General features: G+C 39.2%; 2 protein-coding genes and 1 long non-coding RNA gene across 3 annotated transcripts; 2 read left to right on the top strand and 1 right to left on the bottom strand.

Annotated features, from left to right (window-relative positions):
* Window positions 1-15318: 15318 nt before the first annotated feature.
* On the top strand, window positions 15319-24320 carry LOC131257823 (uncharacterized). Its single transcript, XR_009177654.1, has 2 exons — window positions 15319-15531; window positions 24110-24320. It is a non-coding gene; the product is annotated as an uncharacterized LOC131257823 (long non-coding RNA).
* On the top strand, window positions 18501-19269 carry LOC131257822 (SKP1-like protein 1A). The gene has a single exon (XM_058258731.1). It carries the CDS (start codon window positions 18519-18521, stop codon window positions 18987-18989), a length of 471 nt encoding a protein of 156 aa, XP_058114714.1. The 5' UTR covers window positions 18501-18518; the 3' UTR covers window positions 18990-19269.
* An 8573-nt stretch (window positions 24321-32893) lies between the features above and the next one.
* LOC131257327 (glucose-1-phosphate adenylyltransferase small subunit, chloroplastic/amyloplastic-like) lies at window positions 32894-49765 on the bottom strand. The gene is made up of 9 exons (XM_058258228.1): window positions 49496-49765; window positions 37485-37781; window positions 36117-36386; window positions 35800-35979; window positions 34560-34663; window positions 34354-34465; window positions 33850-33948; window positions 33591-33710; window positions 32894-33135 (listed from the first exon to the last, which is right to left on the bottom strand). The coding sequence occupies exons 1-9, from the start codon at window positions 49763-49765 to the stop codon at window positions 33019-33021; spliced, it is 1569 nt and encodes a 522-aa protein (XP_058114211.1). The 3' UTR covers window positions 32894-33018.
* Between the last annotated feature and the right edge of the window lie 22324 nt (window positions 49766-72089).

The raw sequence follows: 72089 nt of genomic DNA, 5'->3' as shown, positions 1-72089 counted from the left end.
GTTGCTCATGCGTAAATAGTTTTAAATTATTGGATGACTTTTTCTATCTAAAAGGAACATAAATAACCACCATAACCATAAGACAAAGAATCATGTCATTTCATGAAAGAATGTTGTTTGCTACGAATGAGTGTGGATGTTTTGAAAAGGCACACTAGTATCTCTTCAGGAAGAACTCCATGACCATTCAATTGCTGTAAATCCTTGATATTATAATCCAGAAAGATGATTACATTCTCTACATTTTCAGATAAACATCCATTGTGAAATACTCTCAAATCTAATTTATTATTGTATTTATTCAGAACTTTTTAAATGCATATCAGTGTCAAAAGTAGAGATCTCTTCAATACTTTAATGTGCAATTTTTTGTGTTGAAATTCGGATTGAGAGTTCATTGTATCCCAAAGACAATTTGCAGATTTCCTTTGTTTGCACTTGCTGGAACTACCAGAAAAGGGGTAGCAAATCTGTCTTGAGAAATTGACTACTCAAGTTGATCCTTGAACCCGATAGATCCGATTGTCTCATTATCTTTTTTCTCTATCTTCTTTGTGTTCTAGATTGTTATTTTTCCAACATTGCCAACCCGACACACGTGGATCATCCAATGTGTCACATAGTAACATCCTAGCACTTGGGACGAATATCCAATCTCGACCATCAAATGCTGGTTTAGTACATGTGGGCTCATTTGAATAGCAAACAGTCTGTCATCTCTCCTTCAGCGAAGTTTTCTTTTTTTCAGGAATTGCATTGCATGGACATTATTAAGGGGTGTGAACAGCTGGGTTAGGGCTGGGCCTAGTTTTGTTCAGGTTGGCCTGTATGGTTCAACTTAAGCTCAAATCCGGCTTGGACCGTTGAAAGCCTAAACTAGTCTAGCCAGAGTTTGGAAGTTTTCACAGAGCTCGAGCCCAACTCGAGCCTGGGCCCAAAACGGTGCCCAAAGAACTGGAAGAAAAAGGCTAAATATAAGATGGTAGCATCCATCAATCAGAATGTGATTGAAAAGATAAAAGGAACTCTTCGAAAGACGGCTATTATAGTTCAAATGTTTACCTTAAGACCCTTTCTGAGAAATTGAAAGAACGTCCTGCAAACAGTGAAGATGTAGTATTAACACAGTCTGCATCATGAAAGGCGTGTGAGCCTGTAGAAAATTAGTAAGGAACTAAAAGGAAGCACACACTTGTATTGCAATAGATTGAACAGGGCAAAGAGGCATGAGGATAGCTCGAGTTTCTATTGGAGAGAGAGAGAGAGAGAGAGAGAGAGAGAGAGAGAGAGAGAGAGAGAGAGAGAGAGAGAGAGGGGATTGGGTGGGAGGCGTGAGAGAGAGAGAGATGCAGACGGGGCAGGGTATTTTTATTATATAATAAATATTAGGAAATTACCCTTTTTTAAACCTAACAGGCCGGGCGGGCTGATGGACTTTTGGACATCTAGTCCAAGCCTGGCCTGATTTAAAAATGGGCTTGAATTTTAAACCTGAGCCTTGATATTCCAGCACATGGTGGGTCAAGCCCAAAAGCTCAACAGGTTAATCGGGGTCATTGACAGCCCTAATGGACTTGGAAGGGTCCCCCGAACCCAATTCTATCGATTAGGGGCATGAGTGGATATATAGGAATCCAAATCCTCATGGCCACTTTGCCAAAAAGTGGGACTCTAGATAGTTCGCATATTGTGCTACTCCATGGCTTGCAATAATACACAATATAACGAATAAATGCATAAAAACAAGGGCATTGCGAAGGTTATTAGTGGGTTTGGATCAGGCCAGATAAAATCATAATTTTGAACAGGCCCGGTTAAACCACCCAAAATCCTAGCAGAGCCAGTAACAAGCCTAGCCATCTTCTTTCTTTCTTTCTTTCTTTCTTTTTTTTTTTTTTTTTTTTTGGAACTTAGATGGTATATTCATGTGTGGAAGTACAAGTAATTCTAGTGGGCCTCACAAAAAAGGGCGAAGACCCCATCTATCCTATTGAAACTAATCCACAAATACTTACAAAGAAAGAAAGACCGAAGAACTACTAACCACCTCGTCTCAATCTAATGGCGCCAATTCCCACCCTATCTAGAAAATAAGAGCCCCGAGCAAGGGACAGGAGATCAGCAGAGGTTTGAAACTCTGTCCGACCTGGGACAGCACTTCCAAATGCTCATTTGCCATTACATAGCTGATACAATTAATGCTCCTAAAATGAAACAAAGAGTCGAAGTAAGAGGAAGGAGGTAAAGGACGACAAACTGTTCTCAACCAAAGAATATCTCCAATTGATTGGCTTAATTTATACAATTGATGTCCATTTGATTTTCATATTGGGAATTTAGGGTCCTCTAGACATGCAAAATCTTCCAAATTACAATTTTCTATAATTGAAAAATAACATCTCCTCAACTTTATCTTTCCAAAAAACAAAAAAAAAAATAAAATCTCGGTGTAACAAAATTTCAATCAAATTTCTTTTTTTTTCAATGATGGTTCGTCCATCCTAATTTAAGTCACAATTATGATAAAAAATTGTCATTGTGAATGTTTGAAATACTCAATTAAAAAAATATATATATAATTTATAAATATCTACAAGCAAACACAGTCAAACGTGGGGGATCATGATGGACAATCCAAATCAACGACTGGCATGTCTAAAAAAATTTGGAATCCCTATTTTTTGTTGAGTTTGATAGGATGATAAGAATAGCCCAACCAAATGAATTGATAATTGATTTGGTGAAAATCTTGGGCAACTATAAAGTACCTTGATTTTTTATTTAAAATGTTACAATTACATTATTTCACTAAAAATCCTTTGAGCTTATTTCTTTAAAAACGTAATCTTTTAAGATAATAACCATTGAATAACTTTACTAAATAGCACTATAAGCTTGTTTTTATCTATTTAAAAATATATTAGTATAACTTGGTGCCTTGAATAAGAATTACCATTAAATAATTAAGTGTGCCCAATTTATATGGTTATATAGAGGTATTTTTTTTTCTTGGAACCAGCTCTCAACTCTTTCAGAACTCATCCCATGTTATGTGTGCGCAAAACCTAAACCATTCACTGGATGAGTTACCCCGTGAAACTTCTACAGCCTAGTAGTCAGCATGATACAAATTTCAATTGAGCATGGCAAAGTGGGTGGGATGCCCATCCTTGATTTTCATCAACGCCCACCTGAGTTGGAAAACAAAGTGATTTTTTTCTTAACACTTCATCCAAGCAAGGTAAAGGGTCTTTGTGCCCATGATTGTATATACAGGACGTAAAATGAGATCTCAGAGAGTTCTCATGTTCCCAAGAGAAATTTTTGCTATTTATGTAGGGCTGTGTGGTTAGTTGGATTTTATAAGATCTATGGCCCACCCTCAATTGCCGCATAGCTAATGGGTGCCGCCTATAAATCTTAGAGATGGTAAAATCCTAAATATTAATCACCAACCCACGGAGGTAAAATATTCATATTTATGGGAAATATATGTTTTATCGTTGGAACATTTTGGTGTTGTGCTCAATGACATCAAAGTGCCATCAATAGGTTGTCGATGCCATCGAAGTGCCATCGAATTTGTCATCGAACATGCACTACTGTGTAATTGGGAATAAGGGGATATCTTATGGCTTTTTAATTCGTTCTCAAGGTTTCAAGGGCTTGAAAGGGAAATTCGATGCTCGTTCAAATAGGGTAATCTCTACCTCTTATAATTTTTTGCTTTCAAAGTACACATGTGTCACTTCGTGTCATTGTTATTCTTGTGAGGGTATCTCCATGTTAGATCTAGTTTTTTTTTTTTTCACCCCACAGTCAGTTCACACTTCACACTGTTAGCCACTCCCACTAGGAATCGATACCAAGACCTCAGTGTTGAAACGAGGTATCTTTCACTCAATCTACCACTTGAGCTATGGATCAGGGTATTAGATTTAGTTTATTTGTACGTGTTTAAACTTGGTTGTACAATTGGAATACTTTGTTTGATTCATCTATATACTTATGCAGTTCCTCAACATAAACATGGAACACATGTACATGATTTGAGCATTTTATACGTGCATAAAGCATTAGATCTTCAACCCTAAAAGTTAGGCCACTCCAAACCTTAGGTCAGCTACAACATAATACTAAAAAAACAGAAAATTATTTATTTCTACCGTCAGTTTGTGCTGTAAATTATGGCCCACCTGATGAGTGAAAGGCCCAACTTCTAGCCAGGAGACTTAAACATTGTACCACGTAATTATCGCAAGCCGCAATCTCATGCGCGTGCAATCTCACACGTGCTTCAATTGGCACATACACATGTGTGTGCATGGCTAGGCTTCCACACGTATGGTGTGTGTGTGTGTGTGTGTGTGTAAATAAAGAGAGGGGTCTCAAGTCCAACCAGTTAGACCACAATTTACAGTCCACCCACTGGATTACATCTGACATGTTACGTGCTTGTGATATCCAATCCTCCAAATAGGTTAGCCCCACCATGAGGATCACTTGATTCAAAAGCTAGCCCTATCCAATCATCAATTGAGCCACACCATAAAAAATAGCGTATATCCATTGATAAATGTGTGTGTGTGTGTGAGAGAGAGAGAGAGAGAGAGAGAGAGAGGAATGCTCACCTGTGCACCTTCCTATGTGAGCACCCATGTGCACCTTTGCATATGTCATGGGCTCTATATGGTTCACTTGATGCGTCACCTAGAGTTGGGCAGAATCCGAACCGATCCGAACCGAAGGCTAGGATTAAGTCGGATCGAGTAGGCCCACTCAGATCCGACCGTACATCGAGTCGAGTTTGGATCAATGGCCAATTCGGACCGATCCGATCTGATCCGTGCAATGTTCATTCAATATTGTTTCCTATAACGTTGTCCGCTTGAAATTGGGATATACCTCATTTTTGGTTTAATACTATAAAATGATCTAGAAAAATAGATGAACGACATGGATGAAATAAATACATCATGGTGGGGTCCACAGAGCACTGATTGGTGGCAAGGGAGTAGTCAATCCATCCTCTCAAGCTCACGCCTCACGGTGCATCAAGCACCGAGCTCCCTGACGTAAGAAAAGAGAGAAGATAAGGAAGCAGATTGGTAGGTGTACGGTATACTGCCGGTGTATTGACGTTAGCAAATTTTGTGGGTCCCATCATAAGGTATATATTATATCCAAACCGTCCATCCATTTGGCGGGCTCGTCTTAAGGCTTGAGCCGAAAAATAAGACAGATCTAAAGATCAAGTGGACCACATTGCAAAAATTTGTGGGGTTGAATGTCTACCATTGAAACTCTTTTAGGGGTCACGAAAGTTTCGGATCAATATGAAATTTGTTTTTCCCCATCATCCATGTAGTTGTGACCTTATTAACAAATTGGATGGAAAATAAATGTTATGGTGGGCCTTAAAAATTCGGTGAAAATCATATATATATATATATATAATTTTCAAAAAATAAAAATAAAATAGAAGCGATCCAATCCATACCCAACCCGATCCGACTCGGCTTCCTTGACCGAGTCGGACTCGGTTCGGGTCAGGCCTGGAGCACAACGGATCGGATCAAGTCAAAGGACCCAGACTCAGTCCCAGATCGGATCAAATTCGAATCTTAGTGAGTACTTGTGCACACCTTTGCACATGTGTCATGGTCACAGAATCTAAACGGTCCACACAATGCGTCACCCCTTGAAACACTGTGGGCCCAACTTTCAGCATGATCTAAAACTCTAGTGGGCTATACAAAAGAGAAATGCACATCAAGTGAGGAAATTGTTTCCTTTTGCCATGGCCAACCAAAAATTTGTGTCAAGCTTAAAGTAAGGCTAATGAGGTTTCAAGGGGTGCCACGTAACGTGGACTATTGAGATTCTGTGCCCATAACATCGTTTGCAAAAGTGCAAACAGTGCTCACGTAAGAGGGTGCGCGTGTGTATGTATATACGGGAAATGGTACTATGAGGTCGACCTCAGGGAAACTTCCCAGGCCCTACCGTGATGTATGTCGATCATCAACACCATGCATTTGATGGGTCCCCTTTAGTTTATGGGATACCCCAAAAATCAACCATTTGGAGAACTCAGGTGGGCCATGTCACCTAAAATCATGTGAAGACATGCCTAAAACATATAAAAGTATTTGGTGGGGCTCACCTGAGTTTTGGATGCGGCAGAAAGTTGGCCTGACTCCTCGTACAAGTGGGACACAAACATTGGATGGTCTGGATTTGTAAACCACATCTCAGTTGGCCCAATAAATGATTGCGAATGTTTTAATGGGAGGGTAACCCCTCACAACTGCTGTATGCGCTGTATCCCACCCAAGTCATAAATTGACTTGATTTTTAAGCTTGTGGCCATTATAGAACGGTGCATCTGACTGATGGGATAGACATTCGACACACGTCACGTTGGGGCCCACACAACTCGACACCATGGAAAGTTCCCATAAGGTCGACTTCATGTTACCATTTCCCTGATGTTGATAAAGCTGGAGGAAGTTTCCCATGGGCTCGTATCAGTCAAGACCATGGAAATTCGTGGGCACAGACTTTGACTGGGATTGTTGTGTCGGTTTAAAACAGGGGCCAGTCGTGAGTCACGGTTCCTCCAGAAGATATCTCGCCCCAAATCCAGCTCATCTACCCATCATGTGGGCCATGCGTGTTTGTTAGCCTTGGAAGCTGACTCATACATTTCTAACCGTCCGATTTTCTCTTTCGCATGTGTCCCATCCAATTAGTGCACCATCCTGATTTTTGGATCGTGGCATGTTCCCAAACGTTGACACGTGTTACGCAAAGATCATATTGGATCTTCCAATATGATCTCCCAATATCTCATGTGTTATAGTCGTATTGGATGGGAGTGGATTAGGTAGGTCGCGGGATTCCTGGGAATTCCCTGGAAGTGCCTGTGGTGGGATGCTAGGTGGGGTCCACTGTGATGTTTGGGAGTAATCCACCCCGTCCATCCATTTTTCGAGATAATTTTAAGAGACGATCCAAAAATGGGGTGGATAAAAAACTCGAGTGTGCCACACGATGAAGTAGTGGGGATTTAGCAACCACCGTTGAAACATTCGTGCGGCCACAAAAACTCTGTACCGGGATAAATTTTTTGTGATTTCACTTCATTTCAGTGGGATGGGATATAAATATCAAGGTGGATCGTATAAAGGTTTCAATTGTAGGAAACTACATCCTCAATTTTCTACCTGGCATGACACCGTAGAGTTTCACATCCACCTCATTTCTTGTCGCATGTTCTAAAATGATCCGTTAAAATGGGTGGACGTGATGAATTTCTCCCAAACATCACGGTGGCCTAGACGCAGATTGTGTCCTACCCCGGCTGGGACGATAATCCGTTCGGTCAGAGTTCTTTAAGGCCCAAAGTGATGTAAGTGTTAGGTCTACCACTCCAGTAGACTACACCAAAGGAAGCTGGAGTAGTGGTAATGACACCCACCATCGTGATGTTTTTTTAACAGTCCAACCTACTCATAAGGTCATGTAGACGTGGATGAAGTGAAAACACAAATATTAGCTTGATCCGCCACCTCCCAAGAAGTTTTCAACGGTGGAAGTTCAATCCCCATTTTGTGGTCCAGTTAAGCCCCATGCCTGCCTAATGTTTTGGCTCATACCTTAAAATAATCTGAGAAAAATGATGAACGGTGTGGATAAAACACTTACATCACGGTGGCCCTCACAGAGCCCTGCCCAGATTATCATCCGGGCAGGGGAAGGACGCAATCCGGGTCCCTTTTGTGGGCCCACCTAGCATACGAGCTAGTAGCTTCCTACGAAGACTTCTGCAGGAAAACGCGTCCGATTAGGTAAGACCCCAGACTCACCCTGCGGTCCTTACCGTGGGCCCACTTTGATATATGTAATCTGTATCCACGCCGTCCATCCATTTTTTTCTTATCATTTTAGCAAATTATCCCAAAAATGCAACGGATCCACTTATTAAGTGGACCATACCGTAGGAAACAATGGTGATTGACATTAAGGGGCCACAAAAGTTTTGCATTAAGCTGATATTTATTTAGCATCTTGTAACCTTATAAACCGATTCGATGGCAAATAAACACTACCGAAACATTAAGGTTAGCCCTAAGAAGTTTTTAATGGTAGGGCATTCAATCACAATTGTTTCCTATGGTATGTTACACCTGATAATTGAATCTGCTTCATTTTCTAGATAATGATTTCAAATAATCTGAAAAAACGGATGGACGGTGTGGATACATAATACATACATCAAAGTGTACCCCACAGTAAGGGCGGCACCATCTTGGGTGAGGCCAGGGTCTCACCTAATCTGCACCCACAGATGTGGTATGCGCCCTAATTGTGGACCGAGAAATTTACGACTGTGGACCCCACCTTTTATCCATTGGATAAGCAATGCAAACTTAACATACGCACTTAGACCTCCTCGTACGGACGACAAATTCCAGGACGAAAATACCCCTCCTTTTCACGGGCGGATTGGGTACTCCCCTGCCACCCGCCAATGGCGGATCTCCGGTGGTCTGTGGGCCCCACCATGATGTATGCTTTTCATCCATGCCGTCCATATATTTTTTTACGAATCATTTTATGTTATGAGACAAAAAATGAGGTATATCCAAATCTTAAGTGTACCATGTTACACGAAACAGTGTCTTATTTTACAGTGTGGTCCACTTGAAAGCTAGATTTGTCTTATTTTTCACCTCAAGCCTTAATACGAGTTCACCAAATAGATGGACGGTTTGGATATAACACATATCTCATAATGGGACCCACAAAAATCGATGGGAATTACAACAGAAAAAAAACAAAAAATAAAAAACAAAAACGAAGCCAGTGAGTTGGGGACGATCGGGTCAGAGAACAAAAATAAATAAAAATACGCAGCCAGCGAGTTGGGGTCGACCGGGCTAGGATTCGGTCGACCGGGTCAGAGCTTGGCCTATGGCTACGGATTATAACCGTAGCCATAACTGTAGTGCTATGCACTTTTTTCTCTTTTTTATTTTTATTTTTTTATTTTTATTTTTTACATGGAGAACATTTTCCCCCTTACATTTTTCTATAATACATAATTATGTAAATATGTATATATAAGTATATAAAAATATTTTTCTATCTTTTAATTCATTTCTTTGTCTATTTATTTAACAAGCATATCTCCTAAACTAGAATGATTTACTTAACTTACCACATATGATTTTGGGGTAGGAGAAGCTAATTTAGCCAACCAACCTAGTTATTTTCTAAGATTCCATTGGGTCGATGGTCGAAAATCTATTTCATTCATTTCGTAGTCAATTTCAATCACTTCACGGTTGGGTTGGATCGGGTTGAAAGTCGGGTGGGTTGGTTCGGGTTAGTGCTCAACCCTAACCCAACCCAAGGTTCCTATACCTAAACCTTGACCTAACCCAACCCAACCCAATCTTGGGTAGGAAATTCTCAACCCAAGCCCAACCCAAGAGGGCTTGACCGGTTGATTGAGTTGGTCGGGTGTATACGTGCTAATATTTTCGTTATTACATTAGTTTATTATATTTCAATATAGGACTTATTTTTTGTATCTATGATTTTATTAATTATATATATATACGTGATTATTCATCATAAAGAACTTCATTTTTTTCTTTTAAAAACTAAGCTAAAATATAGGACTACTTCTTTAAAAAGTCATGTAGCATAGCATGCAATCTATTTGGGAGAGAGAAATCCGGCATATATTGTTAGTGTGAGTCCTTGGAAATGACGTGGACAAATGAGACCCGACATCACTAGCGTACCTTCTACACAAACAATCCACACTCAATTATAATTTATAAGTAACTAATATATTGATCGGGTTCGGGTTGGGTCGGGCAGCTTGAGACCTCAACCCAAGCCCAACCTAAGTTTTATTGGGTTGGTGTTTGTATAGCCCTTCACATAGGTAGCCCTTCGCACATATAGGTAGCCCTTCACGTGTCATTAAGGGCCCTTTGTACTATGTAGAGCATTCGAATTGTGGGGCAAACTAGAAAAACAGCGGGGTAAACTGCATTATGAGCAGGGCAAACTAGAAAAATAGCAGGGCAAACTGAAATATGAGCAGGGCAAACTAGAAAAACAGCAGGGCAAACTGAAATATGAGTGGAGAAAACTAGAAAAATAGCGAGGTAAACTTAAGTATAAGCGGGGCAAACTAGAAAAACAGCGGGGCAAATTTAAATATGAGGGGGACAAACTAGAAAACAACGGAACAATCAATTATGAGCGGGGCAAACTAGAAAAATAGAGGCAAACTAGAGAAATAGTGGGGCAAACTAGAAAACAACGGGGCAAATTGAATTATCCTTGCATAAGTGATGACAATGGGCAAACTAGAGAAAGCTTCTTAGCAAACTGAATTATGAGTGGGGCAAACTAGAAAACAACGGTACAACTGAATTATGAGCTAGGCAAACTAGAAAAACAATTGGGGCAAACTAGAGAAACAATGGGGCACTGTATTATGAGCGGGCAAACTAGAAAAACAATGGGCAAACTAGAAAAACAATGGGGCAAATTGAATTATGAGCGGGTAAACTAGAAAAACAATGGGGCAAACTGCATTATGAGCGGGCAAACTAGAAAACAATGGGCAAACTAGAGAAACAAAGTGGGGAAAATCGAATTATGAGTGGGGCAAATCAATTATAAGCGAGCAAACCGAATTATGAGCGGTAAATCAATTATCACAAAACAACATTTTTTCAAGTAATATCTCAAAATACTGTAGAAAAACAAAAGCTCTAAACACTCACACATAGAATCTAACAAAATCGAATATCACAGATTAACATTAGGCATGTTTAGATACAAGGAATGAAATTCTCTTGCTTCCAACAACAAGCATGAATTCTCGAAAAAGAATCTTTTAAGTGTTCTAGATAGTTTATCTCATGTGCCTCCTCATGGATTGGTGATGGATCAAAAATCTCTCCCATAAAAGAATCCCAGCCATCCAACCATTAGACTTTTTTTCCAATAGAAAACAAAATCAACAATATTTAAGTAAAAAATGACCATCTTGACCCTTTCAGGTAATAGTTTCTGGCCCAAAACAAAAGACACCCCACACCCAACATAGGCGTCTTTATGCCAATGTTAGTGGTTTTGGAATTTTGAGTATTCATGATGTTGAGGTAACTCTTTAAGCAGATATAGATTAACTCATGATATGGCCTGTTCAACTGATATTTTTCCTGTTTTATAGTTGCTACACCAACAAGCTCGTAGCAATTCGATTAGTTAAGATAGAGAAAAGAATTAAAGTCACCCAACTTATACTTTTCAATATCTTTGGAAGTTTAAAAAAGAAAAAGAATAAAAAATCAGTAAAAAAAAACCATAGCCAAACATACATGCAATTGGAGATTTAAATGCGTTAGAGAGATCTAGAAATGTGTTGGATTGAACCAAAAGGACTTCATTAGGACACTTTGCGAAAATTGGTTCGATTTTATGCAATTGTTCACGAGTGACTGTAGGATAAAAAGTTGGATCGAGTGTCAACACTGCCTTGTCTAATTAGATCGAAGTGTTGAACATGAGGTCATTGACCAGTCCCGACAACAGCACATCTAGATCTTTGATGAATGACTCTAGATAGAAAGCTAGAGCAGATGAAGAAGAAGATGTGGCCATTGAGATAAGGAAATTGGAAAATTTTGATGCAAGAGAGAAGAAGCAAAGGTAAAAGAAGAGGCGCACAGACTTAGTCTTATTTATGTATCGGCGACAATACGTGTGCATTAATGAAAGGATGATCATGACTCCTCGTACGATACGATTTTATATGATGTGTCACATGTACAACTCAAAAGGATGAGGCAAAGGATATCTTTCGGTATAGTTTCAGTCAGGTAGAATGAATGGGCAGACAATATGTGGAACAACGATCGATTACATTTATTGTATCGGACAACGGAAAAACGTCGCTTTCACCTTTTTACCAAAGGCGAACTGACGTGGGGGAAATGATGTAGCTTATTTCTGGCCATTTTGGAAAAATCCAATAGGAGAGCAACATGTGGCATTGTATGAGAAATAAGATATGGATGAAAAGATCTTCAAGATATGTGAAGCGCTTTTTGTAGAATCATAGCTGGCGTAAGTTCAATTTTACACATTAGTAAATGGTCGACAAAGTGATATGGCTGAGTTATTCAAAAGTCTAATGAACAAACCACTGTAGTAATGAGAGAAGGATTTGGAAAGAACAAGCTACAAGAAAACTCTATAAATAGCAGAGGAATCCAACAGAGAAAAAAATGCAATATTCAAACACAATACAATAAAAAAAACAACCAATCTATCCATTTACTTTTATTCCAGCTTATCTTAGAAATAACAATAATCCAATAGCGATAATTCTTAGTTATAATATTTAGTTGTAATCCAAATATACACTCATACGTTGGATTTGATCTTTATCCAATATCACGTAGTCCTTTCAAGAGACACAATCTTGTAGTTGCTCCTACTGACTGATGGTGAGTTTTTCCTTTCGTTTGATTGCTGTTTTTCTAGTTTGCCCTCCCTCAATGTCTAGGTTTCCTCCCCACTGTTTTTCTAGTTTGTCCGCTCATATTCTATTGCCCCATTGTTTTTCTAATTTACCTCGCTCATAATGTAGTTTGCCCCCTGTTTTTCTAGTTTGCCCCATTATTTTTCTAGTTTGGCCCGCTCATATTTCATTACCTCATTGTTTTTCTAGTTTACCCCGCTCATACTTAAGTTTGCCTCGCTATTTTTCTAGTTTGCCCGCTCATATTTCGATTTGCCCTACTATTTTTCTAGTTTGCCTCGCTTATAATTCAATTTCTCATTGCTTTTCTAGTTTGCCCGCTCATATTTCAGTTTGCGTTGTTTTTCTAGTTTGCCGCTCATACTTAAGTTTGCCTCGCTATTTTTCTAGTTTATCTTGCTCATATTTCAGTTCCCCCACTGCTTTTTTAGTTTGCCCGCTCATAATTCAGTTGCCCCATTGTTTCTCTAGTTTGCCCGCTCATATTTCATCCGCCAGTTGTTTTTCTAGTTTACTCTACTCATAATGCAGTTTGCCCTGCTATTTTTCTAGTTTGCCTTGCTCATACTTCAGCTTGCACTGTTTTTCTAGTTTGCCTTGCTTATAATTCAGTTTGCCCAGCTGCTGTTTTTCTAGTTTGTCTCGCTCATATTTCGATTTGCCCCACTCATATTCTAGTTTGCCCCGTTCATACTTAAGTTTGCCCATTATTTTTCTAGTTTATCTTGCTCATATTTCAGTTTGTCCCGCTGATTTTTTAGTTTGCTCCGCTCATAATTGATTTGCCCATTGTTTCTCTAGTTTGCCCGCTCATATTTCATTTGCTCCGTTGTTTTTCTAGTTTGCTCTACTCATAATCTAGTTTGCCTTGCTATTTTTCTAGTTTGCCTCGCTCATACTTCAGCCGCATTGTTTTTCTAGTTTGCCTTGCTTATAATTCAGTTTGCCCCATTTTTTCTAGTTTGCATCGCTCATATTTCAGTTTGCCCCCTATTTTTCTAGTTTGCCGCTCATATTTCGGTTTGCCCCACTGTTTTTTCTAGTTTGCCCCGTTCATACTTAAGTTTGCCCGCTATTTTTCTAGTTTATCTTGCTCATATTTCATTTGTCCCACTGTTTTTATAGTTTGCCTCGCTCATAATTGTTTACCCCATTGATTTTCTAGTTTGCCCGCTCATATTTCATTTGCTCCGTTGTTTTTCTAGTTTGCTCTACTCATAATGTATTTGCGCCGCTATTTTTCTAGTTTGCCTCGCTCATACTTCAGCTTGCCCTGTTTTTCTAGTTTGCCTTGCTTATAATTCAGTTTTGGCCCATTGTTTTTCTAGTTTGTCTCGCTCATATTTCGATTTGCCCCCTATTTTTCTAGTTTGCCCGCTCATATTTCGATTTGCCCCACTCATTAGTTTGCCCCGTTCATACTTAAGTTTGCTCCGCTGTTTTTCTAGTTTGTCTTACTCATATTTCAGTTTGCCCCGCTGTTTTTTTAGTTTGCCCCGCTTATAATTCAGTTTGCCCCGCTCATATTTCAGTTTGCCTCGTTATTTTTCTAGTCTGTTCTGCTCATAATGTAGTTTGCCCTGCTATTTTTCTAGTTTGCCTCGCTCATACTTCAGCTTGTCCCGCTGTTTTTCTAGTTTGCCCCACTCATATTTCAGTTTGCCCCGCTCGGGTGGTAGACTCTTAGGAGTTTCAACACCCGGTCAAGCGTTCGAGTATCCGTAGGTGGTGAAATTTCACTAGTGTGAGTGTGTGGGGGTGTGTGTTCATGTTTCCCCTGCTAAATTTCATGTTTCCCTCGATCAATTTTCTAATTTGCCCCACTCAATGTTTTCTCAAAGCGATCGTTTTTTATATATCGCAATGGAGAATTCCATCGTTTATAGTTGAAAAGAAGAGTCAAAAGAGGTTTTCCAATCCGATGGAATATTAGAAAATAACTAGGTTGGTTGGCTAAATTAGCTTCTCCTACCCCAAAATCATATGTGGTAAGTTAAGTAAATCATTCTAGTTTAGGAGATATGCTTGTTAAATAAATAGACAAAGAAATGAATTAAAAGATAGAAAAATATTTTTATATACTTATATATACATATTTACATAATTATGTATTAGTGAAAAATGTAAGGGGGAAAAAGTTCTCCATGTAAAAAATTTAAAAAATAAAAATAAAAATAAAATTTTCCAGACTACTGTGGCATTGCCGCTGTACCGGCAATAGTGCCACGGCAGCCCGGTCGACCCCAACTCACTGGCTAATTTTTTTCTTCTTCTTCTTCTTTTTTTTTTGCCCTTTGTAATCCCCGCTGATTTTTGTGGGTCTCATTATGAGCTATGTGTTATATCCAAACCGTTCATCTATTTGATGAACATATATTAAGTCTTGAGATGAAAAATAAGACAGATCTAGCTGGCAAAGGGGACCACACTGTAAAAGGCAGTGGGGAATTGAACCTCTACCATTGAAACCCTTTTAGGGGTTACAGAAGTTTTGGATCATTATGAAATTTGTTTTTCCTCTTCATCCAGGTCTTTGTGACCCTATGAATGAACTTAGACGGGGAGGATTTCTCACAAACATCACAGTGGGCCCCACCTGAGTTCCCATCGCCGGACCGTCCGTCAGCGCTCGTCTCTGCACGCCTGCACGAGGAAGGCAGGGGTATTTTCGTCCTCAAATTCGGTGTCCGTACGAGGAGGTCCAGGTGTGTATGTTAAGTGGGTCTCACCTAATCTGCACCCACAGATGTGGTATGCCTTCCTCTCTTTATATATGTAAGCACGCAGGGCGTGAATTGAGAGAAGTAGAAGAAAACAAGCGAGGAGTAAAAATGGCAAAGCTATATCTGAGGGCCTTGCGAGCTTCCATTCTACTCCTTGTAGTAGTGCTTGGTCATGGCCGTCTATGATAGAATCAAGGAGCACATTCTTCCACACTCCTCTCCAAGGTACATGTACATCCTTCCGTTTTTAAATCCCTGCTTTCTCTCCTCTACTTCTAACTTCTGGATTGACGTTCATCTGAAGTGGGATTTACATAATAAATAAAAAAATCCTAGACAGATGGTTTTAATTCTTTGATTTGTTGCCTGAAAATAAATGGACACAGAAAACACAACAAGGGTCCAAAACAACATCTATGGTTGAGATGGGATAGCGTTGGCAAGTGTATGAGGTGAAAATGGAAATTGCCTATCAAAGGTGGCAACCCATCATATCAACGGTGTGGATCATCGAAACATAGTCACAAATTGTACAAAATAGATGCACCAAAGTCTTATAATTCCACCGTTGGCATCAGTGTTTTAAGAATATGATACTATTAACGTTCCTATTCATCAGAACCCTATGACTCCTCATCTAAATTCATTTAATGACAAGGATTCTCTTATCACCTTAAGGCTGTGGCCCATCAACTTGATATCAACGACTCTCGGTATCCATGGACATGTGCCACGTGTAGGGCCCAGATGTTGGAGAACGTTCATGATCTAGAAGGGTCAAACAGGCTGGATATGAAGGCTCAAACGGTCTGAATATGCATAAGCTCCTGAATTTAGTGGGTGGAATGGCGCTGACGAGGTCAGTCCAAGGGCCAACTACTCATTAATTAATTGAACTTAAGCTTGGACAGAAACTAACTTATTTATTGGAAGGGAGGGAAATTCTAATCTCAGATCTGAGCCGGCCCCAATTTAAGGCTGAGATCAGCATGTTATTGGCCTTAGATAAGAGTTCAATTTTAAGAGTTTCAACAGGAGGTCATGAGTTCTAGTACCTAATGTGGTGAAATCCCACTGTAATGTGAGTCCATGAGTGTGTGTGGGGTGTAATTATAATTGTGTATGTTAAAACAATAAAAATAAATAAAAAGTTCAATTTTAAGAGTTTCTTTTTTCGTCAAAATGATTTTATTACCAAGCAATTAGGGCCTAAGTCCAATTCCAAGAACTGTCTTCTTTCCTGCTAAGATATAACTTGGACATCTTTACCATGAAAATGGTAGGAGCAGCGATGAAGGTTACCTTGGTGGAAAATCAGGCCCATCTACACATCAAGTGGGCTACATAAGACAATTTTTAGACATTGGTAAATAGTGAACAGAAGTGTGGTGGATCCAATAAGTGGGTGTGATATAAATTGTCCATCCATTGGACTGGTCCAATGATTATATGCAATCCACTCCATCCATTAGATACCATACTAAAATTTAGGCCTAGAGTCCAAAATCAGAATCATTTATGATTAAGGTGAGCCACACTAAGGAAAAGAGATTAGGGAGTGAGCGTTCTCCTCCACACTATTTCTAATCATGTGGTCCACTTGAATCACAGAAAGGGCTAATTTTTGGGCCCTTGGCTTAAGGAATGATATACATAATAGTCGAGGTGGATTTTTAATGCAGGGGGGTCGAAACCACGAGGAAAAGAAAATAGAAAAAATTCTAAAATATTCGAAGTAATTTTATTGATGATGTAAAAACAAGTTTACAACTATTTAAATAAGGCTATGAACCTTAGAGAGAATATTCAGAATCATACTATACCTAAAACTCCTAGACATCGCGACTTACCATAAATAGTAAACTTACTATTTATTTATATACGATCATGATTCCTACTAGTGTGCATGGTTTTCGGCAAAAAATAACAAGTGTTCTATTTGGCCGAACCATGATGTTCCCCTAAATATTCTAAGAACTTTTCATGTTGGGCGCAACTCCTAAAGCCCAACGGATCAAGAGTTATACTCAAACTAAAACCTACTATAAATAGTAAAAATGAAATTAAAACAGGGATATGTGCAACCTGACGTAGCGGGGTTGGGTAGCTAAACTAGCTCATCTTACCCCAAAATCATATACGGTACATCCGATAGCTCATTTCGGTTTGCGAGATACTGCGACCCACTCTACATCAATTTCATATAAACACTATAATGAAGGCGACATCTTTTCCTTCTCTCCATGATATTTTCAGAGTTAGTTGAACTTCCAACTGATTGGACTTGATAGTTTTTCTTAACAATTATCCCAAGGTTTGCATTAGGGGTGCACATGGAACCAATAGAACCGATAAACTCGATCGGAATCGACCAAATTGCATGGTTTGGTCCGGTTTTGAAGTACACCGGTTTCGGTTCCGAAAATCAAAGATCCAATTAGTTCAGTTTGGTTCTCAGTTTGGGGTTATGTAGAACCAAACTGTGGAACCGAACTTGGAACTGAACCTGGAACCGGACCATCCCAAGCAATAAATATATATTTTTAAAATAAAAAAAAAAAAAAACCCTTAATCTCTAGACCATGATTTATGGTTTACGATTGCATCCTTTGATTGTTTCTATAAATGTATTTTTGCACACCATACACAATATCTAAACCATTCATCACATGGATCACAGTATAAATGGACATGGGCTGGATTATAAAAAAAACATGCAATTAGGCTGGATTATAAAAATCGTAGAACCGTACGTAGAACTGAACCAGCTTTTACAGTCCGGTTCCAGTTCGTTTCTAGGGTGCAAATGGTCTGGTTCTGGTTCTTGGAACCATTAGGAATGGTTCGGTTCTGGTTTCACCCCAAAATCGGACCGAACCAACTCGTGTGCACCCCTAGTTTGCATATAATGCCTTGCTCAGCCGTGACAACCTGGCCATTGGGGATCATCTTAGCCCAGTAGATGTCACACATGTGTACATCCCGCACTTGTGGGGATCATCCAAGACATGCAACAGGTATACACACGTGCCACCCTAGACCTTGCGACCATCATGTGCTGGGTTTGGTATGTGAGGGCTCAATTGAATGGTTTTTAAGTAGTAGATGGTAGTAGCAGAACTCATATATTGTCTTTACTTAAGAGAGGGCCTTCTTGATCTCTCCTCTATTCTCATCTAGGGTTTCCAGGCTTTTCGATCCAGTCCATATTGATGGCTTCGAAGAAGGTGACCCTGAAGAGCTCGGACGGCGAGTTCATGATCGATGAGGTGGTGGCCCTCGAATCACAGACGATCAAGCACATGATGAAGGACGACTGTGCGGACAACGGCATCCCCCTTCCCAACGTCACCAACAAGATCCTATCCAAGGTCATTGAGTACTGCAAGAAGCATGTCGAGGCGGCTGCCAGCAAGAACCCCGATGACCACTCCAGCGACGAGGAACTCAAGGCCTGGGATTTGGATTTCGTCAAGGTCGATCAGGCCACCCTCTTCGATCTTATCCTGGCAGCAAACTATCTGAATATCAAGAGCTTGCTCGACCTGACTCGCCAAACAGTGATCAACATGATAAAGGGAAAGACTCCTGCAGAGATCCGCCGGACATTCAACATCAAGAATGATTTCACCCCTGAGGAAGAGGAAGAGGTCCAAAGGGAGAACCAATGGGCTTTTGAGTAAATGAACCCCCTTGACCACCGCTTACCATGTATTGATCATACATATACATGACGGAGGTCGCGGTGGTGGTAAGTACATAGTCATTAAATTAGTAGGGTTGGTGTCTTAGTAGTTTTTAAGTGTATAGAGGGATTGGTTGCAGGCAGACTATGGATACTCGCTTTCAACCTCAGATTTGCCTTCTTTTCTTTTTTTAATCCTTTTGCATTCTACACTTGTGTTTTGGACCTTGCTTTCTAGTCTTCCATGCTTCGGATTATTTTTCCTTTTTGGTTTAAAATCATGTGTTTTGCTATAAAAAAAAGAAGGAAAAAAAAAGAAAAAGAAAAAAGAGAGGGCCTTCTTATTTTTCAGGGATTGCACTGCGTAGACGGGGAATGGAATGTCACCGTCCATAGGATCCATACGACTGTACGTGTTATATCTTACTGGCAATATAAGAAATTTTTTTTTTTTTTTTTTTACCATGTCCTACGTTAGGAAAATTCTATTTTCCTGTGATTGGTCCACATATCACAAATGCAGTGTGATGTTGTTGCCCAATTAAATGACAACAAATAGAATTTTCTTGCTTATTGCAAGGAGAGTATCCAGATTCCTTAAATAAACGCATAAAGACAAACGCATCACGTGAGCCATAATAGTGTGAGTAGCAAATAATTTTCAAATAAAGAATTTGTAGAAGAATTTCACAGTTGATCAGTTGATGCAGGTGGGCCACACATGATTGATTCCACTTGGATGTAGATTAGGTATTGCCCCACATGTAAGGAGCACAGGATAGGCACAATGTGAGTTGATTTGATTGGGCCAAATTGCTGTTGCAAGTGGATTGTGTGTTGAGTAACTCAGTGGGCCATAGCGTACTGAGTAAAATCTATGGGTCCGCCATGATTTATATATTTTATCCACTATGTTCATCCATTTTAAAAGATAATTTTATGGCTTGAGCTCAAAAATAAAGTATATCCAAATTTCAAGTGGACCTCAGAAGGGAAACAGTGAAATTCTACTGTTGAAAATTTTTTAGACGCCACCGTAGTTTTGGATGAAGCTTTTATTTGTTTCTCCCTTCATTCATGTATGTATGATTTTATGAAAAGGTTGAATGACAAATGAACATCACTGTGGGCCCTAGAAAGGTTTCAACGGTGGAAGTCATTATTCCCACTGTTTCCTATAGTGTAATCCACTTGAGTTTTGGATATGCTTCAATTTTGGGCTCAACCACTAAAATGAGCTGAAAAATGGATGGTCGGTATAGATAAACTACATACGTTCAAACTGGGCCTAACTGAATTTACTCAGTACAATAAAAGCGCACAGACTAACTCAATATGCAATCCGATTTCATAGCGCCCTAGATTGGGTTAAAGTATACACTGACCATACAACTTTCAGATATGATTTGCATGGCCCTATCCTGTTGTGCCCTTCTTGTCCTCTCCACCCCCTTTGTTTCACTTTTGGATGGATGGCCCATGCACCAACTCTCTGTGCCCATGTGGGCACCACTGTGATGTGTGTGTGGCATCCACTCCTTTCGTCATGTGTGCCAACTCAACTTATGACTTGACCTAAAAATCAGGGTGATTTGAAACTGTGTGTGTGTGTGTGTGTGTGTGTGAAATGGCACTATGAGGTCGACCTCATGGGAACTTTTCGTGAGGTCGAGCTATGTGGGCCCCACCATGATGTATGTCAAACATCAACACCATGCATTAGATGGGTCCCCTTTAGATGATAGGATATCCCAAAACTTAGTTGCATAAGGGACTCTGGTGAGCCATACCATCTAAAACCATGTGATGACATGCCTAAAACATAAGTATTTAGTGGGGCCCACCTAACTTTTGTATGCAACAGAAACTTGGTCTAACTTCTCATCCAAGTGGGACACACACAATGGATGTGGTTGACCTGTATAAGAGAGAGAGATAATACTATGAGGTTGGGAACTTCGATGAGGTCAAGTTGTCTGGGCCACATCATGATGGGTGTCCAACATCTACCCATCAGTCAGATGCACCATTCCACAGGCTTAAAAATCAAGTCAACCTATGACTTGGGTGGGCCACACCACATTCAACAATTGAGAGGGGTGACCTTCTCATTAAAACATTCATAATTATTTATTAGGCCCACCGAGATGTGGTTCGAAAATCCAAACCATCCATTGTGTGTGTCACAGTTGGATGAGGGGTGAAATTAAGTTTCATCTGCATCCAAAACTCAGGTGGGCCCCATCAAGTACTTTTATATGTTTTGGCATCTCTTCACATGGTTTTAGATGGTATGGCCCGCCAGAGTCCGGTATACGGTTGATTTTTTGGATATCCTAAAATCTAAAGGGGAACCATCTAATGCATGGTGTTGAACATCAAATCCATGGTGTTGATGTCCGACACACACAAGGAAATGGTTCTATGCGGTCAACCTCATGGGAACTTCCCCATGAGGTTAAGCTATGTGGGCCCCACCGTGATGCGTGTCGAACATCAACACCATCAGTCAGATGCACCATTCCATGGTGGGCCTCGGATCTAAAAATCAAGTCAATCAGTGACTTTTGTGGGCCACACTGTATACAAAAGTTGAGAGGGGTTACCCTCCCATTAAAACATTCATAATCATTTGTTGGACCCACTGAGATGCAGTTCACAAATCCAGCCCATCCATTATGTGCGTCACACTTGGATGAGGGGTCAGACCAAGTTTCAGACCCATCTAAATTTTAGGTGGGCCCCACCAAGTACTTTTATATGTTTTAGGCATGTCTTCACATGATTTTAGATAGTATGGCCCACCTGAGTTCTGTATACAACTGAGTTTTGGGATATCCCATAATTTAAAGGGGACCCATCAAATGCAAGGTGTTGATGTTCAGCATGCATCACGGTGGGGCCATAAATATTTTGTAAATTTCAAGTTGAGTCCGTGCTTAATTTGACTCGGATCGGATTCATATATATATATATATATATATATAGAGAGAGAGAGAGAGAGAGAGAGAGAGAGAGAGAGAGAGAGAGAGAGAGAGAGAGATGCTCCCTTGCGCACCTACACATGTGTGCACCTGAACGGTCCATGTGATGCGGAATCCCATGAAACCACATGTGACAAATTTTCACCCCGATCTAAAATTATGGTGGGCCATAGCAAAGAGAAATGCAAATCAAGGGAGGAAAGCTGTTTTCATTTTCATGGCCCATCTAAGTTTTAGATCAAAGTACAGCTCGACCTCATGAGAAGTTCCAGTGAGGTCGATCGCATAGAACCATTTCTCTCTCATATATATATATATATATATATATATATATATATATATAACCTTACCCAGGTGGGGCTCGCCTTATAAAAGGGTTGGATGGCACATGAAATCCTATCCTGACTGTTTCTTGTAGTGTGGCCGACTGGAGCTTTGGATCGGTTTCATTTTGGGGCTCAGATTCTAAGATAAACGGTTGCAAATGGAGGGAGTGGGTGTCAAACACTTATCAGAGTGGGTCCTGCAAAGATTTTCGTTAAGCGTATTTCCTACGACTTCATGAAAGCATTCCGCTATCATTTCTCTCGTGCGCAGGCCCGCAAGGGCATACCTACTTCAGGTGGACTTGAGCTGTACAAATATAAATAGGGTAGACTCACATGTGCCAAACATGTACAAATATAAATGGCGTCGAATCCTAAATGTTCTACTAAAGAAATTGTTAGGTTCGGTCAACAGATGGCCCATCCGCGCAATAAAAATAAAAATAAAAATAAAAATGAAGGGTTTGTAGATGTTAGCTAGTCCATGTCTTTAGAAGCATCCAAATTCCCAAATGGGCCATGCAGAACGGGCCCACAGAAACAAACTTTTCAGACCATGGATGACCTGCTTTATGCATGTTTGTAATCATGTAAATTCCGGCAAACCATACTATTGGAAAGAGTGTACAAGACAACTCTCACCCTCCAAATTATTTCCTTTAATCGGTGCCACTTGAATTATGGTTAGGCCCCGGGTATAAATTTTGATGTAGCATCTAATGGTTGAATGGATTTCATATAATTAGCACATGCTTAAGGCATCATTACACATCCAATAAATAGCTTAAGGGAATTTCACCCTCGGGTTTGATAGGCCCACCATGATGATTATATGAAATTTACTCTGACCATTAGATGCACACCAAAATTTTAGCAGGTGATCCAAAATTATGAAATCAAGCTATCCATGATTCAAAATTATGAAATCAATCTATCCATGATTCAGGTGGACCACACCAAGAGAAATAATTTGGAAGGTGAGAGTTACCCTCTAATTATTCCAATCGTCCACTTGAATTATGAATTGGACACGCGTGTATGTTGGCCTTGGAAACTCACTCGTACATTTCTAACCGTCCAATTTTCTCTGACGTATGTGCCCCATCAAATTAGTGGACCAACATAATTCTTGGACCATGGCATGTTTACATTATATCATAACAGATGAACCAGTTAGATCTCCCAACATGGTGCCACGTTGGCACTTCTAATGCAAAGAAATGTATCAATCTCATGCGAGATAGCATGTTGGATGGACTTAGGCAGTGGAAATGGGCACGGATTAGGTGTTACCTGGTTAACGTATTTGATATGTTGTATATCAACCATTCGTCCAATAGTTTTTGCAGCCCATTTTAAGACGCCGTCCCTAAGCATATCCAAATCTCAGGTGGACCACCCCACAAGAAACAGTGATGATTCAACGCTCACCATTAAAAAATTTCCAAGGCCCACTGTAAGCAGATCCAGAATATTTATTTTCCATCCAAATCATTGATAAGATCAACCAGCGCTGGATGGAGGAAAAATACAAAAATTAGCTTTGATCCAAGACTTTTGTGGTGGAAAGGAAGCTTTTAAAGGTCATTCACCACTTTTTCCAGTGATGTGGTCAACCAGAAATTTGGATCTGCTTTGGAATAACGACCTTTAATGAGCTGAAAGAGGTGTCACACACATGCCACCCTAGAACTTGATACCATCATGTGTTGGGTTTGGCACGTTTGGGCTGATTTGAGCGAGCTTCTATGGGAGTAGCAAAACTCATATATTATCCATACTCAGAGAAGGCCTTTCTGTTTTTTCAGGGATTGCATCGTGCAGAAGGAGAATGGAGCTCTCGGTTGATAGTCTCTCCCCTTCCTATCGCGAATCCGTCCCACTACTTTTGTTTTTCCATCTGTTTTTGCTTATGCTATATGACTTGAATAAATGGAGAACGACAAAGGGATCACATGCCATATTTGTAACCCTTATTAAGGGCCCGCTTGGATACCAACAAATAAGTTATTTTTTAAACTTATGTTTACTAATTAAGTTACTTTTTTCATTGAAGTTAGTTTGGTAAACATCATTGCAAAAGTAACTTATGTGCCAAGAGCTACTTATCTTAATAAGTAGCTTCTTTTAGCTTTTTAACTATGATTTTTTTATTTCTCTCTCGGAGCCCTTGTCAAAGAGGCTTTCTCATAACTTCCATTAAAAGTTTTTCTTCCAATTTTAGAACATTAGGTACACAAAGATGACTGCAGTAGCGAATTCCTTTATCACTCCATATACTCCTTCATGATGACTCATTATCTTGATGTTTGATTATCATTTTTAGTAAACCACTCATCATCACCTTGAGCTCTATAATCCGCTCATTCAAAGTCTTCTTTTTATTTTTATTTTTATTTTTATTTTTTTTAAGCAATAAGATTTCATTGATGCGGCAAAATTTACATTGAGGATGTTCGGGCGGGGATCAGGGACAAAAGGACTGGCCCACCCATCATATCTTATACAACCGAGATCTTTTGATCTTCCTAACATAACCTAGCCCTATTTTGTCTAAAAGATATCTACCTCTAACTTGACTGGGGAGGTTGGATGCCTCATGGTAGGACTGGCTCTACTTCGCCAAGCTATTACCCAACCCATTGGCTCCTCTAGGGATGAGTGTGATACTAAAGGATCCCCTAAGACATAGTCTTTTAATTCTGACAAGCCAATATTTTAATTTCCAAGCATAGGAAGATTTCCCATTAATGCAGTCAACTACCCGTTTACAGTCTAATTCAATAAGGACTTAAAAAAAATCCGACTTGACACACATATCCACTCCATCGTGTAGGGTCCGTAGCTCCGCCCTATTGTGGGATGGATTATCATAACCGTTGGCAAAGGCAAATAGAAACAGGCCACTGTTGTCTCTACAGATATCGCCGACCCCGGCTAGCCCAGGGTTACCGAATGCAGAGCCATCAATATTTAGTTTGCACCAGTCGTCTGAGGGGTTTAGCCCATTTGACGACCTCACAACAGGGGGCCGGATGGAGAGGGCAGGTTCGAGACATGAATGAAGAAGCAACAGGGTCTAAAGGAATATGTGGCGGGGGCCGGGGCAGCAGGGAAAGGGACTCCATCCACCATTGAGATCTGCGTAGAACTTCCTGGATAGAAATGCACTGACCGTCAAATCTGGCCCCATTTCTGGCTCTCCAAATTTCCCAAAGTAGAAAGGAGGGGGCGAGACGAAGGGAGTTAGTGGTAATCCTGCGAGGGAATGATTGCAACAACCACTAAAGAAGACGTTCCTGAACAGAGGAGTGGATAGCCAACATGATGCCTATCAGGCCGACAAGATGATTCCAAACACTATTAGCGAGGATTCCTTCTAAGAAGAGATGCGACAATGTCTCAGGGAGGGGGAAGGAACCTCGACCCATACTACAGCAATCACACTTCGAGGTTAGAAAAATCCATTTTCTTTGAATATTCTCATCAATTGGCATTGCACCCATCATTACTCTCCACAAAAACAAGGAGATCTTAGGGGGAATTAATGGGTGCCACACCCATTTAGACCAGCTTTTCTTCTACCCACAATTTCTAACCATGCCACAAGTAGATTTCACGGAGAAAATCCCGAGGGGTCATGCGGCAAGATATGTTTATCCTCAGCGTCCGAAGTGCAAAAACCTCCATGCTGGATATGAACCTGAATCCAGGCCAGGAGAAAAAAAACGGGGCCTCCTACTTCAGGCCGTTAGTCCCTAAGAAATCAGCCACAACGAGCCCTTTAAGATCAACTAGGATATCAATAGAAGAGATGTTTTATAAGGGGCCCAGGCTAGCCCAGTTGCTCTCCCACATGTTGCAGTTTCCACGACCCACATCTCATTGGACATTTCTGTCCAGGATAGGGAAGAGCTTCACCAGATTATTCCAAAAAGGGGAGGAATCAAAGCCTGATCTGATGCCGTTAGTAGTAGAACCTGATTGCTAGTATTTGGAGGTAACGAATTTTTCCCAAAGATTATCCTCACTCCCAAATCTCACCCCCCACACCATCTTGAGGGGAAGGGCATGTAGCACATCCTTCAATTTCCTGATCCCTAGCCCTCTTTCCTCCTTAGGAGTGGACATGACGCTTCATTATTTCCAATGCAGCTTTTTTCTTCCATTACGCTAGCCCCAAAAGAAATTAGCGAAGGAATTCTCTATAGATTGCAGAGATTTGGATGGGATAACATTGGCAGACATGGTGTGGATTGCAATGCTGCTGAGGACCGAAGAAATTAGAGTCAACCTCCTCGCCTAGGAGGAGCTTACCGTTCCAGCCTTGGATTTTGACTTGACTATTATGTTACATATGCGAATCTGTAGCTTTTGGAATTGTAACTTGACGTCGAATTCTCTAAACATCTCCCATTCTCGAATCATTAGACTAGTCATCTTTTGTTGTTTGAATTACTTTCTACTGCTTTCTACTCAGAGTATCCGCCACCAAATTTCCCTTGCTGGGGTGATAAGATAATTCGAAATCATAGCTCTTTGGAAATTCTACCCATCTTCTCTATCTTATAGTGGGATCCTTATGTGAAAATAAGTACCTGAGACTCTCGTAGTCTGTAAAGAGTTCAAACCGCTCGCCATATAAGTAATGCCATCATATCTTCAATGCAAATACAATGGTTGCTAATTCTATGTCGTGAGTCGGGTAATTATGCTCATGGTGGTTTAAGTTGCTTTAACGCATAATAAATCACCTTAACCCATTATAGGAGCACACAACCTAGACTTTTAGTCGATGCATCAGTGTACAGTATAAATGTCATTCCATCTTGTAGAAGTGTGAGTATGGGAGTTGAAGTCAGAAGTCGCTTCAACTTAGCAAAAGCCTTTTCACACTTCTCAGTCCGTTTGAAGGGCACTCCTTTCCGAGTCAAATTCGTCAATGGGGTGGAAATCTTCAAGAATTACTTGATGAACCTGTTATGATATCTAGGAAGTCTGAGGAAGCTTTTAATTTCTGAAACAATAGTGGGTTGCTCCTATTTTACTACAGCTCAACTTCAATCTTTGCTATATCTACTGCAATACCATCCTTTGAAATCACATAATTGAGAAACTTGACACTTTCCTTTCAAAATTTGCATTTCGAGAACTTGGAATATAATTGATTATCTTTTAGGGTCTGTAGCATTGTCTTCAAATATAGCTCATGGTCTATACTGGTCTTGGAATACATCAAGATATCATCAATGAACACGATGATGAAATTATTCAGATAAGGTTAGAACACTCAATTCAATAGATATATGAACAACGCTAGGTATTGGTCAATCCAAAGGACATAACCAAAAATTTATAGTTCCCATAACGAATTCTAAAAGTCATCTTGTGAATATCCTCTTCCTTGATTCACAACTAATGACATCCAGATCTTAAAACAATATTAAAAAGTACCAACTTCCTTTAAATTGATCAAACAAAGTCATTGATGCGTGGCAATGGATACTTGTTCTTGATTGTTGCCTAATTTAATCGATGATAATCAATATACAGACATAGGTGTCATCCTTCTTCTTCACAAATATCGCTGGTGCACCCTATGGTGAAGTACTCGGTTGTACAAATCCATGAAACTTCAGTTCTTCTACCTGCTCCTTTAGCTCTTTCAACTCAATGGGCGCCATTTGATGTCGTGCCATAAATATCGGACCAGTCCTTGGCGAAAGGTTGATCCTGAAATTCACTTCTCAATGAGGTGAAAAACACAGTATATCTTGAAAAACTTCAAGATATTCCCTCACTACTGGAATTAGATCCACCAATAATTCATGTGCTTCTCCATTCACCAACACTAGAATACTTTTGATCTTCTCATTCTTCTTATTCCTTTGGATTTTAAAGGGCTCTCTTCCTGGCATTAAGAAAGTATCTGTCTTCGCATAACAATCAAACTTAGTGTGATTCAGTTTAAGTAAATCCATTCCTCTGATGATATCGTATCCCGCCTCATCGTCACTACAAGTTGGCTAACTTTGGAATAACACCTATCATAACTGGGACAGATTTACATGTCATGTTCAAAACAATGGACTTCTCTATGGGCGATTCTACATAAATCTTTTTACAAAGAATTTTTTTTATTTTATTTTAATCCTAATCGATTTACCATTGATAATGCAACAAAGGATAATGTAGCTCTAAAATCAAATAATACAGAAATCAGAATACCATGCATGTTAATCATACCTTCCACAATGTTGTGGTTATCTTTCAGGTTTTCTATTGGCGTAATAGAATGAACATAATAAACTCGTGCTCAGGGTGGTTGCTGCTTGATCGGTTGACCTCCCTTACTTTGAGATGCTTAATAAGTAGGTCTATTCTGCTGATACTATTGTAGCTTAAGAGGTAAAGGACACAATATTGAGATGTCTGCCCTGATTGCTAAATTGGTGCCATAAGTGGCAATCTCGGGGGTATCTGCTAAAGAGGTGTCTTACCAATGTCATGGAGTTTGGTTCTGCAGAATAGAGCTTTTGTTCATACTTTCCACAATACGAGCAGTTTTTAGGAAAATGTTGCTTTTGGTTTTACGATATTACATACTAAATATTTGTTGGTTGTCTCTTCCCCAGAGATTATCGTTGACTGGCTATTGTTCTATTCTGGCTTCCCACTTCTTTCAACTATACTTGAGATTTCAGGAAATATTTATTGTCCCTCTTAGCTCGAAGGGCTTTGTCCACTATCTTATAATACTTGTGAATATCCACATAACAAAATTTTATCTGATGTTCTGACAGAGCCCTTCTTTGAACTTGATTATCTGGTAGTCTTCATCTTCTACTAATCTTAGAATGTACCTCGATAACCCTACGAACTTCACCTCATATTAAGCTATGTTCATCACACCTTACTGCGGATACATAAACTATACCATCTTTTTGTTGCGGTAACCTTTAGAAAATATTTGTTGTGAGATCTTAGAATTCATTCCAGGTCCACATGTGCCTGGATTTGACCATTCTTTTGGCTGCATCCTACCATACATCGACTTCATCTTGAAGGACAAACATCACAAGCCTGACTTTCTGATTATCTAGACAGTTCATAACCTCCAACATTTTATCGATTTTCTTTAACCAATCCTCGACGATAGATGGATCGCAAGTTCCCTTAAAGACTGATGAATGCAACTTAATGATTTTCTCGAGCAAATCCACCTCTCATGATTGCTCAGGTCTAAATGGTGATGAATTCCTATGACTTTGGGTGCCTGGCTCAAATTAGCTAGCATATTCTACTAGGCCGCAAACCAGTCCTGCTACTGCTTCATGATTGTCACTATCTGACTTTCTAACCCAAAGGCTGCATCCCATGGCTAAGAAATAGCTTTAACAAAGTTGGCATGCATCTTGGTTAGGGATAGCGGAAGTTGAGTACTCGGTCAAGCATCACATTGTTAACTGGGGGAGGAGGTGGTGGAGGAGCTTGCCTTCTTCTTCAACTTCATTTTCATCCACTACATTCTGATGATGTTCTCAAGGAGCCATCCCAAATTCTTAAGGAATAACGGGATTTACTAATGGGGTGTTGGGGAGAGGTGCACTCACAGAGGGGAGTAAATCACGAACACTGCTGGTCTTCTTGAGAGCCATATGTTCCTATAAGAAGATGACTTGAATTCAATAACCTAGGCTTTCTCTTGGTCTATTTCTACATAAATGTTTACCCCATATACGATGTCCATCAATTCATGGATAGAGTGGGATGGTCCTCAAATTTAGGACAAAAGAGGGAATTAATGGATGGCACCAATAAATAATGCACTTTGAGTAAATGGGCCTTATACCTAATTTGGGTCCATTCAATTTGAGAGACTATGGACAATAACAATCAACAACATGTTGTTTATAGACATCTCATTATATGACTTAAGAATGATATTAGTTTCAGCCATTAAATGGGCCCACAATCCAGCCTAACAAGCTCAGAAAGGTTTAGGACCACAAGGTCTTTCATCCATGAGTTGTATAAGATGGGCATGCCCATAGGAATTGGCGATTTACACAATCTCGGGACCTTCGCAGAAGTAAAAGATAGATGATACATGTTCAGTGGTCTACCTAACCACTATATGAGTAGAGATGTCTGATCACCCATTTGATTCTATGGTTAAGATGACCTTAGATTATGGTCAATAGCTTGTATCGTATAATGGATGAGCTAGATTAACAGAATTTGATATTAACCTCTCTCTCCTTATTTTCTCTCTAGGAATTCAGAATTACTGCTGTCCATGAAGGATTCCCATCCCTCTTTAAAGGGAAGGTTCGAGGAGTTTGGATGAGGTTGAGAGTTATCCAATCTCATCTAATCTCACCTTATCTCAATTTATCTACAATTAAATTTAATTTTAAATTAATTTCTAAATTCAAACGGTAGAATTTAACTCTCAAATTTATGCATCAAAGAGAAAATGTAACGAGGGCATACAAAAAAAACTCATGTGAGACCCACCCACTAGTAGTTGCCCATAAGTGGGCCCTACGGGCCCATGTCCAACATCTCCCATGCAATATGTACACAATATGGATTGTCCATCTAGCTCGGCTAAAAAAAGAAAAAAGAAAAATAGTGATCAAAAGAATTAGAGGCGTGAGAATAGCTTGAACACCATAATCTTCTCACAGGTTTTTTTTTTTTTTTTTTTTAAATACTAAGTGACCACCTAATTAGCATTCAATAACCCAAGCGCCATGCTTGTCCTATTCCATATGACCACAACAGATGAAGTTGACTCCCGATATAGAGTATCACTTGTCCAACTTATCGACTTATAATGAAAACTTGAATTTTTGCAAACATTATTTTGAATTCCTTTAAAGTAATATAATAATATATGTATAATTTTGAAAAGAATATTATTTGCAAAAGTTCTTGTCAAAAACTCTAGGTAGATAAGTCATCAAGTACACGTTAGTAGTTTTAGAGATTTAGTTTAATTGTCACATGACCTTTTATTTACAGATTTCTTGGATTTGATCTAATCAGTTCAACGTGCGAGTGTAATCCAACGGCTCTAATGCAATTGAAGCCTAACTTTGATCTAACCCTTAAAACCTGTCCCTGATACCACTGAAAGATGGTCTGCATGACTGGGCCCGCAAGATCCGATGGTCTAAAACGATCTTGGGATCTTTGCAAAAGCTAAAGGTGTACGATGCACGTACAGTTGTTTGCCTAATCACTATGCAAGCAGAGATGTCTGATCACCCCTCTGATTTTACGATTAAAATGACCCTAGATTACGATCAATAGCTTTTATCATATAAGGGCAGGCCCAATGGACAGATTGGCTATGAAACTCACTCTTCCTATTTTCTCAGAGAATTAGAAAGAGGGTACACAGAGGAAAACTTGCGTGGGCCCATAAGCCCATGTCTAAAACCACATTCATCCTCTCTATGTACTCCACAAAAACAACATCCTTTTAGGTAACCTGTGTAACATAGGCTCTACGTGGCCCTCTATGATGACTCTGTGACATTTCCTACACATTTATTACCCCAGATCATGTTAGAACATCTACTCAAGAATGCAAAAAAATAAAAATAAAATGTAAATCTTTAATGGGCCACAACACTAGAAAGGTGGGCATGGATCGCTCTCCGTTTGAACCATTTTATGCCTCTTCTATCTCTCCCTCCTCTCTACTATACATGCCATACCCATAGTTTCATTTAATCGTAATTATATATTAGAGATCACGATTGTTGGTTACCAAGAATTTTATTTATTTATTTATTTATTTATTTTAAATCCTTGCCAAAAAGAAGATTATCACTAATACATAAATACGATTTTCTAAATTGAGATGAAATTATTTTTAAGTGGCACCCAAAAAGTCCGATAAAGATTTAATAAAATCTCAAGTAGAAAACTTCATAAACGGTGTAGTAAGCTAAGCTGATGGTGAACCAAGAGGCAATTATTGAATAATATCCAGATGCACCCATATCATTGAAGTGGAACCCATCCTTCATCAACCTAGACTGTCTACAACATGAAACCGACTAATATAATATCAGGCGTCCTGGTTAGATCTTTTTGCTTCCCAGGGCGGCCCGAAATTTCTGTACCTATCTTTTCGATTAATATAATATCAGTTTTTTTGAAAAAAAAAAAAAAAAACATGAAACCGACTATAAATGGCGTCTTTTTCCCCAGGATGTTACGAATTGTAACATCCTACCCGTCAAATATTTGTCCTCCTAGATCATTGCTGAATTTTCTCCAGGGTGTTTGATTTAAGGTCACTTATTCAAGTGTTAGAATCTTCCAACCCAGGAGCATTTTGGCAACATTCTCCTCACCATGATCGGGTTCACTAGATCATAGGCGGGATGGCTAATATTACAAATAACAATAATTGTAATAATAATAACAAATTGGCTAATCAAATCAAGAGAAGAAGCATGTAATAACATGTCATTAGAAACAAGATCACCATTTATCAAAGAACAGATCTTTCTTTTCAAGAGGGTAAAAAAAAAAAAAAAAAACAAATATTTACAGAAGAGATCCTCAAATCCTCCTACCTTATCCGAATGCCTCATATACTGCAAGGGCAATGTAAATTATACTCAAACTGAAAAAACAGAAATCGAGGGAATCGAGACTCTTTCTTACCATTTACTCAAAAGGCGGACCGCTTTTAAATGACGGTACCACTAGGTATCAAAGCGTCTTTGATTATGGTAACAATTCCACTCTTGATGAAGTACCCATCTGTTTCCCTAGCCGCTTCTTGCACGTTATCGTGGTTGATGATCTAGAGGAGCAGTAATTCAGTATAGGACTCGTACAAAAATACATCTGAGGTATGTTTACTGTCTGTTCTCTGTACATTGTAATGGAGTGAACATAGATGCAGTGCCCAAGAGGACCCAACTATGATCATGGAAGACTATTGGATGAGTGGTCCACCACTTGCACATGCACGAATATTACCTTGATTGGATGACCACGTCTCTACACAAATAAGGGCCTGCAAAATGGAGATAGGTTCTCTCCTCCCATCCATTTTTTTTTTTTTTAAATGCCCTAAATAGCATGATTGTGATGATCCAATCATGCATTTTCGTGCCACCAGCAATCTACAGTGGATTCCTATCCACACATTTTTGTTGATCATAGTTGGGAACAATTGGACCCACATTGGATGGTTTACTTCATTCCAAAATAAATGACAATAAAAGACAGATTAAATAGAGTTCATAGTACAACCTTCACATTTTCTCCGATGCGAGCATTCTTGTCGATGATTGCTCTTTTGATGTGGGTGTTCTTTCCAATGCCCATTGGAATGCTACCTCTTGCAGCGAGAAATTCCATGTCCTCGTCCGTCTAATGGAAGTGTATTTTAAGTTTGGGACAGAAATATGGATTCGGATTTTAAAGATAAAATAGTGATACTGCTTCTTGGGACTCATGATTCAATTGCACTGTATGAAAAACAACTTTTTAGATTTGATAAGAGAATTACCTCATAGTAATCTGCTCCCATCAGCAATGTGTCTTCAATGATTGCACCCTCTGAAATGCAAGAACGAAGCCCGACTACAGAATGATGAATTTTGCAATTCTGCAGAGAAAGAACAATGAAAACATATGTGAAGCAACAGGTGCCATAGTTGGGTAAAATATCTAGATGAAGAGAAGTATGATGGCTACATGTGATGGTAACAATCCAAATACTGTTCTCCCCAAACATGCCAAACTGGTATGTGTGCGAAATCAGTGATGCTCTTCTGGCAAGCCCCCATGTCTATATATCATGGTCCAACATCAAGGCAAGTCCAGTAATCAGGTCGAACACAATTGTATGATACTGGATGAGAGGGTCAACATGATTTTCAGGCCAAACTGAACAGACTGGACCTTGTGCATACGTGCCAATGAGGTGAGTAAGATCCAGATGGTTGTTCTTAGAGTAACTCACACGACTTTGAATGCTGAACAAATAATGAATCTTTTGCAGGTAACTTACTTTAATCACGCAGCCCTCCCCAATAACACTCTCCGTAACATCAGCATCAAGCATCTTGGAAGGCGGTAAATATCGTGCTTGTGTATAGATAGGAGAAGTACGATCATAAAAGCTGCACAAAGAGCGTAGGTTCATATTAACATTCCCAATAAAGGATTCATGGCCATCCTGATAATAACTTGATTTCTGCAATCCAAGAAAGGGACCTGAAATCTGGTAAAGGCTTTTTGGTGATCCCTAAATTTGCATTATAGAAAGCCTCAATGGTACCAATATCTTCCCAGTAGCCATCATACAAGTAGGCTTGCACCTATGGTTGAACAAAATGTCCATAAGTTAGACAAGATACAGAGGCTACAAAAAACAAATATAAAGAACCTTTGAATTTTATATCATGATTAAGTAACAATTAGTAAACTGGAAATCAGCGAATTTGATAATGCAACTGCCAAAGAAAAAAAAAAAAAGTGGGTCCGTTCGGGGAGGGGATCCTACAAAATCGGGATTGAACCTAATATTGATTTTTATAGGACCCACACCCTCCATGTCAGATTTGCAGTAACTGCAATTACTGAAGTTTTAGGGGAGGAAAAAAAATTAAAAAACCTGAAATGCCGCTAATTGCACTTATTCAGAGGAAACATACCACTTTAGCACAGAAAATCCTATGTGGAGGGGCATGGGAACTGCCAAAATTATTATTATTATTTTTTTTTTTTTGTTTTTTTTTTTTTTTAACACACGCACACACACACCTCATGCACTCACGCTAGTGGAATTTCACCACCTATGGGTACTCGAACCCTTGACCAGGCGTTGAAACTCCTTCGAGTCTACCACTGGAGCAAGAGTAAGGAACTGCCAAAATAGGGATTAGACTCAATCCCAATTATACGGGATCCCCTACCCAAACAGACCAAGCTAACATCAAAATATCTACGAAAAAACAGATGATAGAATCGATTACTTTGAAAGCATTATGGTAACTAAACCAGTTTTGTATCTGTATGATTTGAATTCCTAGATTTTCAGTTCTGTTTGGAAACAGGGATTTTCAAAATCCTGAATTTCAGAAATTGTATTTAGGAGCCTAGATTTTGACTATTGCATTCCTGGAATTATTTTGTGGTATATTCAAGAGGATAGTGAATGTGGTGAATTAAATGTTCTCAAATATTCTAAACATGACATAAGTGTGCAACATAAGATGACCATTGCATATTTGAAGGCGTTTACAAGCGTTCATATGAAGAAGTTAGTAGGGGATTTTTTAAAGAAATATTCTACACAATCATAAAAGTGCAATTGCTGATACAACACTAGGCCACAAAGGTTTCTAGCAAAACTTGCAAATGCCAACATTCAAGGGTAGTGGAATTGGAAACTATCACCAGATATGCACAGGATGTATAGTCACATGAATAATTCAACTACATTTCAACATACCCTCATTCCAATAGAGGTTGCACCAGGAATAACTTCACTTCCAAAATCATTCGCTTCAGGGAACTTGTCTCTTAGTAGCTGCAGCATCACGTCTTTGCTGAACACATAAATACCCATGCTTGCAATGAAAGGCATATGTCTAGCCCTCTCATTGTCAAGGCCTAAAATAGTAGTATCGACCTGAAATAACATGAGGAAAAACACAAATAAATAATTCATCTATTGAATATCCTCAGAAATAGAAACAGTCATATTCTCAATGAGCATCAGTGTAAGCACAGTAACATCCTCAGCCAATGCAGTTCCTGAAATGTTACCTTCATTGCTTGCAACTCATCTCCTTTTGGTTTCTCTGCAAATTCAACTATACGACCTTCTTCATTGATCTTCATGAGTCCAAATGAAGTGGCACGCTTTTCATCCATCGGCAGTGAAGCCACAGTGATATCTGCATCAGTTTCTCTGTGTGCTTGAACAAATCTCTCGTAATCCATTCGATATAGATGATCTCCAGCAAGAACCAGGAATTCCATAACATTATGTTCCTCAAAAAGCCATAAATACTGCCTTACAGCATCAGCTGTTCCCTGTAAAATTCACACAAATCCATTCAGCCAAATCCATAACCAGATAAACAGTAAATATCCACATTGGACATTCTGCTTCTCAGCAACAAGTCATAAACGTTTCATTACCGACCTCTCAATTTACCAATGGATCATGCAATAAAAGTGAAATCACTAATTTATATTATATTTAACACAGTTTTTAGACATTTTTTCCCCGCAATTAGTTTTCCTAGGTCAGAAAACTTTGAATATTGAAAGCGCATGGGAAGACATTTTAAAGAAAATCCTAAGTAATTTGGGAATCACACAATGTAGCTGTTACCCGTCGATCGTACACTTTAGTGACATCCACCCCATCTATCGGTTTAGCCAACTCATAACAAGGAAAATCCAAAACTCAAGTGGGTCACACTAGAAGAAACATAGGATTGAACACCCACTATTGAAAACTTCTCGGAGTCCATGGAAGTTTTGGATCAAGCTGATATCTGTATTTTTCATTAATCCTATTAGAAATAACCTTATGAACAGGTTGATAGCATAGAAGCATCATAGTAGGCCTACCAAGGTTTCAACAACAGGCATTTCCATTCTCATTGTTTCCTGGGGTGTGGCTGCTTGATTTTTGTTTCTGCCTGGACATCACAGTGGGCCTTACAGAGTCTCCGCCTCCCCTTCACGGGGTTGAGGAATATCTCTCTCTCTCTCTCTCTCTCTCTCTCTCTCTCTCTCTCTCTCTAGTATTAATAATCTGGAGTTGGTTGCAAATAAAATGCCCATGCATGAAATGCGAACAATGGTTCATTGATTCTAACCATTGATATGATGGACCCTATAGTGGACAGGGATGTGCCTTAACCTCGCATACTAGAAGATCCCAACTCTTCAATAAGGCCACCATATAAAACGGTTAGGATCATCAAACCTGGATGACAATGGGGGCACCACCGCTAATCTATGGCAGGCACCACCAGGTCGAACCATGTGCCCCAAGCACATATTCCTACTCATCGGCAAACCAAGCAAGCTATATGTTTGCTGATGAGCAGAACCCCTTAATTCATTTTCCTAGATAGTGTTTATATGCAACAGATGGGTAGAGTTGGTGTACATTACCTGGAACCAGTTTGGGTTCTCAGGGCTCTGTTGAGCAGCAAGAACTTCAACAAACCCTTGGTCCTTATATCCGCCCATGCTGCCTCCATATGCTCGTGAAAGGTGGCGATTAAGTGACGCAGAATTAAATTGCGTAAGAACGTAGATCTTTGATACGTTACTGTTCAAGCAGTTACTTACAGGAATATCAATCAACCTGTAATTTGCTCCTAAAGGAACAGCGGGTTTTGCTCTCTTTTTTGTAAGAGGGTATAGACGGGTCCCGGCACCACCACCAAGTATAATTCCCAAGACACTCTACATACAAAAACAGAGAAAGTTCTTAAGTCCATGGAAAAAATGTAAATGAATTGCATACACCCAATCAAAATTGAGAAAGAAAATCCAAGTATAGATCAACCAATCAGTGACCCAAGGTCCAAAACAAACGGCCACAAAAATTCTGCAAATAATCAAAGCTAGTATTATAAAATCTAGAGAAATTATGATATGCTTCACCCAAATTAATAGAATTTCATCCGAATGGGCAGGCTGATCCAGATCATTAATTTGGTGGGGCCCACTATTGATGGACAAAAGACGCCTACAATCCATCCCACCCATCTGATTGGTGGACTTATCCCATTGCATAGGAACCTCTTGCCCTATATAGTGCCTTGATCATCCATTTGCAGGCCAACTATTGCAAGCTAGGATTCTTCAACAGGAAGGTTTCTTGCAACATCAGCCATCCATGGTAGGACCAACCAAATTAACGATCTGGATCACCAAAATGTGAAACCCAAAGGAGAAGTCTGTTAATTTGGACAGAGCACTAATTATTCCCTCCAAAAAGCTAACAGTTGAATAAAATGCAAGTACTAACAAACACTCGACCAGAGTACATTCAGAAAACGAATAGAATACAGAAAATTACAACATGACTTCGATGCACATATAAGCACACCAATCAAAGGCAGTCGGAAACTAGCAAGCATTTCAAATGTGTATATTAGAATAAGCATTTGAAAATGAGTGTTTCGATTCCTTCCTACCATTATTAGATGGTGGGAAAACTGCTCACAAGAATCCAGGTACAAGATGCACACATGCATTTTTATGCGAAACTAGCAATACCACAAAGTTTTTAATAACACAGGAAATGACTCATCATCAATTTGAACCATTCATTGATTCATCTAACTAGGGGTAAGCACTGGTGCAAAATCACGACAATCTGATGATCCTGAGCATCTAATCAATAGCATGGAAAATGACCCGTCAAGATCTAGCATATATATATATATATATATATATATATATATATATATATATATATATATATATATATATATATATATATATGTTGAATCATTGTCTTGAAACATCCATGTGATAGATCTCACTTTGTATTGCTTGTGATTCCAAATTAGCACTTTGGTTCAATGATTCTATCTTTGATTCACAAACAACGGATTATCCTAGCAATTTGGCCGCATTTAAAGGGTTAAGATGATTCTTGTAGCACGGACTTGTTCCAATGGTACGATTAAATGAATGATCTGATTGATGATTGGCCATTCCATATGTCATTGAAAAGGTCCTCAAAAAGGTCAGAATGTTTGCGAAAACCTTAATTAAGAACTAATAAATACATGTCTACGAGTAATGCACTATAAAAGCAAAAATTACAAGAAATAGTAATTTACTTATTCAAACAAGCTTCGAATCTCTTGCCAAAAAACCATATTTATGCCATTGAACCCTTAGGAACAATTTAAAAAGCTCTAATATACCTCTCTCTTTACCAAAACCCAATTACACCCTATATATAAAGTATCACAACCGAAATAGAGAACTAATTGTGCACTTATAAAATTCTATACGCATCTTCGATGGGACCTACCTTTGATGGTATCAAAACTCATCGAGGATCTGTCGATAACATTAATCTCCTTCAATGTTAAGGAATAGCAACACCAAAACATTCTAGCAACCAACAAGGATTTTTTATATTTTCTTGATGGGATCGAGCATCTGTCAATGGCATTGACATTGCTCGTCCTACCTCAAAAGCATAAATGGTACATCCGATAACTCATTTCAGTTTAGCGAGATATGCCCACTTTAAGGTTCTGACGGTTTAGATCACTTCCACCTCTGAATGGGCCTTTTAAAGTCCATCTTGGCCATGAAATTGTCCACGACCTGCTCTACATTACTTATCCCATGATTTTTCAAATAATAAGACAACATCCTGCGTACCTCGAAAATATCGAAGTAGGCATTTTATTACTTCCCAGTGTTGTTTGTCAAGGTTAGACATGTATCTACCAACAACATTCACCGCATGTGAAATATCTGGTCTTGTAAAACCATAAAATACATCAAGCTACCAATCGAACTCGAATAAAGCACACGAGACATATCTTGCTTTTCTTCATCTATTTGGGATGTTGTTCACAAGTAACTTAAAATGAGTCACGCAGGGAACACTGATCGACTTTGCCTTGTCCATCTCATACTTCATCAATACCTTCTTAAGGTATTCAACTTGAGATAATTATAACATGCTCATTTTACTATCTCCATATATGTTAATGCCGAAAACCATCTTTGCAACCCTATATCTTTCGTCTCGAATGTTCCCGATAGTTGAGTCTTTAGTATCTTGATCTCAGACATGCTATGACTGATGATAAGTATATCGTCGACGTACAAATACAAAATAATGAATTTTCCATCACTCAGCGTCTTATAATAAACATAGTGATTGTATTTTCTCCTAATAAATTTTTGACTCAACATGAAAGAATCAAATTTCTATTCCACTACCTAGATGACTGTTTCGGGCCATTCATCGACCTCTTCAACCTGTAAACCTTGTTATATGACCCTTGTATTTCAAAACCTTCTAATTATTTCATTTAAATATATGTTTTTCTAATTCCCGATTTAAGAAATCAGTCTCCACATCTATCTGTTCCAGCTTGAGATTGTATTGGGTAATGTACGCTAATACGAATATGATAGATACTTACATTACTACTGGCATGAATATCTCACGAAGTCCACATCTTTTCTCTGACTATATTCCATCGCTACCTACCTTACTTTGTATGTATCCTGTTTCATCTTGAAGATCCACTTGCATCCAATCACTTTACAACCGATAGGAAGCTACACCAACTCCCACGTCTTATTCTTATACAATGAGTTTATCTCATCATTCATTACTGCTTTTCACTTTTCGACATTTGGCTTATTAAGAGCATCCTGAAAAGTAGAAGGATCTCCATCATCCGTAATGAGGGCCAATACAATAATTGAGTCATCCTTGTATCTTGCCAGTAACCTGCAATCACGTGGCGAATTCCTTCTCATAGGTGGCTGCTTCACCTGCTCATGTACATATGTTTATGTCTCAGTATCAACCCATATCTTATCTCCATTTAACTGAATATCCACAACCAACTTTTCAACTTCCATGTGCTCATCCTTACGGAACAAGCATCCTTTATCGAATTTGACATCGCAATAAAGGATAATTTTTAGTGTGGTTCGGTCGTATAGCTTGTATCCCTTCACACCATTACCATAACCAATAAAGACGTACTTTTTAGCCATTTAGTACAGGTAATCTCTCTCAACTAGCGATATATGAGTGTAAGTATCACAACCAAATATACACAATCTCGAGTAATCTACCTGTTGACCACTTCACACTTCATCTGAAATTTTACATTCAATGGACTTAGAAGGGAATCGATTCACTGAGTAACAAGCCATATTAATAACATCAATCCACAATTCATTGTGTAACCCAGCATTACTGATCATGCATCAAGTCCTCTCAAAGAGAGTCTGACTCATCTGCTCAGCCACATCATTTTCCTCTGGTGTGTGGCATACTATGTTGTGCCCCCGAATCCCTTCATCTTTACAATAGTACTTGAATTATTCATAAGCGAATCCCCCATTGTTACTTGTCCACAACACTTTCATTTTTTATCCTAACTGTTTTTTCATCACCACCTTCCACCGTTTGAAGTTGGTAAAAACATCGTATTTATTTTTTATGAAATAAATCCACACTTTTCTAAAATAGTTATTAATGAATGTGACAATATATGATGACCCTTTACCAAAAACCACGGGCACCGGCCCCCATACATTAGAATGTACATAATTTAGAACTCCCTTACAAACATATTTTCTAGACTCAAAAGACAACCTTAATTATTTACCATATATACAATGATCGCATATATTAACATCAATGCATTAAAAAAATTGATATTAAACAATGGTCAGGAAGTACCTTCATGCCCCTCTCGCTTATGTGGCTTAAGCGTGCATGCTCTCTCTCTCTCTCTCTCTCTATATATATATATATATATATATATATATATGGATGTGGAATTCACTACAAACACTACAACTCCACTTAATGAAATACTCTCGATCAACTTGTAAACGTTTTCATTTCTTTGTGCCTTCATGACTATGAGTATCCCCTTTGAAACTTTAAGTACATGATCGAAACCGTTGAATTTACACCCAAGAGCCTCTAATGCTCCTAGAGATATTAGGCTCTTCCTCAACTCAGGAACATATCTTACTTCGGTCAAGATACACTCCATGCTATCAAACATCTTGATGCGCACAAATCAAACGCCCATCACTTTACAAGCATTATCATTGCCTATAAACACCTGGGCACCATCGCACTCACTGTAATTAGTGAACCATTTCCGATGAGAGATCATGTGGTACGAAGCCCCCATATCTAAAATTCATTATTTGTCGAAGTACCCAAATTTTGATGTAGTCAGCACGTCACTACCATTTATTTTCTCATTAGATTTCATAATTTTTTTCTTCACTAGAAGAATTATTTGAATTCTCCTTTCTCAACTTAGGATTATTACAATCATTCTTCATGTGTTGTGACATGTTATAATTCTAGTACTTCAAATTGCCCTTGCTTTTAGATTTGGACTTCGATCGCGAAGATCCACTGTTCGGCTTAAAATCTCCCTCTTGTAACCAATGCATATATAGAAACACCCACGTTACCGTTTTTCTTTTTCATTGCCTTCGATTAAAGGGCTGAGATAACGATCTCAACACTAATAGTTGTTCTACCGGTGCATAAAGAGTCATTGGATAACTCATACGAATCTAGAAGAGAATTCAACAATATACATGCATAATCCTCATCTTTAATCATCTCTTCTACATCCAACAATTTATAAATCAACATATTGAAGTTACTAGTGTGGGCTTCAAACATCAGCCCTCTCTACCATCTTCAGACTAAACAATTATAGCTTCGAGTACGAGCGAATCTCAAGAAAATTCTTCGCATAGATATTTTCTAATTTCGCCAATGTACTTACTATAGTTTTCTCTCTCATAATATAATAGAGGACATCATCATTTAAGCACAATTGGATAGATGTTCTAACTTTCTTATTTATCTTGTTCCATTCTTCTTCTGTCATAGATTCTGGTCATTTTTCAAGGACAACTTCATCTAATCAGTGTTGAACTATGATACTGTTCATCTTAATTTTTCATAGTTCAAAATTATTTTTACTGGAATAATTTTTTACATAGAACTTTAGGTTAGATACCATTGATATGTTGCTTTCAGATTCGATTTGCTTTCTAACATTATCTCTGATACCATATGTTGGAAACCATGTAAACAACTAGAGATGAATTAAGCAAAGTACACTTAACACAAAACCAACTCCAAACAAAAACAATCCAAATTTTACATGGAAGAACTCTTGCATGAAAAATTCATGGCACGAAGCGGTGAGTAATACACTATGAAAGTAAAAAATTACGATAAATAGTAGCTTACCGATTCGAACAAGCCTCAAATCTCTTTCCACACACCTTAGTTATGCCCTTGAACCTTAGGAATGACTAAAAAGTTCTAATACTCCCTCTCTCTCTCTCTCTCTCTCTCTCTCTCTCTCTCCCCCTCAAATTCCTATTACACCTGACATATAAACTATCATAATCGGAATAAAAAACTAATATGCACTTATGTTATTCTACGCGCATCTTCGATCGCATCTTCAATAACATCAATACCCATTACGGATTTGTCGATGGCATTAAAATTCTTTGATGCCATCAAATAGCAACATCAAAACGTTTCAACGACCAAAATGAATTTTCTGAATTTTCTCGATAGGATCGAGAATCTATGAATGACATCAACATTGCTCTATAATATCGAGTGATTTGTTGATAGTATCAACAGATAGTCTATTATTAAATGATTTAAAACATTAACAACTTCAAAAAGAAGAAGAAGAAGAAGAAGCACCATTTGGCAAAGAATATGCATTAAATGCACCCTATACATCATGTTTGCCACTAAATTTTCACCAAGGATCTAAAAAAGTCAATCCAATTTAAGACTTAGATGGACCACAAGATAGGGAACAGAGTAAAATCGTGGCTAAAAATTATAAAATTTACGTGGTGTGGCCTACACGAGTCTTGGAATTTCCTGAGTTTCATGGTATCTATTCATCCTCTTGTGAGTCATCAGATGAGTGGATTCGATCTTCCTACGATGTACCCCAGTACCCCACCGAAGCGTTGAATCGGCCAGTTTTTTTTACCATGAATCAAATCAAGGTGGCTGACCTGACGGACGGGATGGATCTCATCCACATGAAGTCATCATCCACACGCCCCACATGACAATGGTTATCTTCTACACTTGCACTAATAATAATAATAATAAATACAAAACTGCCCTTCTCACGAATCTTAGGACTCTCGAATCATAACTCGAACCACATTCTTATCGATTCCCATTAAATCAAACAAGAATATCATTTAAAAAAGAAAAAGAAGAAAAAAAAATCAGCAAAAAACAGATCTCTAACCAAATCCTTCAAAAATTTAAAATTCAATCGCATTCCCTGCGAATTTCTCAACATACGATCCAAATAAGAAAATATCAAAAGATAAAAATGAATAAAAAACTAGTCTCAAAACAGAATTTCATTCCAAAGACAAAAGGAAGATTCTTAAACTAAACAAATGAACTCACACGGCTGGCGTTTGGGTCAAGGCACGTTTGCGTATTCCAAGAATCAAAAACTGCTTTCGGAGAAACCAGGACAAGATTTCTAAAACTGGAAGCGGTTTTGCGAGGATCGAAAATCGCTTTTGGAGGGAGCATTTCGCCGTAGAGATGAGATGAAGAAGAGGATGGGAGGCTTTGGTTTAGGAGCTTTAGGAATAATGTTGGGGATTTCGAAATGTGATTTGAGGAATTCGGCGTTGGGATTCGGAACAGTACGACGGACGCTATCGCCATCTGACAGTGTGTAGAACAGAGCGAGAGTTCTTTTGCTATGGAGATTCGAGAGAAGAAGACGAGAAGAGACGTATTTGTGGAGAACGTGGAATGGTAAGTGTATGCATTTGTGCGAGATATAAGTATGCGCTTCTCTCCATACGTGCCTATTTGAAATACTTCTTCAAATTTAATTCGTTCATGAGATAGAATACTGTGTGATGATGACTATTATTAGTAAATGTCAATACTATCTTAACAAGAACCATTTGTATACGTTGAATATCGGCCGATGGTAGTCTTTTTTAACCATTGATATTTCTCACCATGTGAGGGTCTGTGGCCCACCATGTTCTTTACAGGAAATCTACTACGTTCATCATGTCTCCCATCGATACTTATGCTTTGAGACAAACAATCAGCTGCATCAAGAACTTAGATGGGTGACACCATAGATAATAATGGTTATGGACAGCAACCATAGGTTCATATGTGGAGCCATCATGGTAGAAATATTTCATCAAATGGGTTTATCTGATGTGACTCACCAAGATAAAGAGAAAATGCTAAGAATTATCCTGATAAAATATTCAAGTGGACCACACCGTATGAACTGAGATGTTTTAGGAGAAATTTTACATTGTTCCCATTCGTGTGGTTCATTTGAATTTTTTTATGAGTCTGATATTTTGAATTTTCAATGGCTATAATTTTTTCACCTGATCGACGGATTGGATGTCATAAATACAACATAGTGAGCTTGATAGAGATTGCGTGTTATACGGCTACGTAAAACAGGTCTTGTGGACGATTACAGCCAAGGATCTCACGCAAATCTGCCGTCTGAGAATGAGTCTAAATACTGTTATATATTATATAATGCTCGGGTTGTAGTATGTACCTTGTACATTTCTTACTTTAAGTTCGTACTTGAGGCCTACTGTTTAGTAATCCACTATTTATTAATCTCTTTGAATGAGATATTCACCAAAAATTTATATTTCGAAAGATCATAAGATATGAATGTTTGGCCTTTTATATATTACATAGGAAAAGTATTCTATTTTCTTTCTTAAAACACCATTGGTTAGAAGATTTTTAGTATTGACCATTCTCAATGAGGTCCATAACATTAATGGTTTGGATTGATGAAAAATATTAGAATATTTGCTAACTGAAGGTCGATATGATACTTGAAAATTTCTCTTGCCAAACACCGGAATAACACAACGGTTGCTGAGCGATAAATACAGTACTGACCATTTTTAATGGAAGCGGATTGACTGTCGCATCTGCCACAAGGATATCCATATAGCGCGAGGTCGCCAAATCCATGTAGGGCCACTGTGATGTATGTATTTTATCTACGTTGTTCATCCGTTTTGCTGTATTTTTATCGTACAATCGATATTAATTCGTATACATAAGAAATATTAACGATGAACTATACTAATCAAAGTATATTTTTAGTGTATTCAATACAGTCAAGGAATCTTAGTTGAATACAATCGTTATATTATGATATATAAGTTATCAACATAATACAAACTATCCATAATATACAAATATAAGTTATCAATATATATGATATAACTTCTATGAATACCATAATATAATGATTGTATTAATAATTAGTGTGGTATATAATTATTATATTATGATATGATTGTATGCATATTTTATAAGTTATATGTTATACAATCATGCAATTTCCTTAATACAATCTAATATTACGATATATTATGGTTATACTAATATTCGATATTATAATAAAATGATATAAGTTATATATTTTATATCATATAACTTATCAGTATTATAACTTATAGAATATGTTTACCATTAGTATAAGTTATATGATATTATGTATATTATAATATCATAATTATCCATAATGTTATAAAATATATTATGGTATTTTATACATAATACGATATACAATATAATATGATATTACGATATTATGGTATAATGTATGATAATATATAATAAAATTATAATATATTATAATATATATAATATAATATATACCATAGTTATAATATATTATATACACTATATGATATATATATAGTTATCATAATATATTATACAAATATGATAATATAATATACAATATATATCATAATAATGTATATTATATATTATATATGGATATATTATGATATAATATTATAATTGTTTATATATTATATTATATGATATACAATCGCATTATAATATATTATAATATGTATAATATAATATATTATAATATTATATGTATATTTTTAATATGATATAATAATATCATATTATCATGCGTTTCAACCATACAAAAATGAATATAATTGTGATATATGTCAAAGTATAATATATAATAGTATATAATATTATATAATTATATAATATTATATATAATATGATATTATATTATGTATAATAGGGCTGTGATGATGCCATGTCATTTTAATAATATAATTGTATTTTATAATATAATGAATTATATCTTATAAGTTATGATTATATTCATAATATCATAATACAATCATATTATAATACAATTTATTTATTGATTATAAGTTATATATTGAAGTATATATTATAGTGATTAACATACAATCGAATATTATGAAAATATGATTAGTTATATGATAACATAATTAGTTATATGATATTATAATTAGATATATGATTAGTTATATTATCATATAATAATATAATTAATATTATAATTAATTATAATTATCATATTAGTAATTATTATAATTAGTTATTAGTAATTATTAGTAATTATTATAATTAATAATTATTATATTATCATATTATAATTAGTTATATGATATTATAATTACTAATAACTAATTATAATAATTATATATCAATATAATAATTATAATATTATATTGAAGTTACTAGTGTGGGCTTCAGACATCCGCCCTCTTTGCCATCTTCAGACTAAACAATTATAGCTTTAATTACGAACAAATCTCAAGAAAATTCTTCACATAGATATTCTCTAATTTTGTCAATATACGTACTGCAGTTTCATCTCTCATAACATTATAGAAGATGTCATCCATTAAGCACAATTGGATAGATATTCTAACTTTTTTATTTATCTATTCTATTCTTCTTCTGTCATAGATTCTGGTCATTTTTTAAGAAAAACTTCATCTAATCAGTGTTGAACTATGATACTGTTCATCTTAATTTTTCATAGTTCAAAATTATTTTTACTGGAATAATTATTCATATAAAATTTTGGGTTAGATGCCATTGATATGTTACTTGTAGATTCGATTTACTTTCTAATGTTATTTCTGATACCATATGTTGGAAACCATGTAAACAACTAGAGATGAATTAAGTATATTTAATCGCATAACCAACTCTAAACAAGAATAATTCAAATCTTATGTGAAAGAAGCATTGCATGAAAAATTCATGGTACAAAGCGGTGAGTAATGCACTATGAAAGTAAAAACTTATAATAAATAATAGCTTACTGATTTGAATAAGCGTCGAATCTCTTTCCACACACCTTAGTTATGCCTTTGAACCCTTAGGAATGACTAGAAAGTTCTAATACATCTTCTCTCTCTCTCTCTCTCTCTCTATTTTTCTCTCCCCCCAAATTTCTATTACACCCGATGTATAAACTATCATAACCAGAATAAGAAATTAACTGTGTACTTATGCTATTCTGTACGCATCTTCGATTGAATCTTCAATAGCATCAATACCCATCGAGGATTTGTCGATGACATTAAAATCCTTCGATGCCATCAAATAGTAACATAAAAATGTTCTAATAACCAAAATAAAATTTCTAAATTTTCTCGATAGGATCGAGAATCTATGAATGACATCAACATTACTCGATAGCATCAAGTAATCTGTTGATAGTATTGACAAATAGTCTGTTATTAAATGATTTAAAACATTAACAACTTCGGAAAAAAAAGAAAAAAAAGAAACACCATTTGACGAAGAATATGCATTAGATGCACCCTATACATCATGTGTGCCACTAAATTTTCACTAAGGATCCAAAAAAGTCAGTCCAATCCAAGATTTAGATGGACCACAACATAGGGAATAGAGTAAAATCATCACTAAAAATTATAAAATTTACGTGGTGTGGCTCACACGAGTTTTGAAATTTTTTGAATTTCATGGCATCCATTCATCCTCTTGTGAGGCATCAGATGAGTGGATTTGATCTTCCTGTAGTGTACCTCACCTGAGTATTGAATCAGTCAATTTTTTTTGAACCATGAATCAAATCAAAGTGGCTGACCTAACGGATGGGATGAATCCTATCCACATGAAGTCATCATCCACATGCCCCACATGACAATGGTTATCTACTACACTTGCACTAATAATAATAATAATAAATACAAAACTGCCCTTCTCACAAATCTTAGGACTCTCGAATCATTTCTCGAACCACATTTTCATTGATTCCCATCAAATCAAACAAGAATATCATTTAAAAAAGAAAAAGAAAAAGAAAGAAAATCAGCAAAAAATAGATCTCTAACCAAATCCTTCAAAAATTCAAAATTCAATCGCATTTCTCGCAAATTGCTCAACATACAATCCAAATAAGAAAATATCAAAAGATAAAAATGAATAAAAAACTAATCTCAAAACAGAATTCCATTCCAAAGATAAAAGAAAACTTCTTAAACTGAGCAAATGAACTCACTCGGCTGGCGTTTGGGTCGAGGCATGTTTGCGTATTCTGAGAATCAGAAACCGCTTTCGGAGAAACTAGGACAGGGGTTCTGAAATCGAAAGAGATTTTACGGAGAGTGAAAATCACTTTTGGAGGGAGCTTTTCCCCATAGAGATGAGATGCAGAAGAGGATGCGAGGCTTTGATTTGGAGGCCTTAGGAATGGCGTTGAAAATTTTGAAATGTGATATGAGGAATTCGGCATTGGGATTTGGGACAATGCAATGGACGCTATCATCATCTGATAATGTGTGGAATAGAGAAAGTTCTTTTGTTGTAGAGATTCGAGAGAAGAAGACGAGAATGTGAGGTATTTGTGGAGAACGCAGAATGGTAAGTGTACTCGCTCACATGAGATGTGCATTCACTTCTCTCGGCATATGCATATTTAAAATACTTCTTCAAATCTGATCTGTTTATGAGATAGAATACCGTGTGATAATAACTATTATTAGTAAATTTCAATACTATCCTCAAAGGAACCATTTGTATACGTTGAATATCGACCAATGGTAGTCTTTTCTAACCATCGATATTTCTCACCATGTGCGAGTCTGTGGCCCACCATATTATCTGCAGAAAATTTACTGCGTCCATCATGTCTCCCATCGATACTTATGCTCTGAAACAAATAATCAGATGCATCAAGAACTTAGATGGGCGACACCACAGATAATAATGGTTATGGACAGCAACCATAGGTTCATATGTGGAGTCATCATGGTGGGAATGTTTCATCAAATAGGTTCATCTGGTGTGACTCACCAAGATAAGGAGAAAATACCAAGAATTATCCTAATAAAATATTCAAGTAGACCACACCGTATGAACTGAGATATTTTAGGAGAAATTTTACATTGTTCCCATTCGTGTAGTTCATTTGAGCTTTTTTATGAGTCTGATGTTCTGAATTTTCGATGGCCATAATTTTTTCACGTGATCAATGGATTGGATAGCATAAATACAACATAGTAGTCCTGATAAAGACTAGGTGTTGTATGGTTACGTAAAATAGGTCTTGTAGACGATTACAACCAAGGATCTCACACAAATGTGCCGTCTGGGAACGAGTCTAGATACTGTTAAGTATTATGTAATGATCGGGCTGTAATGTGTGCCTTGTACATCTCTTGCCTTAAGTTCGTACTTGAGGCCCACTGTTTAATAATCCACTATTTATTAATAATTTTGAATGAGACATTCACCAAAAATTTACATTTCGAAAGATCATATGATATGAATGTTTGGCCTTTTATACATTGCATGGAGATCGTGTTTTATTTTCTTTCTTAAAACACCGTTGGTTGGAAGATTTTTAATATTGACTATTCTCAGTGAGGTCCATAACATTAACGGTTTGGATTGATAAAAATCAGCAGAACTTGTACTAACTGGAGGCTGATATGGCATTGAAAATTTTTTCCTGCCAAATACCGAAGTAACATAACAGTTGTTGAGCGATGAATATGGTATTGACCATTTTTAACGGAAGCAGATTGACTGTTGCACCTGCCATAAGAATATCCATGTGGCGCGAGGTCGTCAAATCCATGTGGGGCCACCATGATGTATGTATTTTATCTACGTTGTTCATCGGTTTTGCTGTATTTTTATTATACAATCGATAACAATTCGTATACATAAAAAATATTAACGATAAACCACACTAATGAAAGTGTATTTGTAGTGTATTCAATATAGTCAAGGAATCTAAGCTAAATCCAATCGTTATATTATGGTATATAAGTTATCAACATAATACATACTATTCATAATATACGAATATAAGTTATCAAAACATATGATATAACTTTTATGAATTAATAACATAATATAATGATTGTATTCATGATTAATGTGGTATATAATTATTATGTTATGATATGATTGTATACATATTTTATAAGTTATATGCTATACAATCATACAATTTTCATAATATAATATAATATTATGATATAAGTTATACATTTTGTATCATATAACTTATACTAATGGTGTATAAGTTATATGATATTATGATATAAAATGTAATATGATATTATGGTATAATATATGATATCATATAATATAATTATAATATATTATATGGTATTATAATATGATATTATCATATATTATAATATACATAATATGATATATACCATAGTTATAATATATTATGATAACAATATATATATATATATATATATATATATATATATATATATATATATATATAATATTATAATATTATATATTACAAATAAATATGGTGGGCCTTACGTGGGACCCACCTGCTCCATTTGCAGCAGCTGTAGTTGCAACATACAACAGCTATATAACTGATGTGTACGTCCAGCGTGGGACATGGACCCCACCTATTTCATCCACACCATTCATTTATGGACCCACCATGATGCATGTGCTGTATCCATACCGTCCAACCATTTGAGAGATCATTTTATGGTATGAGTAAAAGAATGAGTTAGATCTCAAGTTCAAGTGGACCCCACTATTTACAATAATAGTGTACAGTGATACACATATTATACCTATAATTGTTGAAATAATTTTTGGTTATATATTAAGTTATATTATATAATATAATATATTATGGTGATTAACATAAAATCGAATATTATGAAAATATGATTAGTTATATGATAATATGACTAGCTATATGATATTATAATTATTTATATGATTAGTTATATTATCATATAATAATATCATTATTACTATAACTAATTATAATTATCATAATAATAATTATTATAATTAGTTATATGATAATATGGATATATTATAATCATAATATTATATATTATATTATAATATAATATATTATAATTGTATAGATTATATAACATATTATGATATATCCTTATATGTATATATTATATATTATATATTATATTATGATATAATATTATAATATATTATAATAAAATTGTATATCATATAATAAAATTATATCATTTTTACAATTGTATATCATATAAGTGTATGGTGATCTTTCTAAACCTACTAATGATAAGTATGTATTCAACATATATAAGATTAAACCACCGTACATAAGATTAACAAGTGTATTTTGAAAGAAAGATTGTATACCTATAGAATCGATAAAAATGATGATTATATTGTATCTTCAGTAATACCGATACATAATATATACAATCGGATTTGATAAAAATACACTCTAATATATACTAATCTCACGTTAATATATTACAAAAAATAGTGAAGATTGAATGCCGTTGAAAACATTTTGATGTCACAAAAATTTTCAATCAAGATTATATTTGTGTTTTCCCTTTGTACAGGTCTTTGTGATGTTATGATCAATTTGGTTGGCAAATAAAACATCATGATGGGCCCCGAAAATATCTCGGTGGGCTCAGTAAGTTTTCAAAAGTGAGTGTTCAATCTAATGGTTTTATGTGGTATGGTTCACTTGAACTTTTGATTTATATCATTTTTGGACTCACGCACTAAAATAAGATGAAGTAGATGTATAGAATGGATAAACTCACAGACATTATAGTTCGCCCCATGAAACTTGGGCCACTTCGTGACACTAGGATAACCCTATATCGGGTGCTAATCTTATATGCTCGAAAAATGAAAAATTCATTCATAAGGTGTAAATTATTTTTATAAGTTTCATTTTATCAATCATTTATAGTGCTAGATAATGATTTTTAGTTAGTTATAAGAGTCATATATTATTTATGTTTGAATTGCTTTATTACTATGATCATACTGTTACTTGTTGATAGTAGGGAAATATGTTTGATAAAATGCTGTAACAACATGAAACTTTTATTGTTAGAACTCTTATATATAAATTGATAAGTGATGTTGATATATGTTGGATCATATTGATATACATTGAATTATACTGATTTGTAAATATATTCGGTTGATGGACCTCTATTGTGATATTAAGTTGTTTCATGATTATTTTTATATATTTAATAATATGATTTGTAGTCGTGTGGATCGAACCGTAAAAAATGTTAAGTGAATGGCCCTGGGTTAGCTACTCCAAACTGATATGGTCGACCGAGGTTGAACATGAACGACCGACAGTAGTTGGAGCTACACAAGATGCTTCACACCAAATGTCGATTTTGTCTTACGTCTCCCATTGTGATCGGATCAATCCAATTTATGACTAAGTCATTCTTATGTTTGGTGGTTGTATAACATTGAAATAAATTTATAATATGACTATTACCATTGAATTAAGTCTATTAACTGTTAGTTCATTACAATCCCAAAAAGACTCATGAGCTAGGCATGGTAATATCAGACACTATATCCAAACTGTCAACCTACGCTAGGGTGATGTGCCTGCCATATTGGTAAAACACTGGGTAATGAGCCCTCCATAATGGTAAAACATTGGGTGACAAGCCTACTCGTACTGACCACTAATCACCGATAAATGTCGCGATCCTATCATATTATTAATGGTTTGAGTGGCGTGCTTTCTCTACATTTGGAGTTTAGGTGACAACCTTCAATCTAGTTTATATGGTTGTTATTGGGTGACAAGCTCTAATATTATTTCGATTGAGTTATATATATTATTGGGTGATGAAATTAAAATTATATCTAGGGACACTAGTGAAGGGCTACTGTATGGCACCATGAGATACGTGAATCCGTTTAATGACTATTGATAAAATGAACGTACCTTAGCTTCACCAACCTGCTGATTCAATCAGAAACAATAACTATTTGGTGAATCATACATATTGTTATGGATAAAAATGGACTAACCAGTTGTATAGACCCAAAGACTTTGAATTGCTTAAGAGTCGAAAAATAACATTGGCCTCGAATGTCACCAAAAGACCATGACCATGGAGGTCGACCTCGATTACCAACTTTAGAAGCTAACCTCGGCCTCAGTTACCAACTTTGGAGTTTGACCTTGGATATCAACCTCGGCCTTGTCTTCAAATAGACCACCATCTCGGAATTCAAATACACTTAAAGTATATTAAGATATGATATGATTATCCTTCGAAATATTCACGAAGAATTTCAGAAAATTAATCATGACACGTCTGGATGAAGATATGTTCCGTAATACGCAATCATCATCCAAGAGGCTTTTCCATATACGCCACCTCCTTTAAAAGGTATATAAGGGGCCCATCTACATAAAAATATACACAAAAATCTCTCACCCAAAACCCTTCAATATTCCTAGACCCAAATTCCTAGCCTAACTTTGGTATCAAAGAGTCCCATGTTCTAGCCAGGGTCTCATTCGTCTTCCTCCTGTGCAAGTATTAGAAGTTCTAAAAAGGATAGACTAGATTTTTACATCAACAGTTTTTCGCCATCAGTGGGAACGACATCAAAGTCATTCCTACTTTACCAGAAAACTACAATGATGAAAAGAAAGAAAAAAGCTTTCTTCCTGAATCATTAGTCGAGAAGGGTGCCCAACCCTACCAGCATACCAACCGACATCCAAAAAGTTACTTCTATCGGTATACTCCCTTGAACACCGAATTGGAGTAGATATAAAAGAAGTCAAGTTAAACCAATTAAACAAGCTCGGTAATAAGGCTCATTAGCTAACTCTGACCTTGACATCAAATACTGAAGGGCGTATCGACTATAAGACATGGGGGCTCTTACCTCACCCATGGAATATTGATCACTTAAAAGATCTACTATTCCTAAGGATTTAAAAAGTCATCCAACCAGGAGTGCATCGACTAACCAACGTACTCAAAGAGGGTGACCTCCCTTTCTAAATGGGAAAAAGGTACTTGCAACATTATCGCCGTGCTTTTTACGGTTCGACAATTTTCTACAATAAAAGAATTTCCCTAGGTCAGGGAAAGAGAACTTCTTTCAAATTTTTACAATCCAAGCTACACGAATTACTGAGGACTTCCCCTAATGCAAGGGAAAAACAGTCCTCAACCCTTAGAGAAGAGGTTGCACCACTAATTAGTAACACTACTTAGACTGCGAGATCTATAATAAGTACTTCCCTTGGTAAAAGGGAAGAAAATCCTTCTACCGAGTGCTCGACCTATACCATATAAACGTCTAGGGCTTCCCTCTTTTGAAGAGAAGAAAAGTCCTTCCTATTAATTCTACCGTACGCAATCTACCACTGAAAATAGACTTATCGATCTTACAACTACTCGGCCCACTAGCTTTACTTCATCTAACCTCTTCGGTGAAAGGAATCACACCATGTCTAGTTTATGTTAATTTACTTCCCGAGTTCTGGAGAACGCTCAGAAGTAGGGGCTACTGTTATGAGTAAAAATAGATTGACCAGATGTACAAAATCGAAGACTATGGATTGCTTGAGAGTCAAAAAATAACCTCAGCCTCGGAGGTCAGCCTCGATTACCAACTTTGGAGGTCAATTTTAGCCTCTGTTACCAACTTTGGAGTTGGACCTCGGATATCGACATCAGCCTCGGCCTCGGATAGACCACCTCCTCAAAATTCAAATATGCTTACAGTATATTAAGATAGGATATGATTATCCTCCAAAATATTCACTAAGGATCTCAGAAAATTAATCATGACACATCCAGAGGAAGATATCTTCCGTAATACGCAATCACTATCTAAGATGTCTTGTCATATACGTCACCTCCCTTAAAAGGTTATAAATAAGAGGCCCATATACACATAAAGGTACACAAAAATTCTCTCACCCAAACCCCTCAATACTATTAGACCCAGATTCCTAACCTGACTTTGGCATCGGAAGGTCCCCTGCTCTAGCTAGGGTCTCCCTTATCTTCCTCCTATGCAAGTACTCGAAGGTTTAAAAAGGGTGGATCGGATTTTTGCATCAATACATATCATTATATTGTTGGGTTATGTTGCAAGCCAACTATTGTGTATATAGCAATAACGTTAATGTGAAAAATTTATGACTATTGTGTTCTCAGGCATTCATCATGTTAAACATTGATGGGTTATATTGCAGGCCAACCATTGTGCATATCATCGTGTCATCCATGCATTTAAATAATTAACTTATGAATTCTTTCTTTTATAATGCTATCATTGCTAATGCTTGATTGCGTTGATAAAAAATAAAACCACTGAGTTTGCTATTTACTCATATCTATGACGATGTTTTAAAATACTAAACAGACGATATTATGGATGCATGTATCATTGAGGTCTCAAACGGCTTAAATTGACTTGCACCATTGTCGTAATGTTTTAAGAATATTGGGTGAAAACATAAGACTTTACATTTTATTCGATTTTTGTCATGTATATATTGAAGTCCTTAGCTTCGTAGAGTTCATAATTTGGTGTCACTGAATAATTATTGTGACTTATATAGTTCCTAGTTGGGTGGATACCACTCTTGAAATTGTATATTTTGAATATTAGCCATCTATTTGTATGTTTAGTTATCTTTGTTTAACTTTTGATACCATTAATTTAAAGTTAATCTGATTGTTGATCATTGGTGAACATTAAACAAATTGTGATCTTTACTAGATTCATACATATGAATTCAGGATCAAAGTCTCTGTACTCGGGTACTGATTTTTGGGGCATGATAAGTTAAGAGTGGCATTGGAGTATTCACCATTAAAAACTTTATGCGAGCTACGAAAGTTTTGAATCTAAACTCATATTTTTGTTTTCTCTTTATTCAGGCCTATATGACCTGGTTAACTAGTTGGATGGAAAATGAATATTACATCAGACCTTAGGAAATTTTTAATGCCACATATAAAGACACATACATCAAGGAGTGCCTCACAACATTTGTTATGGGGAAATCCGACTCGGAGGAGTCAAGTCGATTAGTTAGGGCTCAGAGCTCGGAAGGCAGGCCTTGGAAGGAAAACATTACTCTGGATCTGGGTAAACCCTAAGTTACAGAGGTTTGGCTTAACCGAGCTCTCCCTTGATGAGTTATGACCTGGAGCTAGAATCCTCATCCGAAGACCCGCGCCTGTGAGTTAGCCGAACAGAACTTACCTCCAACCTAAAGGCTGAGGACTAAGGCCCGGGATGGGCACATTTGACTGACTCTGATCCCAATACCTTGACTACGAACCCTGACTACCGGTGCTCAGTCGTAGACTTAGATAGGATGAGTCCGAGCCTGGATGAGGACCATTCGACCATGAGTTCAAAGTACTGAGTTGGGAAATCAGCCCAAGTATGGATGTCAGCCGAAGATCACGCCCAGTAATATGCCCCATTAAGACATGATGCGATTGTGATCCAAAGATTGTGAAGGATATCTCCATGATTGCAATATCCACTTGATTGAGTACATCTTGCCGAGATTGACGGACACAATCCACCCGACGCACCGGTATAAATACCAAGGGACCCCATTGCAGTAGGTACGTAACATATCGCACCCTCTCTCTACACTACATAACTTAGACCCAGATTCCCTAGCCTGACTTAGGCATCAGAGGGTCCCCTGTCTAAGTTAGGGTCTCCTTTACTCACTTTTTTGTGCAAGGCCAGGATTTGTTCTGAGTTCTCAGCATTGAGTGGAGGGTGCTCCAGATTTTGACCTCAACATTTTTTGGCACCATCTATGAGACATAAACAAAAAGGTAAAAAACTTTACCAGAAATGGTGAGAGGAAAGAAGAAGGTAACAACAATGGCACCCGAGCTAAGTGGATGACATCAATCTTCTTTGCTGTTGCATACTGTCGGCTCTGATAGGGCCATCCCACCGGACTCGGAGCCGAGAAGGAAAATACAAGGCGTTGCAGAATGAAGTTCAGATGTTGAGGGATGAAATTAGTCGGATGAAGGCGCAATAAAGTTGGCAGCCACCTCTTAACGTAGTGGAGGCAACCCCAGCACCCAAGGAACCACCACAACAAGTTAGTTCTCGGGTCAGGGTGTCCTAAGATCAGTCGCACGAGCTCCCAATCCTAAGTAGAATGTTGCATCCCAGAATCGGTTTGCCCGAGTCCTAGAACCTGCTCGGGAAGCAGAACCATTCTATGTGTCCACGACTTCGGCTTTAGCCCCATCTAACCTCAACCATCGACTGGAGAGGAGAAGACAGGGTAGAGCACCTGAGGCAGCGGAGGCTCCCCAAGAAGCAGTAGCCAAAAACCAAAATCCTTGGGAAGCTCAGTTTAAGGACTTCGCAACCAGATCAAGGCGCTGCAGTAGAACCAATAGCCTGCATCCATCCCAACTGCGGTATAAGCGATGACGGAAGAGACTGAGCCTCCCTTCACCTCAGAAATATTGAATAAGGTGATGCCACCGATGTTCAGGATCCCTCCAGTCATCCAATACTCTGGGTCTGGAGACTCGTCAAAACACGTGGAATCCTACCGTTCGTGGATGCAGATCCAGTTGGCCACGGACAAAATGATGTGCAAGGATTTCTCAATAACTCTCTCCAGGTCTGCTTGGGGTAGGTATCGACAACTTAAGCCAAAATTGATCGGCTCATTCGCAGAGCTTAGTAGATTATTCCTTACCTAGTTCATCTCTTGTAAGAAGAGTCGGAAGTCGACGACCCATCTATTCACCCTCAAGCAGGGGAACAAGGAGTCATTAAAGGACTTCATCATCCACTTCAACGAAGAGGCATTATTAGTGGATGACTATGATGAAAAGATGGCACTCTCATCCATGTTTAGCGGACTTAAGGAAGGGAAGTTCGTATTCTCAATTGGGAATAATCCACCGACTACCTTGGCTGAGTTCATTAGTCGAGCTCAAAAATACACTAATGCCGAGAAATTCTTCAACTCTCACAAAAATGTCTAGGCCATAGTGCAATCATCTAAGGGGAAGAGGCTGAGGAATGAAGAGCCCTAGTCATCAAGTAAGAGGCCAGACGATAGGGTCTCTCGTGATTGTTGGGTGAGTAGGAGGCCTGAGGGCAAATTCTGCTCTTACACTCCCCTCAACACATCCCCAGAGTAGATTCTATTGAACATCAGGGACCAGAAGCTTCTAAAATGGCCAGTATGCATGAAGGCCAGGGCAGGCCAATAAAATAAGTGCAAGTACTGCCGCTTCCATTGTGACCACGGTCACAACACCAGTGATTACATGGATCTCAAAGATGAAATCGAGAGCTTCATTCGTAAGGGTCATTTGCAATGATACACAAAGGAAGAGAAGACAGCCAGAGAGAATAGTAGCCAAGCAAGACCACAGGAAACCTTATAGAGATCCACACGATCTATGGCGGTTCGTTTAGAGGGGGCGACTCGAGTAGGGCTTGCAAAGCCTATTCTCGAAGCTCGGACCTCAAGCATTACATCCACTTGACTGAAATGCCGAGGAAAGAACTTCGAGTAAGCCCCTGAAGCCTGATCTTCATAGAAGATGACGCACGTGGCATGCAACATTCTCATGATGATGCACTATTGGTAGCGATGACCATAGCTAACCACAAGGTCTATCGCATATTAGTCGACACTGGCAACTCAGCCGACATCATCTATTCTAAGGCGTTCGAAAGAATAGGGATCGATAGGACACCCATCCGACCTGTGAAGACCCCTTACACAGCTTTGCCAGAGATAAAGTGATCTCTAAAGGAGCCATCTCCCTCCCGGTGACAGCAGGGGAGGGGCATCATCAGGTTACACTTTTGGTAGACTTCCTCATCGTGAACGTGTCATCAGTGCACAATGTCATACTGGGCCAACCATCCTTTAACGCAATAAAGGTAGTCATGTCCACTTATCATCTCATGATGAAGTTCCTTATAGAGGGATGAGTTGGGTATCTCTGAGGAGACCAGTGCAAAGCCCGGAGGTGTTATTCCATTATGGTTAGAAAGGGTTCAGTGAAGCAGACCCTCACCGTGAATGTCCTCGATCCCAGAGCTGCTGCAGAAGACTCCTCCTTGGAGGACTTGGTGATCGTCTCACTCGAGGAAGCTGACCCCAATAAAACTGTTTAGCTTAGATTGTCGCTGAATTCTAAGCAACGGTCTCAGATGATCACTTTCTTGCAGCAGCATAAGGACGTCTTCGCATGGTCACACGTAGACATGTCAGGCATCTCTCCTGATGTTATAGTCGACAGGCTGAACGTAGACCCAGATCATAGGCTGCTAAAGTAGAAGAGAAGAGCATTCAACTCTGAGAGGTATTTGCTATAACAGATAAAGTGTCGAAGCTCCTCAGTGTCAAATTCATCGAAGAGGTGCTCTACTAAGATTGGATCACAAACGTGGTCCTCGTCAAGAAAGCAAACCGGAAGTAGCAAGTCTGTGTAGACTACTCAGGCCTGAATAAGGCCTACTCGAAGGACAGCATCCCCTTGCCTCTGATCGACTAGTTAATGGACAACACGGCCGGATATGAGTGCCTCTCTTTCCTAGATGCCTACTCCAGATATAATCAGATAGCAATGCACCCCCAGATAGGTAGAAGACAACCTTCAACATAGACAAAGGTCTCTATTGTTACCGGGTCATGCCTTTTAGCCTAAAGAATGCTGGGGCGACATATCAGAGATTGGTGAACCAGATGTTCATCAAGCAGATTGGTCGGACCATGGAGGTCTATGTTGATGACATGCTCGTGAAGAGCGTAAAAGTGACCGACCACATTGCGGACCTCGGAGAGACCTTCTCGATTCTTCGAAAGTACCGCATAAAGCTGAACCCTTCTAAGTGTGCCTTTGGAGTCGGCTCTGGCAAATTCTTCAGGTTTCAGGTCAGCCGGAGAAGCATCGAAGCAAATCCAGACAAGATCTAGGCATTGCTCGACATGAACTTGCCTCAAACGATGAAAGAAATTCAATGCCTCACCGGGCGAGTAGCAGCACTCAAACGATTCATATCCCGAGCCACTAACAAATGCCTCATCTTCTTCTAATAGTTGAAAGGTCATAAGAAGGTCGAGTGGACCCCGAAGTGTGAACAAGCATTAAGAGTATGGAGAAATAACAGTATCTGGGTTTGCCATCCCCGTTATCTAAGCCTGAAGAGGGTGAGCCCCTGTTCCTGTATTTGGAGGTTTCAGCCTCGACCGTCAGCTCTGTGCTTATCAGAGAGGTGGGGGCCAGACAACATTCCATTTACTATGTGAGCAAGGCGATGGTACCCGCCGAGACCAGATATCCGAGTATGAAGAAATTAGCACTCATCCTAGTTGTCTCAGCTTCGAGGCTGTGTCCGTACATTCAGGCACATTCTATCATTATCCTGACTGACTCCCCCATCAGACAAGTCCTTTAGAAGCCTGAGGTGTCGGGTCGGCTTACTAAGTAGGTAATAGAACTCGAGGAGTTCAACATCTTGTATCAGCCGAGAACTACAATCAAGGGCCAGGCAGTGACCGATTTCATATAGTAGAGTTCACTTGTCTAATTGCAGAAGTGATAGACACGGGCATAGAGGCAGTCCCCACGACCCCGCTAGCTCTCCCACTTCTCTAGGATGCAGAGTCAGATAGAGACAATAGATGAACTCTTTATGTGGATGGGTCGTCCAATTCTAAGCGCGTCGGGGTAGGGATTGTCCTGGTTGCGCCCGACTCAACCACCATCTAGTACGCTATCAGACTTAGCTTCAAGGCCTTCAACAATTAGGTAGAGTATGAGGCCCTGCTGACTGGACTCAGACTGGCAGCCAGTCTGGGAGTTAACCTTCTCGAGGTACGATACGATTCTCAACTCGTTGTGAACCACATCTCCACCGAGTACGAGGCCGAGGAAGCAAGGATGGTAGCTTATCTGGCCAAGGCCAGGAAGCTAATAGAGAAGTTCAGAAGCTACATCGTCAATCAAATTCTGAGGATAGAGAACTCTTGGGCCGACGCCCTCACAAAGATAGCCTTGAATAAGGAGGGAAAGATTCCTAGGATCGTCCCTGTAGAATTTCTGGATAGCCTAAGTATTGACCGAGTCGATCACGAAATGGTCAATCTGGTAAAGACCACTCCGAGTTGGATGGACCTGATCTACAAGTACCTCACATCTGGTGAAGTCCTCCAAGATAGGCTGGAGGCCCGATGCCTAAAAATAAGGGCTACACGATACATAGTCCTGGATGGAACTTTATACAAGAAAGGGCACGCATAGCCCTATCTCAGATGTCTCCGGCCTGATAAAGCGGATTACATAATCCAAGAGATCCACGAGAGAATCTACGGAAATCACTCCTATGGCTGGGCCTTGGCTCTGAAGATACTCCGTCAGGGGTACTTTTGTCCGACCATTCGAGAGGACTGCAAGAGGTATGTCCAGAGGTGTGACAAATGCCACAGGTTCGCTGCTATGCCGAGGTAGCCTGCGGAAGACATGACCCCTATGAGTGGGCCATAGCCGTTCACTCAGTGGGGGATCGACATCATTGGACCTCTACCCTAAGAGAAGAGAAAGGTCAAATTCGCTATAATAGCAGTCGACTAGTTCACTAAGTTGGCCGAGGCAGAACCAGTGGCAAAGATTATAGAGCAGAAGGTGATCGGTTTCATTTGGAAAAATATTATCTATCGGTTCAGAATCCCACATACCATTGTCTCTGACAACTGGAAATAGCTTGACAACGACAGATTCAGAGGCACATGTAGGAGGCTCGGCATCTCAAATGCGTACTCTTCACCCCGTCACCCACAGTTTAATGGACAAGTGGAAACCGTGAACAAGGTTATCAAGCACCACCTCAAGACAAAGTTAGAAAGAGCCAAAGGGAGCTATACAGAGGAGCTCCCATTTGTCATATGGGCCTACAGGACTACAGCCCAGTCGTCTACTAGGAAAACCTCATTTGCACTATCTTACTACTTGGAGGCAATTGTCCCAGTTGTGATCAGCCTCCCCACAGCTCGGGTCAGAAACTACCAGGAGGATTAGAATGCTGAGCAGATTGTGGCAAGCCTTGACCTACTCGTAGAAAATAGAGAAGTCGCTAGACTCTGAGTCACAGCTCGACATCAGTAAGTAGCACGATTCTACAAGTCCAGGGTCAAGACGAGGCGGTTTCAGCCAGGTGACCTGGTCCTCCGCTGGTCTTCCAAAGTACTACGGAGTTTAGAGCAGGGACGCTTGGACCAAACTGGGAAGGGCTCTATCGCATAGTCAGATTATCAAGGTTGAGCTCTTATCACCTAAAAGTTCTTGAAGGGCGCCCACTCCATCCCTGGATGCCGAGCACTTGAAGATCTACTATCCATGAAGAAAAGCTACTAGCAATTTAAGACCCTCAATAAATGTACAACTCTGATCTACTAGCCTTTTAAGGCTCTTAATAAAAGCATTATTCCTTCTACATGGTCTGTCAGTTTAGTTTATCTACTGCAAAGAGTCATCTCTTATAAGTAGAAGTGAATTCTGTGAATTGATGCCTTAAAGAAGGGGTCCGCTCGTTAACTTGTAAAAATCTATAGAACAGTTACAGGTCATCTCTCATGTGCGGAGATGAAGCCCTTAGGTGAACCGGTCCCTTAAAGAAGAGGTTGGCTCATCCTATAACAAAAGTTCACAAAACAACCAACGGTCGCCTGCCATTCGAGGAGAAGAAGGTTTGACCTCTCAAGGGGTCGGTTCATCTAAGATCTTAGCATCTACAAATCATCATTTAGCAATCAACGCATAAAATTATGCCCTCGACTGAGGATTAAATGGTTAAAAATCATCATCCAAAAAATTATCATCCATAAACATCCCATGTAAAAAAAAAGGTATCTTATTCCCTCCGAATAGAGGGGCCAGCCGCCAAGCTAGGAGGCTGAGCAACAGGGACCTTCTCGGTAACAATTGGGGCATTCTCGGGCTCCTTGGTTAGAGCTGGTTCAGCATCCTCAGCCTCGTCCGTGCCAACAACATCAAGGTTGATGTCGGGGTGGAGCTCTTGGACTTCAGCAAGGCAAGCGTCGAATCCAGTGTTGTAACCATAAAGGTATAACTTATCCAATTCTCTAGCCCTCTCCAACGACTCCTTGTACTCCTCCATGGCCACAACAGCCTATGAGGCTGCTAGAGCCTACAGCTCCCCTCGCTGCTTCTCCAACTCCGTAGTAGCCCAGGCCTCGAGAACAACCCTCTGTTGGATTAACCCCTCGACAGCTTCGCACTTTGCGTTCTTGAGGTCATCCAAGAGTTGTGCGTTGTTTGCCTCTGCATGTTCGATGGAAGCTTCCATGCACTCAACGACACCTTGCAGATGCATGATCTTAGGCTCGGTTACATCCAAGCGAGCTTGCAGTTAGTTGACCTAGCCCTGGAGCATTAGCTCCGTCGCCCGGTCATCGTCCGCAACCCTCTTCAATTCCTCCAGCTCAGCAACTAAAGCTTTCAAAAGCTTCTTAAGCTTGGCCTTCTCCGCTTCAAGCTTGTCCTTCTCTGCCTCAAGCTGATCCATCTCCTTCAGCCTTTCCTTAACCGCAATGAGCATAGGCAGTAACTGGTAGCAGACTGTGGTGTAATCGTTCATGAACGAGGTATAGTTGCGGGAAAGAGTTCTGACGATGATTGACTCCGGCACATGCTTGGCTACCCACTCGGTCAGCAATGCCATGTGGTAGCTAAGGGGAAAATTTTCTGGACGGATGGGGTCGGTTGTTCGCCCGACCGAGCCAAAGCCTCAGGCATTACGGTATACCCGACCAAGGCATCGATTTTTCCAGCCAGGAAGTCAACCTCGGCAATAGTGAGACGGGCAGCAGAGCGAGTATGAGTCTCAGAAGCCTCCCCATGACGAGGGTAATCGACGTCAGGAGTCTCCTCGACGACTTCTCCCCCTATCTCAGGAGGGCAAGAAGGGATTGGGGGTGGAGCCCTAGAGGGTTGCCCCTTAGGAGTTAGAGTCAAGATGATGATGAGCTCGGCTCAGACGAGGGCCTTGGGGGCTGGCGCTTCGGCGGAAGGGATCGGGGCTGGGACAGGCACGAGTTCAGCTGGGGCAGGCTCGGCACAAGAAGTCTTTCTCTTCTTTGCCGTCACCTTTGTCCTCGGCTCAGTTGAGAGGACCACGCTCATTGGTGGGCGTAGTATGACCGGCCTCCTCCTCTTTGAGTAGCTTGTCTCCATTCCTACCCGAAAAGAAAAAGAAATCAGTATAAGTAAAATCTACAGAAGAACGGACAGTCACGACCCTTACCCTGCTTACCTAAAGCAAAGGGAGTAGATAGAAGTCTGTAAAAACTAGATGACACTAGGTTCTCCCCACGGACAAGTTCAAACCAAATGTACCGGTCTTCGGTGAGCACTCTAGCTTTAGCTATTTAAGCCTGCTAGAGAGGAGTAAGATCAGGAGACCTCTTCAATTGGACTACAAGCAAAGGCAGAGTATAAGTTAAAACACAAAAAAGAGAGTCAGACATACAGAATGCAATACCAAATGAAAAGTGCCCAACCTAGGTTGGCGAACTTGATGGGCACCTGGACCAGCAATCTGCTGAGCTCAAAGGCAAGTGCCTCCCATTCCCCAAGGCCCAGAACCACTTCCCTTTCCAATCTTTGTTGAAAGTGGGAAGCTGGGTTATCAGACCCAGGGTACATGGGGGTTTGGCCGAGAAGTAATACTAGGACGTCTCGGACCTGCATACTTGGCCATGTACAAATACAAAAACTCATCAGGTGTCAGCTCCTGATGTAAGGCTTGTATTCTAGTCCGTACTGTTAAGTAGGCTTCCGCGGTCCTCTTAGTTGAATTCCTGTGACCTGCAATCTGTTATCGGCATTTGCGCGCAATCTTATGCCGAGTCCTACATATCGAAGTCTACTCGACTCGAGACTTTTATCCTTGCGACCGTGCCGTTGCCGTGGTTCCGATGCCGCCTATCGCACGCCAAGGCGATACACGGGCCAGAAGATGTGGGCCCGCGTTTATTTTGAAGAAACACTGTGTGTTGCAAATTTCGAGAGAATTTCTACAACATGTCCCATCAATCAATCAATCAAGTGCACACCCTATCTCAAGTACATCACCCATACCCCATGTCACCTCACCCCCTCACAAGTCAACTCTCTCTCTCCCCACCCATACCTCCTTTACACAAATTTCAACCCAACCCATTCCTTCCCATCCCCATTACTTACAACACGCACTCCATTCACCTCTTTTCATCCATCACTCCTCTCTCTCTCTCTCTCTCATTTCAAACTCCATCTCCCAAACAACCAAGGGAGAGTGGACGTCCATGGCTTCCAAGGAGATGAGAGCCTAATGTGGCCCACCTTCCTACCTCACATCTCCACCCTCCAAGCCCCATCTCAACCATTGGATCACATTCTTTGGAGCTATAGAATGCGTTGATGGAAGAAGGAAGAAGGATTCTGAGGTAGGTGATCGACCGTTGAATCTTGTTCTAGGGCCCACTTGTTATGGGACCCACTTGATGTATGCATTGTATAAGGGAGGGCCCAATAGTGGCGGGGTCCCTCCCCTTCACGTTCTCTATCTCTCTCCATCTCTCTATCTCTCTTGTATGATGTAGAGGTGTGTGGCCCACCATGAAGTATGTATCATATCCATGTCGTCCATGTGTCAGACCCACCTTGCTGGACTGTTTAGCCGACGGGATTGCTACCCATCCATTTGAACAAACCTGAATGAAGGAAAAACACAAATATCAGTTTGATCCGAAGTTGAGGTGAGCCACATATGTGAACCCACCTGGACTAGGTGATGATCTACACCTTCTAGATCCCTGGACGGTATAATGCTGTGATGTATGGGTTGAAATCCATACGTCCAGACGTCCAGCGTCTGGACGCTGGATCTGGGCTCTCTTTTAAAAAATAATAATAAAATAAATAAATAAATATAATGTAATATTAATATATATACAATATCTTGGTGGGCCACATCCACGGGGGACCCACTAGGTGTATATGTTTATATATATTATATTCCATGTGGGCCATAGCATGTGGGTGGGATCACACCCTAATGTATGTTTTTTTAATCTAAACTGTCCACCATTTGAAGCCGCGGGCCCACCTCACACGTGTGACACGTGTGGGGTTGGGACCCACCTTGATGCATGTATTCGAAGATCGGTGCAGTGGGCTCCAACGTGATGTCTGTGTTTTATTTACACCGTCCATCCATTTATGTGGGGCCACCATAATGTATGGGTTTTGCCACCGTTGATAGATGTGGTTCATCCAAACTGTCCATCCATTTGGTGAGCCAGTCATAAGGTTTGGGAAGCAAAATAAGACAGATCTGGTATCAAGTGGACCACACTGCAGAAACAGTGGGATTGAATGTCCACCATTGAGACCCCTTTTTTTGGGAGTGCAGAAGTTATGGATCAATGTGAAATTTGTTTCTCCACTTAATTCTGGTCTTTGTGACCTTATGAACAGACTAGATGAAAAATAAACGTTATGGTGGGCCTAGCAGAGTTTTGACGGTGGAAATCATTATCACCACTGTTGTTTGCGGTATGGTCCAGATGATCTTTTGATATGATTCATTTGTTTGGATAATGCTCTCTATAGATGGAAGAATGGTGCAGTTGTTGTGGCCCATTTGATACGGCCCGTTGGATGTATTTGGGGCCCATTTGATGAGGCCCAATGTGACATATTTGGGGCCCATTTGGAAGGGCCCGATGTGATATATATGAGGCCCAATATGATGTATTTGTGGCTCATTCGTTAAGGCCCAATATGATGTATTCGGGACCCATGGGTTGAGGCTTATTGTGATATATTTAAGGCCCATGGGTTGTGGCCCATTGTGATGTATTCGGGGCCCATGGTACGTGGCCCATCTGATGTATATAGGCCCATGTGATGCGGCCCATGTGATGTGTATTATGCCCATGTGACGTGGCTCATTGTGATGTATGAGACCCTTGTGTAAGGCCCATTATGATTATATGAGGCCTATTGAGATTGTATGCAGCCCATTGTATTGTGTATGAGGCCTTTGTGTAAGGTCATGGGCCCACTATATGTTCGGCCCTTTGTGGACCACTTCTTGGGAGTAATGTTGGTTAAATGTCCACATTGATGGGCAATGATGGTTAGAGGTCCACATTGTGACCTTCCTTTAAGCCTGGTTAGGCTCATTCTCATCATTCTCTAGTGGGTTACCCCAAACGATTGGGCCTCATTGATATTTCTTGGTCCATCATCGGCTGTCCATCCATGGATCCCGCCTTGCGTCAAGATCGATTACCAATTTCGATTGTAGAGGTCGATTCTGATTATCGAGGTCGATTCCAATTGTCGAGGTCAATTGTTAAGGCTGATTCCGATTCTGATTGTCGAGGCCGATTGTTGAAGCTGATTCCAATCTGATTGTTGAGGCCGATTTTAATTTCAATTATCGAGGCCGATTCCGATTGTTAATACCAATTCCAATTGTCGAGGCCGATTTCGATTATTGATACCGATTCCGATTGTCAAGGCCAACTATCGAGGCCAATTCCGATTGTTGAGGCTGATTACAATTTCGATTGTCGAGCTGATTCTGATTGTCAAGGCTAATTGTTGAGGCCGATTTCGATTTTGATTGTCGAGGCTGATTCCGATTGTCGAGGCCGATTATCGAGGCTGATTTCGATTGTCGAGGTCAATTCTGATTCCGATTGTTAACGCCGATTTCGATTGTCGAGGCCGATCCCGATTCCGATTGTCGAGGTCGATTCTGATTTCAATTGTCAAGGCTGATTATCGAGGCCGATTCTGATTTTGATTGTCGAGGTCGATTGTTGAGGCCGATTTCGGTTTTGATTGTCGAGGCTGATTGCCAAGGCCGATTATCGAGGCCCAATTGATGCACATGCGGCTCGTATTTGAGGCCCATTGTGATGTGCATTCGGCTCGTGTTTGAGGCCCAATGTGATGTATATGCAGCCCGTATTTGAGGCCCGTTGTGATATATATTCAGCCCATGTTTAAGTCTCAATGCGATGTATATGAGGCCTATGTGAGGAGGCCCATTGTGATGCATTTGAGGGCCAAGCGATGGAGCCCATTATGATGTATGTTAGGCCCATGTGAAAGGCCCATCATGATTGTATTAAGCTCTTGGGTAAGGCTCGTGGTGTTGTATATTTGGCCCTTGTGTGAGGTCATGAGTCTACTATATGTTAGGCTCTATGTGGGCCATTCCTTGAGGGCAATGTTAGTTAAATTTCACATTATTGAGGTCTATTATTGATGCTGGTTATTGATACCGATTATGAGTATGTGACAGCATAACATCATGATACATGTCCATACGCATCATCTACATTTTTGTAATGAGATGTGGTTGACCATTGCATATGTCATTGGGCAGGTTGTTATGAGACTCCCTGATAGGTGGAGGTTATCTCACATGAGCGCATGGTATGTACATGATTGATGCATGATTGGATTGTATGACTCATGCATCTTGCATTATGTGTTGTGATTACTGTACTCCCTAGCGACATCAGGGTCATAACCTCCACAGGCATATCGTGGATGGCCAGATGAGACACCAGAAATATGTTATTAGCATCAAGCTGCCATAGATTGTCATGAGTGAAAATTTTTAAACCCTCTTGGTACCAAAGGATGCCCCAATGTCAAGACCGAGTGGATATATATGAGTGCATGAGGGCCGTATACCAGTAGGCCGCGTCTCCTACTGTATCGTGGTCGGTTGGGAGGAGGTGTGGCCTTACTCACCTGAGGGAGTAGGCAATGCTAGGTTGAATCTGACCAGCTCGTAAATGGGTCTGTTATCGATGAGCTGGGCCGATATTGGTAGGCGGATAGTGAAGTCTCTTTCACTTACCCAGTTGTGCGCTTGATGGGGTGACAAGTTAGTTTAGAGTGTACTAGACCCCGATGATAATCCCAAAGATGTACAGTATTGATTTGTGGAGTAAGAGTTGTATACTCAGTGTTATATTCATTCATTCATTCACTATTCACTCGGGCTGGTGGTGTGCAACTAATTGGTATGTGTATTTTCGCAATGGTCAGGATCTCGGTTGGCTCGCGCAACTAACCTGAGATCAGGAGCTTACCACATTGAGTCTATTTATCCAAATTTAGGTATAAGACTGGTTTGGGTAAAAGTCTTTTGTGATAGGCCTCATAGCCTGCGATACCACGTACTATCATCCTGACTTCACACTGCAGCTTAGTCATTTCATTCACACCACATATTACATTTTGCATTACATCCTCGGCATATGACATTTTGGGTTGTTATGTTTCTGCATTTATATGACCTAGATGAGGCTGATGGTATTCGTAGCTCTTCCGAATTACATATCGTATTGCATCCTCGATATCTGATATCTGGTTCATTATGTTTTCGCATTACATAACCGATTTATATTACTTTTTCAGTATATGACATTGGTTTGCTATGTCTTTTCATCACATATCCTGGATAAGGTTGATGATATTTTCATAGACTTACCAGTATTTCCGTTTACTCTAATATTACATTTTGAGCACGCATATACTGTTCACACGCTTACACCACCGTCTAAGCTTTCTATAAGCTTATGCATGATAGATGCATACAGGTGATGTTAGGTTGTAGCAACGTAGAGCTTGGAGCATGTAGCTGACTTTTGGAGCTTTGATTTTGGCATATGCATTTCCCTTTTAGCATTGTATTTAAATGTTTATATTAGTGGATATGTGATGATGATGTTGCCTTTGTGATTTGGGTAAACTTGTAGTTATGCTTCTTACGAGATAAATGTACGTTGAAAAATCTTCCTTGTAGGATCCCAGGATCGGAACCTAGCGTATGGATGCAGGGAGCTGAGAATGGGGTACTACGGAGGCTGTCGGCATCAAATTCAGCGATTGAGAATTTTGTGAGGCCAGTTTCCAAGTTTAAGGCGTGATACCTAATTTTTCACCCGGTGCTAGATGATGAAAGCGTAGACTAGGATCCACTAGGCGTTCAGGGTCAGCTGGGCCTGGGCCACTCTCAGCTATGCGCTAGCTTCACGCACAAATGGATGGATGGGAAGTTGAAGCTCATACTGAAGGGTGCTGTGAATATGACAATCTCCCCCTCAGTAGGAACACCCGTTAATTTGATCCGTAAGAGAATTTGGGATATACACCGAGTCCGAGATCTGGTAACCGGCGTGAATCTGGGCCATCTGAGACTTGACCAGAATCGAGCCCCTGGGAACCACTGCCTTTGTTCTACCCCCTGATGGGCCGGCCTTAGACTGTCCCACGAGGTCTCTAAGCGCCCTCTTCGGTCTCTTGCCTCGGCTCTCGGCCCTTAGACCCGCAATCCTCTTGGTCGAAGGGTTTAGCAGTATAGCCTTGAAGGGGCATTTAGAGTCCCCGGGCCTTGAGTCGGTGGTCTCTGGCTCAGAGTCGACCCCCGCTCCTCGGATCTCCTCAACTTCATCAGAATTACTTGACATATGAAAGAATTAAGTAAAAACGGTGGAAGACTCACTACGCTGAAGGCGATTCGCTTCGGCAGGAACTCTGTACTCCGGCGGCTCCTTCCGGGCAAAATCTCTTTTTCGACTGACGGAAACCCTTTATCCAACGAGAAAAACCCTTTTCCAGCATGAGGCGATTCGAGAAGGAGCAAAAGGAATGGAAAGCAAGAACAAAAGAGAATGAGAATGTGAATGAGAGCGATAACCCCCCCCCCCCCCCCCCCCAAAATCG

The sequence above is a fragment of the Magnolia sinica genome, chromosome 10 (genome assembly GCF_029962835.1).
Source record: "Magnolia sinica isolate HGM2019 chromosome 10, MsV1, whole genome shotgun sequence".
NCBI lineage: Eukaryota > Viridiplantae > Streptophyta > Magnoliopsida > Magnoliales > Magnoliaceae > Magnolia > Magnolia sinica.
The sequence above is the reverse complement of the archived record's forward strand: the minus strand, read 5'-3'. Positions and strand labels throughout refer to the sequence as shown.

Bases quoted from the DNA above. Each gene is read 5' to 3' on its own strand.
- LOC131257822 (XM_058258731.1), top strand. From the start codon at position 18,519: ATGGCTTCGAAGAAGGTGACCCTGAAGAGCTCGGACGGCGAGTTCATG.
- LOC131257327 (XM_058258228.1), bottom strand. From the start codon at position 49,765: ATGATGATAGCGTCCATTGCATTGTCCCAAATCCCAATGCCGAATTCC. The intron at 37,782-49,495 runs GTGAGTTCATTT...TTTTGTATGTAG, and splicing joins TCGACCCAAACGCCAGCCGA to AGTGTCTTGGGAATTATACT. The intron at 33,136-33,590 runs GTTGTACTATGA...CTGCTCCTCTAG, and splicing joins GCATCGGAGAAAATGTGAAG to ATCATCAACCACGATAACGT.